The 72089-nt window shown below is 37.7% G+C and overlaps 2 non-coding genes across 2 annotated transcripts; both read left to right on the top strand.

Moving 5' to 3' along the window:
- The first annotated feature begins 56063 nt into the window (after positions 1-56063).
- LOC112761071 (small nucleolar RNA R71) lies at positions 56064-56167 on the top strand. The gene has a single exon (XR_003181482.1). It is a non-coding gene; the product is annotated as a small nucleolar RNA R71 (small nucleolar RNA).
- Positions 56168-63056: 6889 nt separating this feature from the next.
- On the top strand, positions 63057-63160 carry LOC112759929 (small nucleolar RNA R71). The gene has a single exon (XR_003180392.1). It is a non-coding gene; the product is annotated as a small nucleolar RNA R71 (small nucleolar RNA).
- Positions 63161-72089: the final 8929 nt, after the last annotated feature.

Below are 72089 nucleotides of genomic sequence, written 5' to 3'. Positions count from 1 at the left end.
ATCTTTTCAGAACAAGTGCTAAATGGTTAAGGCAGGAACTGAATGAGTCTCCAAATACTGAAAAGTTATCCATGAAGACTTCCAGAAACTTCTCTACCATATCAGAGAAAATAGAGAGCATGCAGCTCTGAAAGGTTGCAGGTGCATTACACAGACCAAAAGGCATCCTTCTGTAGGCAAACACTCCAGAAGGACATGTGAATGCTGTTTTCTCTTGGTCCTGAGGATCTACTGCAATTTGGTTGTAACCTGAATATCCATCCAAAAAGCAGTAGTATTCATGACTTGCTAGTCTCTCTAGCATCTGGTCTATGAATGGTAAAGGGAAGTGATCCTTCCTGGTGGCTGTATTGAGCCTTCTGTAGTCAATACACATACGCCACCCTGTAACTGTTCTTGTAGGAACCAGTTCATTCTTTTCATTATGAACCACTGTCATTCCTCCCTTTTTAGGGACAACATGGACAGGGCTCACCCAGGGGCTATCAGAAATAGGATAGATAATCCCAGCCTCTAGTAACTTAGTGACCTCTTTCTGCACCACCTCCTTCATGGCGGGATTTAGCCGCCTCTGTCATTGAACCACTGGCTTAGCATCATCCTCCAATAGGATCTTGTGCATACATCTGGCTGGGCTAATGCCCTTAAGATCACTTATGGACCACCCAAGAGATGTCTTGTGTGTCCTTAGCACCTGAATTAGTGCTTTCTCTTCCTGTAGCCCTAAAGCAGAGCTTATGATTACAGGAAAAGTGTCACCTTCTCCCATAAATGCATATTTCAGGGATGGTGGTAGTGGTTTGAGCTCGGTTTTAGGAGGTTTTTCCTCTTCCTGAGGAGTTTTCAGAGGTTCTTTTATTTCCTCTAGTTCCTCCAGATCAGGCTGAACATCTTTAAAAATGTCCTCTAGCTCTGATTCGAGACTCTCAGTCATATGGACCTCTTCCACCAGGGAGTCAATAATATCAACACCCAGGCAGTCGTCTGATGTGTTTGGATGTTGCATAGCTTTGACAACATTCAACTTAAACTCATCCTCATTGACTCTCAGGGTTATCTCCCCTTTTTGGACGTCAATGAGGGTTCGTCCAGTTGCTAGGAATGGTCTTCCTAGAATGAGAGTTGCACTCTTGTGCTCCTCCATTTCCAGCACTACAAAGTCAGTAGGGAAGGTAAATGGCCCAACCTTGACAATCGTGTCCTCAATTATGCCTGATGGGTATTTAATGGAGCCATCAGCAAGTTGAAGACAGATCCGGGTAGGTTTGACCTCTTCAGTCAAGCCAAGATTTCTGATAGTGGATGCAGGGATTAGGTTGATGCTTGCCCCAAGATCACATAGAGCTGTCTTGGTACAGTTACCCTTTAATATGCACGGTATCATAAAGCTCCCGGGATCTTTAAGCTTTTTTGGGAAGCTTTTCAGAATGACTGCACTGCATTCTTCAGTGAGGAGAACTCTTTCAGTTTTTCTCCAATCCTTCTTATGACTCAAGATATCTTTCATGAACTTGGCATAAGAGGGTATTTACTCAAGTGCCTCTTCAAACGGAATCTTTATTTCAAGAGTCCTGAGATAGTCTGCAAAGCAGGCAAACTGCTTATCCTACTCCTCTTTGCGGAGTTTTTGAGGATAAGGTATCTTGGCTTTATATTCCTCAACCTTAGTTGATGTAAGTTTATTTCCTACAGAAGTGGTTGAAGAAGCCTTTTTAGATGGGTTGTTATCAACACTTGTGTGTGTCTGATCCCTTACTGGCAATTGAGTGCCAGAGTTAGAAGCTGGAGTGACGTTAGACGCCAGCTCCTCATCTGTTCCTAGCATCTGAACGCCAGAACTGTGCTTCTCTTGGGCGTTCAACGCTAGATCCTTGCTTGTTTCTGGCGTTGAACGCCAGTCCTGAGCATAGTCTGGGTGTTCAGCGCCAGCTTTCCACCCAAATTCTGGCGATTTAGCGCCAAAATTATTTTTCCTTGGGCTCTTACTGTCCTCAGGTGGATTTTGGGTGGTTTGCTCATTTCTTGGCTTCTTGCTGCCTTGAGGTGGGGTATTTAACGTCTTCCCACTTCTTAATTGAACTGCTTGGCATTCTTCTGTTATTTGTTTTGACAGCTGCTGCTTTATTTGCTTCAATTGTTCTTCCATATTTATATTAGCCGTCCTTGTCTCTTGTAGTCTATCCTTGAATTCGGCTAACTGCTTTGTTAGAAAGTCCAATTGCTGATTGAATTCAGCAGCTTGTTTTACAGGACTAAGTTCAGCAGTTACTGTTTTAACCTCTTCTTTCATGGAAGGGCCACTGCTTAGGTACAGATGCTGATTTCTGGCAACTGTATCAATGAGCTCTTGAGCTTCTTCAATTGTCTTTCTCATGTGGATAGATCCACCAGCTGAGTAATCTAGAGACATCTGAGCTCTTTCTGCAAGCCCATAATAGAAGATGTCTAAGTGAACCCACTCTGAAAATATTTCAGAGGGGTATTTTTGTAGCATCTCTCTGTATCTCTCCCAGGCATCATAAAGAGATTCATTATCTCCTTGTTTAAAGCCTTGGATGTCCAGCCTTAGCCGTGTCATTCATTTTGGGGGAAAGTATTGATTCAGGAATTTTTCTGTCAGCTGTTTCCATGTCCTTATGCTGGCCTTAGGTTGGTTATTTAACCACCTCTTAGCTTGGTCTTTTACAGAAAATGGGAACAGTAATAATCTATAGACATCCTGATCTACTTCCTTATCATGTACTGTGTCAGCAATCTGTAAAAACTGTGCCAGAAACTCTGTAGGTTCTTCCTGTGGAAGACCGGAATACTGGCAACTTTGCTGCACCATGATAATGAAGTGAGGATTTAACTTAAAGCTACTGACTCCAATGGAGGGTATGCAGATACTACTCCCATATGAAGCAGTAGAGGGGTTAGCATATGACCCCAGAGTCCTTTTGGACTGTTCATTTCCACTTAGATCCATGATGGAGAAAGGGAGATGATGAAAGAAAAAAAAATATTTTTATTTATTTATTTATTTATTTATTTCAAAAATAAAATAAATTAAAATAAAATAAATAAAAATGGTTGAAAATTTTCGAAAAAATAAGGAGAGAGAAAGTGGTTAGGAAGTTTTGAAAAGGATATGATGATTTTTGAAAAAGGTTTTAAATTTTGAAATAAAAATATGAATTTTAAAGGTAAATTTTGAAAATTTGCTTTAAAATAGAGAGAAAAGATATTTTTGAATTTAAAGAGGAGAGAGAAAAACAATAAGATAGCACAAGATTTAAAATTTTTAGATTTAATGCTCCTTGTTTTTGAAAATTTTGGAGGGAAAACACCAAGGAACACCAAAATTAAAAATTTTAAGATCAAGACACAAGAAAAACTCAAGAACACTTTGAAGACTCACAAGAACACAAGAACATGAAGAAAGAACACCAAACTTAAAATTTTTAGAAAACCAAACTAAAATTTTCGAAAACCAAAGGAAAATCAACAAGAAAATACCAAACTTAAATTTTGGCACAAAATTTAATAGAGAAATTATTATTATTATTATTATTTTAAAAAAAAAGGAGATTTTGGAAAGAGTATACCAAATTGCCACGAACTTAGACCAACGCTCTAGCCAATTGGGCAGTAAATGTAACACTTGTTTTGAAGAAGTATTTTTTTTTAAATAACTAAGAATGAAAGAAATATTTTTTTTTGAAAGAGAAAATAAGGATTCTAAAATTTTTAACCAAAAACAATAATAAGAGACTCTAAACCAAAAAGAAAAATTTTTCCTAATCTAAGCAACAAAATAAACCGTCAGTTGTTCAAACACGAACAATCCCCGGCAACGGCACCAAAAACTTGGTGCACGAATTGTGAATCACACTTTTCACAATTCGTACCACTAACCAGCAAGTGCACTGGGTCGTCCAAGTAATACCTTACGTGAGTAAGGGTCGAATCCCACGGAGATTGTTGGTTTGAAGCAATCTCTGGTTATCTTGTAAATCTCAGTTAGGAGGCCAATTATAATTATCAGTTGACTTGCAAATGAACAAGGGAACATAAAATAAATACTTGGTATGCAATAATGGAAAATATGTTGGAGTTTTGGAGATGCTTTGTCTTCTGAATCTCTGCTTTCTCTCTGTCTTCTTCTTCACACATGCAAGGCTCCTTCCATGGCAAGCTGTATGTAAGGTGTCACCGTTGTCAATGGCTACTTCCCGTCCTCTCAGTGAAAATGGTCCAAATGCTCTGTCACAGCACGGCTAATCATCTGTTGGTTCTCGATCATGTCGGAATAGAATCCCTTGATTCTTTTGCGTCTGTCACTACGCCCAACAATCGCGAGTTTGAAGCTCGTCACAGCCATTCAATCCTTGAATCCTACTCGGAATACCACAGACAAGGTTTAGACTTTTCAGATTCTCATGAATGCCGCCATCAATTCTAGCTTATACCACGAAGATTCTGATTAAGAAATCTAAGAGATACTCATTCAATCTGATGTAGAACGGAGGTGATTTTCAGGCACACGTTCATGGATTGAGGAAGGTGATGAGTGTCACGGATCATCACCTTCTTCATAGTGAAGCGCGAATGAACATCTTAGATAGGAACAAGCGTGTTTGAATGGAAAATAGAGATAATTGCATTAATTCATCAAGACGCTGCAGAGCTCCTCACCCCCAACAATGGAGTTTAGAGACTCATGCCGTCAAAGAGTACAAAGTTCAGATCTAAAAATGTCATGAGATACAAAATAAATCTCTAAAAGTTGTTTAAATACTAAACTAGTAACCTAGGTTTATAGAAAATGAGTAAACTATGATAGATAGTGCAGAAATCCACTTCTGGGGCCCACTTGGTGTGTGCTGGGGCTGAGACTAAAGCTTCTCACGTACTTGGGCTGTTTTGGGCGTTCAACGCCAGGTTGTAACCTGTTTCTGGCGTTGAACTCCAACTTGTAACTTGTTTCTGGCGCTGGACGCCAGACTGCAACATGGAACTGGAGTTGAACGCCAGTTTACGTCCTCTATCCTTGAGCAAAGTATGGACTATTATATATTGCTGGAAAGCCCTGGATGTCTACTTTCCAACGCAATTGAGAGCGCGCCATTTGGAGTTTTGCAGATACAGAAAATCCACTTTGAGTGCAGGGAGGTCAGAATCCAACAGCATCAGCAATCTTTTTTCAACCTGAATCAGATTTTTGCTCAGCTCCCTCAATTTCAGCCAGAAAATACCTGAAATCACAGAAAAACACACAAACTCATAGTAAAGTTCAGAAATGTGATTTTTAGTTAAAAACTAATAAAAATATACTAAAAACCAACTAAATCATACTAAAAACTAAGTAAAAACAATGCCAAAAAGCGTATAAATTATCCGCTCATCACGTACGCATGATTTTTCTTTTTTTACTATTTGCGCGTACACATGAGGGATGCGTACACGCAACTCCCCTTTTTGTACCGAAACGTGAGTAGGCATGTAGCATGCGTACGCATTATATGCAAATTGCCGTTGGACGCCACTTTCTCCACGTTGGATGCCAAATGAATCCAGGATTTAATTTTGAGCCACAAAATGTGTCTTTCAAAGCATGTCCTTCATTCCAAAGCGTGTCCTTGGCTTCCTCCTCTATTCTTTTGATCCTTGTTTTGTCTGTCTCCTCCTTTGTTCTTATCTATCATCTTTCAATCATTTCCTACACTTATCAAAATACAAAGCAACTCTAAGAAGCATTGATCAAATCACCAAAAAAATCTCAATTAAAGCAAGGAAAATTTCCAAATTAATTCAAGGAAAGAATTTCTAGGAAACTTTGATCAAAAGCATGAAAATAATAGATCACTACCTTTATTTAATGAAATAATAACTAAAAACAACTATAGATGCTTATGCATCAGTGGTATTACTTGACATGATTCGATGCATTTGCTTAAAAATTCTGCATCAATATCCTGTATCACTGGTTAGGATCGTGGATAAGAGTGACAAATGGCTGAGAGGCAAGATGGTTTTTTTGGTTAAGGTAGATTGGGACACAATGAAGAAACGAAATATACCTGGGAGCTAGAAGATAAGATGAGAGCTGATTACTTGTATTTGTTTATATGTAAAGGAAATTTTGAGGGCAAAATTTTCTTTTTGGAGAGTAGAAGATAACGTCCTATTTTTTATTGTAATTAAACGACATTTTGATTTTTCAGTAGTTTGTTTTCATTTTTACGAGTCATTTCCAAACCTTGCAAATAAAATAAATGATAATATAATTTCATTATTATGTTATTTATTTATTTTATATGCTATAGTTATAATAAAGTTTAGATAAAAATATTATTATTATTATCGAGTTCAATATTCACCGATATAACTAAATATAAGTACTCCTTGACGAACTTAGAGTTGCTAATGCTTCATCATATATTTTTATTTATTTTAATCATTATGTTACTAATGTAATTTATATTAGTAACTTATATATATTTATCTCCATATGTATTATTACTTGGGTTTTAATACATTTACCTTGGTTATTATCCGTTTAAGATATTTATAACTTGAACCGCCCCAAATCATGACACCTAACCCCATGTGTCACTTAAACACTTTAATCATCACCATTAGTCATCATTCAACCATGCAAAGCTTCATTTCGGTGAAAAAAGAGAAAAGAGAACTGAGAGAGAGAAAGGAAGAAACTGTGAAACCCCAAACTTTTTGAGTCTGATTTCTTGAGCTCTATAACTCCGATAAAAAATCTAATCTGATTAAAGTGTTCGTATCTTCCTCCTCTTCACATTGACATCACTTTCGTTCGATAGAAGTCGACGACGAAGCTGCTATCCCTCCATGCATGTTCAGCCAAGTGAGCCCAGAGGTGGAGTAGCGATCTCTGATGTTTTCTTCTCAGTTTTCTCGGTCACAAAGTTTTTATGGTACTTCAGTTATGAGGACAGTGAGCGAGAAGTAGGGTTTGATAAATTTTTACCGATTAAATGTGATTTTGATAAGTGGGTATTAGTTTGTTGATTTTTGTTTGAATATTGATGGAAATTATATTGATTTTGTTGATATATTGATGATTTTGGGACTGTTGTGTTGGAGAATATTGAGAAAAATTGATGAGATTTGATGGCCATGAAATTAAATTAAAAGCTGTGAAAAATCGGTAACCAAAAAACTCGAAAATAGATTATAAATCAAGTAAATGTTTTGAAGAAAATCACAAGAAAGGTTTTGGTTTTGGAGAGTTGTGTTTATCACCAACATAAAAATAATTTTGAGAATGAAATTGTAATTCGATAAAAAATTGAGGTTGATTTTGTAATGTAAATGAGTTTAGGGGTATTTTGAGTAAAAAATAAGAGTTCAGAGATGAATGGGTATTTTATAAAAATTTTGGGTTACTTTTGTAAATATTATTAATTTTCTGAAATTATTGGATTAAAAATAAAATACCTAAAGGCTTGAGGTTTAAAGTATAATTTCTAAAACTCTAAAGAGTAAAGCCTTAACAAAATTAGTTTTTGTATAACAAAATTCGAAATACTAAGAATAGTGCGAACATGATTTGAGATACTAAGAATAGTGCAAACATGATTTGAGATATTAGTTTTTGAAAGCATTAGAAATAAAGAATTATATTGAAAATCGTACGAATCTCTTTTCATAAGACATTTAGGGAAAGGCGAGAGAATAGTGCGAACATGATTTGAGATATTAAGAATTATAAAGTAAAAGACTGAAGAAAACAAAAGAAAACAAAAGAAAACGAGCAGAAATATTGTTTGACACTGAGAACGAGCCGAGATGATTGTTTACCTGCTGAAAACAAGCAATGATAATTGTGGTGAGTCCCCCGAGAAATTCTTTCCAGGAATACAATGGCCAGTTTGTGTTGATGGTCATACCTATAAGGTGGTGTCCTTACAGAGGTTTATCATGACATACAATAGATAGAGAGAGTTGCACCTATAAAATAAAGGTTGCTTACAGAGGTTATGTCCGGTATATATCGACTAGAGAGAGTTGCAACTGTAAGACAGAGGTTACATACAGAGGTTATGCCAACTGAAAAGCCATAATCAAACAAAGGTTGCTTGGTTACCTCAGGAGCGGGTAGAAACTGACAATTGAGCTCATTACCTGCACTATGGATAGACATGCATCATAATTGTTTGCGAATATTTTTTGTGAATTGTGTTTTCTATGATTTTGTATGTGTTGTGCTTGATTTCTACGTTCTTTAGTTATTATGCTTGGTTGTGTTTGTTGATTGTTGTTGTGGCTGAGTACTTAATAAAACGAACCTAACTAGCTACCCTAACCTTACTAAGGACTTCGCAGTTCTTACCCCCTTCTTTTCCCGCTTTAGATGAGGATGGGAGTAATATTCTATGAGTTGGACCACCCATACAGATACGAGGACTTGGTGCACCACATTTTCTACATAGTAGCTGTCGAGCCTCGAGTATGACGGTATGTGTTAGTGACCATCCCTTCCAGCATCCTATCGCACTCCTTTCTTTGACTCTGATGCCCCCTACAAGTTTCCTTTATCTTGGCTTCACCTGAATGCTTCACACTATTCGTTTCCTGATGGACCTGGACACCCCTATCCTGTACAGCTAGTAGACCATGTTGTTCCCCCACTGGACACAGTTGAGTAGCACGTGCCTGAGCCTGTACCTGAGCCTGTACTTGAGTGGGATCTTCCTCTAGAGTTGGTTTTATCACCTTTGTCTGGCACATAGACTGGAGAGTTGTCTGGACCTTCTGTAGATAGATCGGATACGACAGCTGCGGACAACCTATGTTTGTTGATGGGACTGTGCATATCGATATGAGAAGTTATAGCAGCATCAGAGAGATTTCAGAGGTTATAGAGATTTCTAATGATGACGATGAGGGTCCTGAGGAGTACCTTGATGTCATAGAGATTTTGTCTTTTGATAGCGATGACTGAGGGTCTGAGGTTGACAGTATACTTTGGGAGCGTTTCAGCTTAGCATAGATTTTTGTTGTAGTCTCTCACTTTTGGATAGGTCCACCGAGAGATTAGGATTTGTATAGCTTTCCTAGGCCAGTTTAGGTGCCAGATTAGGGGTTTTCTTTATGGACTAGGGCTCGGAGTGGTATATATGTGTGTGTGTGTGTGTGTGTGTGTGTGTTTGTATAATCATAAGCTGTGTTGAGGTGGTACAGTACCTAGTTTCTTTTGTATGACGCTTTATGTATACTGTACTTGATGTATATTATGCTATTTACCCTGTGTGTGTTGCTTTATTTATTTCTGTTTTCTTATTTGTGTCTTTTTGATTTTCTGCAATCATTCATGTTTCTATAAAAAAAATTGATTGGATGTTAACTCGACTACAGGCTTAATAATAAATATAAGTTAAGTTTTAGGAAATCAAGTTAGTAGTGCTTGGTTTTCAGCATGGTCATGATGTACTAGAAATTAGGTTGTTACATCTTCCTTCCAAGGAATCCATACCCAATCTCCGAGTTCAAACACTATCGATTGATGGCTCTTCTGTACCCACTGAATTGTGGCTATGTCCCTTATGTGTGCAAGTTCAATCTTTTCAACCTTACTTTCACCATCTAAAGTAACAATGTAACACCCTAACTACCAAAGCTCACGCTTCCGGCTGCGCAACTCTGATAGCTCGGACATTACGACAACGCTTATACTATTTAATACTACAATATGAGCCTGTTTAAAACACTTAAAACCGCAATACCTCTCCCAAAAATACTTTCGTTCGATAACGTACATCCATAAATATCATACAACTTACAACAACTCATAAAGAGTACATCCATATATATACATAAATATATATAAATAACTTTACAAGCATTAACCAATACAATTCCTATCTCTCTTACAGAATATATCAAGATAAAGGCGAGGGTATAATGAGTAATAATCTAAAGCAATACAGAGCATCACAACAACAACTAAATAAACTCTTCGTGACTTCTGCGCCCATATCCTGAAAGGGGAGAAATGTAGGGGGGTGAGAACATCATCCTCGAAAGGGTTCTCAGTAGATGGTTTTTGGGAATTACTGTAATAGGATACATGCACACCCAAACAATGTCACATAGATGCATATGATACATGCCTGTCCCTAGTGGCTGATGATATCATCTGTCGGTTATATAGCCAACCCGACACGTCCTGGTAGCTAAACATGGACAGAAACACCCATCGCGGAGTAAGTAGGTTTGAGCTACAACCCTATTGCTACTACCCGCCCAACCCAGAGCCAGTAGAATAACCACTACTGCGGCTACTACCCAGGCGGGTGTTTAAAAGCTCAACCTGGAGCGAGTGGAATCACCACTACTACCGCTACTACCCAGGCGTCACAGTCTCTGACCTGGAGCAAGTGGGATGAACCACAACCCTTGCTACTACCCAAGTATCTCAAGCATATATTCATTCAGTCCCAGCCATGGATCAACATCCATCTCAGCCATCCGGCTTAAATTCATAATTTATGGTCAGCCATACGGCCCATAACTCATTCGGCAATCAGCCATAAATCAATATCATACACAGCCATTCCGGCTCACGGTTCAATCCAGAACCAGCCAATATTCATAATCATACACAGTCATTCCGGCCCATAACAAAACAGCATTTCCACCATTCAACATCATCAAATTCATAAAACCGGCATTTAAGCCATAAATCACTGTTCTCAAGCCATTTCACTTTGAAATCAAATTTCAACTCTTTTTAGCCTTGGCTTTAAAGATCTCATTTCTCAAATCATCTCAGGCTCATAAGCCAAATTTTACTCAAAGTGAGTTCCCTTTTTAAAACAAAGCCACTCTCGCCATTCTCTCTCCAAAACTTCCAAAACCATAGCAAGTTAAGGATTTATTTCAAAGTATTCAAAACCACCCATCCAACAATGGGATTTTATAACAAAAGCTTCTCGGCAGAGTTCAAAGTCTTTAGGGAAGGTCAACCTATATCAATTTCTTAAAATTCATTGAAACTCTTAAAATCATGGATTCTCGGTTCAAGTAAATAAAACTGAATTTATTATGAAACCAACCATACGAAATCACAAGTTCCAACCCGGTCCAAAAATGAACTCATTTGAAAAGGAACCGGTTCATTTAAATCAAACCACTTTCAGGTTTCTTTTTGGAACCCATTTTTCTAACTCTTCCAAAATGCCTCAAACTTAATTACTCAATCAAAAGTCTAGATTCCTTTGAAATCACTAAAAGCTCCTTTTTATATTGAAATCAATATTAGAGCATCATTCTTTCCTTCAGTGGTTCAAACAGTAAAAATAGTTCATTTCTAAATAAGTCAAACTCAAGGCATAAGGTTCACTGAATAAATTAAGCTTGAAAACATAAATATTCTCTTAATAAATCAAATAATACAACTTCTCGAATCCAACCCTTTTTAAATAACTTTTCAAACAAGACTAGGATTTTGTAGAAATTTCGGCAGCACCTCCCCTAAAACTTGGACTTTTGCCACCCAGTTCGGGTCCCAACTAAACCGTTTCTCATTCCTTTTCAACAGCTCAAAACCAGAAATCAATTCAAAAGCAAGCTAAATCCAACAGTCGCCTCAATGGCATATCTCAAGAAAACCATTTCAAAATCAACTCAATATCAACCGATTTAACTCATTTCCAAAGCTTTAAAGAATCGGTTCAGCAACAAATCATTTATCAAAACCAAATCAATTAAAGCAAACTAGGCTGAATTTCAAAGAGTATTCTATCTTTCACATTATCAAAAGAGTCAACTTAGCTCAAATCAATTCTCAATGGCTTGACTCGATTTCAAAGCTTTAAAAGAATCAACTTCAAAAGCATTTCGTTTCACAAAGCCACACAACAGATCCGTTCATCAAAACCCAGTAATAATCCGTTCAAACATATAATTACATTCATCCAGGACAATCAACATCACATAAGGCTTATACAATCACCAAATACATTATCTCACATCAGTATCCATATATAATAATTCCAATATATAAAATATAGTTTTCGGAAAGCGCCCCTACCTCAAAACGCAAATTCCATAACCCAAACGTCTCACAGAGTCCTTTCCGCCTCAACCCGAACTGACGGCAACCAAGACCTCAGCTCCCAGCCACTTTCGCAATAACCAAAGCAACACTAATCGCAACATATAATAATCAGGACTCGATCCCACGTTACCAAGACTTATATTCATTAACCAAACACAACCGAATACTAACGAGAGGCTTTTCGAAACATAGATTACTTACTGAACTAGTGAAACGAAGCAGCTGCAACATCAAATCGGCCTAGCAGCAGCTCCGTCAATAATTTTTTTGGGCGACGGCGGTGGCCCAAATATCTGGTAATAGCAGCTGTACCCCCACGCAGTGTCAATACTCTTTCTGAAATCCAAAAAGGACAGAAACCACAAATTAAAACCCCTTTACCTCAAAGTCAAAACTCGTAGAAATCACTAAACAAAGTAGCTCCATCATAGTGGCGGGTACCGCAGCGACCCAGGCAGCGACACCAACTGAACAACAATCCCGATGATGGCAGAGGCTCCGACAGCGCCGAGAATCAGGAGCAGAGGCAGAACTGAGCAAATCTCCCATTCAAACCTCCAAAAGAAGCACCAACCCCAACAACTCGATGGTGGTAGTGGCTAACTTCAATACTGGCGATGCCGGGTAGAACAGCGATGGCGACAAGGGAACGAACGGTGGCGCTGGAACGCCGGCGACACAACCCTAGTAGCAGTGGCGGCCGGAGCATTTTTCTTCCTCTGTGCATCCCTGAGCCGCAGGTCTTCTCGCTCTTCCTTGGACAGCGACACACAGCAGTGACACCAAGTGGCGTCGTAGGATGGCAGAATCGCGACTGGGCAGAGACGAAAGGCATGGCTTCGACGGCGGCGCTCCTCGCGTGCGGCAGAACGCGACGGCAATGAAGCCTCATCTCCCTCCTTCGCATCGCTCTCCTCCCCTGGCGACAGCAACGGCGACGTCACTCCTCGCCGGCACCGCACCGTCCTTCTTCTCTGATTCCTCTCCCCACTTCCCTCCATGGTTTGACGATGGCGCGACGGCGGCGGTGAGGCCAGCACGCCGGCGCGAGTCTTCCTCTCCTCCTCCGGCGATCTCCTTTCCTCCACACGCAGCGAACTCCGTTCCTTCACTCTCAAATTCATTTGTTTCTTTCTTTCTTTTCCTTTTGCCTCTGCATGTGGGTGTCTAGGGTAGAGGGGCAGCAGCTGCTGCTGCTTGGGTTTGAGGGAGCTAGGGTTTCATTTTGAAACTTAGGGTTAGGGGTGATTGGGTAATTTCACATAAAATTGGGAATAATATAATAATTGAAACCCAAATTAAATCCAACACTAATTATTTATAGAGAATACTATTTTCTCATCAATTTCACAAATTATTTTCAATAAAATGCCCAAATCTAAAAATTAGAAATAATATACTTAATTTCTTCATTTTTCCAAAATAGCAGTAATAATATTTAAAATATTACTTATCTAATCCAAATCATATAAAATCCTTATTATTTCATAACTATCAACCTTATAGTTTAAATATAGAAAATAATCCAATAATTATAAAATTGGATAATAATCATAACTTATCTCAAGTTCAATAAATCAAAACTTGCCTTAATTACCTTTAATAAAATAATCTCTGAAATTAAGGCTATAAATAATTATATGAATTGAGACTTGATCATAAAAATACTTTTCAAAGGTTCTGGGTCTTACATTCTACCCACCTTATAAAAATTTTTGCCCTCGAAAATTGATACAAAACGAAAGAAATTTCATAATAGTTCATCTTTGAACACGTTTAAGAAATGAACAAAAATATCTCATCATATAAACATATATACGATTTTTAAATACTTTGATTATCATATGCATAAGGATACAAAGGTAGGGGTGTGATTGCAAAGCAAACATTACAAGATAGATTGATTGTAGTGTTCCCAAAAGGTAGATGTATAATTAAAAACAGAATCACGTATGACATTCATAGAGGTGAAAAGCTTATGAAGGAACGAGCTCGCTCATAAGAAAGCCATGAGTCCAACATTTTCAAAAGAACAATAATGGCATAAACCATGTAGTATGCTAAACCAAACTCAATTCAAAACAAATTAAGTAAAGTTTATCAAACGAAACTCAACCGAGACAAAAGTGGTAAATCCTTTCTTTTCAAAATTTTGAAAAATATCCAAATACAGAATCAAATGAAGATGTGCATTGGAACTATAAAGTCAAATTGTAATTTAAAGTAAATGCAGTTCCGTAAACCAGTAAAAGTACAGGTGAGGTATTAGAAATAAATAGTTGTTAAACTGTATAAGAAATCTTCAAAGTTCCACATATAGAAGAGAGATAAATTGAAATCCTTTAAAAATATTTGAGGTAAAATTAAAACTTTCGTCAAATATTGTGGACATTTAATACGGTTTTGCTTGTTTCCTTTTCTTTTATTCTTTAATCTTCTTTTAAAGTTTTTTTCAAAGATAACATGTGTTGGTTTGAGAATGAGTGATAGGCTAAAAGAAGTTGTGAAATTTGTTATTTTAACCACCATGTTCAGTGTTTGCTGAAGTTGGTAGCTGAGCTGTTGACAGGGAATGTAAATGACAAGAAAATAAACTAATAATTAAGAAAAGTCCTAGCAAGGATTGATAATTGGAAGTCCTATCCTTATTATCAATGTTAATTGTGATGGTAATCGTAAATAGCACTCACTTAGGTAACCTCTAACTATTGAAGGTAAGTCAAGTGAGAAAATTAACTTGAATTCACAAGTCCTAATCAAAGACTAGAGTTAGTGAAGCTCAAGCCAACTAGCAAGTTTCAATCACCAACCAACAAGGGACTTATGATGATTCAAGAGTCTCCAATCAATCAATTCAAGCTAAAAATATAAAAATCTAACTTAAAATCCTCCCAAACATTTTATCAAACACATGGAAGGCACAACATAAAAACATAGAAAACTAACAAGGAATATTAAATCTAAACAACCAATTGCAAACATCAATAATGACAAATGAAGAAAGGAACAATAATTATGAAATACCTCAAATTGCATTAAATAGAAAATTAAATCTAACATGAGAATTCATAAACTAAAATAGCAACATAAAGTAATCAACAAGGGAAATAAATAAACTAGGAAGCTAGAACAAATAAAAGTAGAAGAAAAACTAAATTGAAATAAGATAGAATTCAGAAATTAAAAAGGAATAAACTAAGAACCGTAAAACCTAGAGAGAGGAGAGAGCCTCTCTCTCTCTAGAAAACTACATCTAAACCTAAAATTATTTGAATGAAAGTTGTATTCTCTGATTCCCCCACTCTGCAGCCTCTAATCTGTGTTTTCAGGCTTGGAACTGGGCCAAAAACAGCCTAGAAATTGCCTCAGTGATTTCTGATACGTCCAGCATGTGGCTCTGTCACGCGTACGCGTCGTCCACGCGTACGTGTCGCTGAACTTTTGCAAGGTCACACGTACGCGTGATCCACACCTGCGCGTCACTTAACTGCATGGCAACTATGGCAAATTACATATCATTTTGAAGCCCCAGATGTTAGCTTTCTAACGCAACTAGAACCGCCTCATTCGGACCTCTGTAGCTCAAGTTATGGTTGATTTAGTACGTAGAGGTCAGGGTTGATAGCTTAGCAATTCCTTCAATTTCTTGTATTCCTTCCACTTTTGCATACTTCCTTTCTATTCTCTAAGCCATTCCTGCCCTATAAACCATGAAATCACTTAACACACATATCACGGCATCGAATGGTAATAAAAGAGTATTGATAATTAGCAATTTTAAGGCCAAAGAAGCATGTTTTCAATCAAAGCACAAAATTAGGCAGGAAAATGTAAAACATGCAATTTATATGCATAAGTGTGAGAATAATGGATAAAATCCACTCAATTTAGCATAAAATATACCATGAAATAGTGGTGCATCAGTTGTTAGAGCTGTTAGTTAGTTATTTAACTAACTTGCTGATAATCAGTGTAAAGTCTAACATGTAATTAGTGTGATTTTGCCGTTATCTTTTAATCAATGAGAACCAATCAGTGATGCTATTTTACAAATGCTATGTTTATAGAATAGGAAAAATGAAGCAGTTGATGTGCTTTCTAAGATCTATATATGATATTGGTTGCTTAGAAGATGAAGTTGATTTCCTCATAGCTCAATCAGAGCAAGACCGACAAAAAAGGAATAATGTCAAATTTTGGCATGTTTTTCGATCAAAAGAAATCAGATTGGCTTTCCTTGTTGGAGGAGGACTTCTGGTAATAATGCTTGTTTCCTTTTTTTTTATTCTTTAATCTTCTTTTAAAGTTTTTTTTACAAGATAACACATGTTTTGGTTTGTGACTTTGAGTAATAGGCTAAAAGAAAATAAAGCTAGTGTTGCCTAGAATGGAAAGTGAAGCTTCAAAATAATTTATCAATTTTGTATCTATTTTTTCCATCTTTTGCAGGTAAAGAAGTTCACAAATATTTTCGAAAGAATTATGTATGATCTAAGGGAAGGAAGCTTAAGAGGGCTAGAGGAAGGAAGAACAGCAAAGGACTTAGGATTTAAGTTGTATTGTTTCTGTATTTTTCTTCAGCTGGAATTTGAACTCGACATTTATTTTGTATTTGAATATTAGTTTTTTAATGTATAAAACAATTATAGCAAAAACTATATATGTCACTAATTATTATTTTATTTGTCTTGTAATAAAAATTGCATACTATATTTATAGGTTTGGTAATAAAAAAGAACTGAAAAATTTATATTTTATATCGATGAAGGTAAAAATCAGAAAAAGGATTTTTTTTAATTTTATAAGGCTATTGCCACGCTTTAAAAGCGTTGCCATATCTCTGGCTATGGCCACGCTTTAAAAGCGTGGCCATATCTCTGGCTATGGCCACGCTTCAAAAGCGTGGCCTTATCTCTCTCTATCGCCATGCTACAAAAGCATGGCCATATCTCCCACATACAACCACGCTTTTAAAGCATGGCCATATCTCCCACATATGACCATGCTTTAAAGGGTGGCCATTTGTAAAAAGCATGGCAAAAGAAAAAGCGTGGGATTAGTTCACCAAAAGCGTGGCGATAGAGCAACTGCCACGCTTGTAGATGCCACCCTTTCAAAAGCATGGCGGTAGCTCAAAAAGCATGGCGAAAAGCTAGCGCCACACTTTTTTAGCTTTTTGCCACGCTTTAAAAGCGTGGCAATTCTTGTAGTGATATGATGATTATAAAGAGTCAATCCTACATAGTCAACCCTACATCGAGGATAAGTCAAATAGGCATAATTGATTTCAATCCACAAGTCCTAGTCAACTCTATTAATGGAAGACTTAGAGTTAGTGGAAACCAAATCAACTAACTACTCTGATATATCAATCAAGAATGGACATCAATGACTTAAGGGTCACCAAAGTCCTCAATTCCAAGCCAAAAGTGAAGAAAAACTAGGTAAATACTAAGCCAAGCATTTTATCAAACACTTGGTGTACATGAAAATAAAATAATATTAAATTGTATTAAAAATAAAATCTAACTACCAAAAGCAAGAAAATAATAATAATAACTAAAACAAGCATTAAATGAACATAAAACATAAATTGCATTAAATGGAAATTAAGATTTACAAGATTGTTCATAAAATAAAAAGGGACATAAATGAGAAATTAAGAAGAAGAACTAAGAGAACTAAGATAATAAAGCATGAAAATATAAATGAAACTACATTAGAAGAAGAATTAAAAGCTAAAATTAAAGGAAAATTAACTAAGAAAACCTAAATTCTAGAGAGAGTGGGGAGCTTCTCTCTCTAGAAAACTAAGACAAAAACATGTAAAAGCTAAACCTAATTGTGCCCCCTTGCTTCCACTTGAATTAGGGTTGAAATAGTTTCAAAAATGAGTTGGATTGGATTTTGGAGGTCCAAAATTCGCCCCCAGCAATTTGCAATTAATGAGCTCACGTGACGCAGGTCACGCGTACGCGTCACCTGGCGAAATTCACTCCCACGTGTACACGTGGGTCATGCGTGCGCATCGCCAAGCTCGTACTTGTGCGTATGGATGCATCATTGTGCGCACGCACGGATGCTGAATCTTCCAAACTCCATTTCTTCATGATTTCTCTACTTTTGCATGCTTTTTCCTCACTTCATCAATCCATATTAGCCTTGTAAACCTAAAATCACTCAGCAAACACATCAAGGCATCAAATGGGATCAAAGTGGATAAAATTTAGCAATTAAAAGGCTTAAAAAGTATGTTTTCACTTTCAAGCAAAATTTAGGAAGAAATCATGAAACTATGCTATTTCAATGGATAAGTGCAAGAAAAGTTGATGAAATACACCCAAATATAGCAAATGAATACCATGAAATGTGGATTCACCACCCATCCTATAAATACCCCTCCTTCTAACCCTTCATACACACACACACTTCATACACTCATAAGCCCCATTCGGCCAAGCCCTCTCTCACCCTCCATCTCCTTCTATTTTCTTCTTCTTTTACTCCATTCTTCTCTTTTCTTTATTTTTTCTCGAGGACGACGAAAGATTTTAACTTTGGTGTGGGAAAAGCATTGCTTTTTGCTTTCCATTACCACTTATGGCACTCAAGGTTGGAGAATCCTCTAGAAAAAGGAAAGGAAAGGTAGTAGCCGCCACCTCTGAATCTTGGGAGATGGAGAGATTCATCACCAAATCCCACCAAAACCACTTCTATGAAGTAGTGGCAGAGAAGAAGGTAATCTCTGAGGTCCCTTCTAGGCTCAAGAAGAATGAGTATCCGAAAATCCGAAGAGCAATCCAAAAAAGAGGTTGGGAAGTCCTAACTAATCCCATCCAAGAGGTTGGAATCTTAATGGTGCAAGAGTTCTATGCTAATGCATGGGTTACTAAAAACCATGACATGAGTGTGAACCCAAATCCAAATAATTGAAGCACCATGGTCCAAGAGAGAATCTTAGATTTCAGCCCGGAAAGGGTGAGGTTGGCATTCAACTTGCCTCTGATGCAAGGAGACCCACATCCTTACACTAGGAGAGTCAACTTTGATCAGAGACTAGATCAAGTGCTCTTAGACATCTGTGTGGAAGGAGCATAGTGGAAAAGGGACTCCCAAGGCAAGCCCATTCAACCAAGAAAGCTTGACCTAAAGCCCATAGCTAGAGGATAGTTGGAATTCATCCAATGCTCTATCATCCCTACAAACAATCAGTCAGAAGTGACCATTGAAAGGGCCAGCATGATCCATTGCATCATGATTGGAAGTGAGGTGGAAGTACATGAGGTTATTCCTCAAGAACTGTACAAGACAACTGAGAAGTCATCCACCAACGCAAGGTTGGCATTCCCACACCTCATCTGTCATCTATGCAATTCAGCTAGAATTGTTATAGAGGGAGATATCTCCATGGGGGAAGACAAGCCCATCACTAAGAAGAGGATAGATCAAACAAGAGAGCATGCACAAGAGCCTATGCAGCCGCCTCAGCATGAGATCCCTGAGATGCCTTAAGGGATGTATTTTCCTCCTCAAGGCTATTGGGATCAATGGCATGCTTCCATGGGAGAATTAAGCTCTAACATGAATCAGTTGAGGATGGAGCATCAAGAGTATTCTACCATCCTCAATGAAATTAGAGAAGACCAAAGGGCTATGAGGGAAGAACAACAAAGACAAAGGAGTGACATTGAAGAGATTAAGCACTACATTAGATCCTCAAGAAGGAGCACTAGCCGGCACCATTAAAGGTGGATTCGTTTTCTTTATCTCCCTTTTTTGTTATTTTTCTGTTTTCTGTTATGTTGTATTGTCTGTTCTCTTGTTCTTATTGCATGATCATTTCCATCTATGTCTTAAAGTTGTAAAATGTTCCATATACCTCTCACCTTACTTAAAAAGAAAATTTTATTTGAAAAGAATTGAGAGATACATGAATTTCAAGTTTATCATAAGAATAGTTCAATTATTTTGATGTGGTAGCATTGCCTTTATTTTCTGAATGTATGATTAAACAGTGCATATTTGAAGTTGGAATTTTAGAATGTTGGCTCTTGAAAGAATGATGATGAAAGTGAAGTATTATTGGTAATCTGAAAAATCCAAAAAATTGATTCTTGAAGCAAGAAAAAGCAGCAAAAAGAAAAAGAAAAAGCATGTTGCAGAAGAAAAAAAAATTATATATGCATGCGAAAAAAGAAAAACAAAAAGCAGAAAAAGCCAATAGCTCTTTAAACCAAAAGGTAAGATCAAAAAGCCAATAACCCTTTAAACCAAATGGCAAGGGAAAAAGGATCCAAAGCTTTGAGCATCAATGGTTAGGAGGGCCTACAAGGAATCAAATCCTAGCCTAAGCGACTCAACCAAGCTGTCCCTAACCATGTGCTTGTGGTGTGAATGTGTCAAGTGAAAAGCTTGAGACTGAGCAGTTAAAGTCATGGTCCAAAGCAAATAGAGTTTGCTTAAGAACTCTGGACACCTCTATCTGGGGATCTAGCAAAGCTGAATCACAATCCAAAAGGGTTCACCCAGTTAAAGTGTCTGTGGCATTTATGTATCTGGTGGTAATACTAGAAAACAAAGTGCTTAGGGTCACAGCCAAGACTCTAAAATTTGTGTTCAAGAATAAAAAAAACTGAACTAGGAAAGTCTGTAATATCATCTAGATTCTAAGTTCCTAAAGAGACCAGCATTTCTAAGTTCCAATGGATAGTGAGATGCCAAAACTCTTCAGAAGCAAAAAGTTACTAGGTCCCGCTCATCTAATTGAAACTAAGCTTCATCGGAAACTCTGAGATTTATTATATCTTACTCTTCTTTTTATCCTACTCTATTTTTAGTTGCTTGGGGACAAGCAACAGTTTACGTTTGGCGTTGTGATGGGTGGATATTTTATACGTTTTTTTGCATCATTTTCATATAGTTTTTAGCATATTTTGTTTAGTATTTATTATATTTTCATAGGTTTTTGTGTTAAATTCACATTTTTGGATTTTACTTTGAGATTGTGTGTTTTTATACAATTTCAGATATTTTCTGGCTGAAATTGAGGAGCTGGAGCAAAAGTCTAATTCAGAGATAGAGAAAGCATTGCAGATGTTGTCTGGATCTGACCTCCTTGCACTCAGAAGAGCTTTTCTAGAGCTTCAGAAGTCCAAATTGAGCGTTCTCAACGTCTATGGAATGCTGACTTTCAGAGCTCTTCATTAATATATAATAGTCTATACTTTACTTCTGAATAGAAGGCCCAAAACTGGCGTCCAACGCCAGCTTCCTACCCCATTCCAAGTGTCCAGCGCCCACAAGGAGGAGACCAGCGTCCAAACGCCCAAATAGGACCCCCTAGCCAGCGTTCAACGCCTTAGAGGCCTCCTAGCACGTGGATCTCATCAATGCTCAGCCCAAACACTCACCAAGTGGGCCCCAAAAGTGGATTTTAGTACTAAAAGACTGTTTTACCCTTTCTTATGTAATCCTTAGTCATTACTTTAGTATTTAAGGGATATGTTACATAATCATACAGACCTTTATGCCATATTTTTTTTTGTCATTGTTTTTCCTATCAGTATGATTTTCTAAACCTCCTAGGTTGAGGGGAGGAGCCCTGCTAAGTTTTATGGATTAATAAAAGTATTACTGTTTTTTTTCAATCCGTGTTTAATTTAATTCTAAGATGTATTTTCGTTCTTGAAAATGATGAACGGGATGACCTGTGACAATAATCTTTGTTCTTCATACTAAGACCACGTGCCTGACAACCACCCGTGTTCTTCTTGGGGTCGTGTGAATACTTAAGTAGAAAGCATTGAACCCCCCAGCTTGACTATATATCTCTTAGACAGCTAATGCAAAACTTCGTTGGGGACTTCTCGAGACACCAGTTCAGCCGAGGTTTGGGGAGATTAGGGTCTCTGTGGTAGAGACTAGAATCAAGGCACAGCATCCTCTGATCTGTAAGATTCGACCTTGTCTGTGGCATTTTAGGTAGGATCACCAAAGAGAATGAACTGCAGGAACTTCACCGTCAATCAGAATGGATCCGCACTAACCCTGGGGTTCAGATCTGGAGGAGTATTGGTGGCTGCTCAAACCAGTGTCAATAACATACAGCTTGCCATAGAAGAAATCATTCACAATTGAAGAAGACAGTAAAACCAGAGTTAATCCAGAAGGACAAAGCAACTCTAAGCCTTAAACATCTTCTTATCACTACTTATAATCAAACCTTGTAATTCAATTTTTCATTCCTTTTATGCTTTTAACCAAATTCAAACCAATAACTCTTCTATCCGCCGTATTAAGTGATGTGAAAATTATTGTTGGTCTAGAATTTCTCAATAGAAATAGAATTTCGTTGTAAGCATAGTTCAAAACCAACTAATAACTCTCCATCAAAGTTTAATTTTGTTTGTCACAAGTACAAACCCCAATAAAAATAAACTGAAGTATTTAAACCTCGGGTCGTCTCACAAGAAATTGCAATGAAGTGCTCAATTATTGGCTATAAAGAAACAAGGGGGGTTCGATTTGCAATTGACAAGAAAATATAAAAGCAAGAAAGTAGATAAACAATTGACTAATAAAAGAAAGGGAAAGGAAATGAACTCTTAGCTAAGGCATGGAAATTGAGATCACTATCCATGTCTACAAACCATGTATTGACAATTATGAGGGACCAACACATCAAGTCTACTTCTATGCTTGAAGTACGTTAAAAGTCTACTTCAGCGCTTGAAGTTCGTCAAATAGGCTTGATCAACATCAACCCATAAGTCCCAACCTAACTACTAATTGACTTAGTAGTAGGCTAGCATTAATGGGTATCAATTTGACCACTAAGGGTTCTCAAATCACCAATTCAATGAGACCCGGTAACTCAAGGTCACCCAATTTCCTTAGCCTAGGCCAAGAGTAAAGAAAACTACTCAATAACTAGAGAAAACATTTTAACAAACGCCTAGAGTGAAATAAAAGTAAACATCACAAAATGCAAGAATTAATAAAAGCTATAACTAACAAAAGCAAGAAATCAACAATAGCAAGTGAGGTAAACATCAAGAGATATAGAAATATAAAATTGTATTAAAAGAAAATAAGAATCCAACAAGGGCTCATCAACATAAAAGAGAGCAAAATAAGAAATTAACAGGAGAAATAGATAAACTAAGGTTCTAGAATAAATAAAAGTAAAGAAAAACTAAAATGAAATAAGATTAAAATATAGATCTAAAAGGAATTGAAATAAGAATCCTAAAATCTAGAGAGAGGAGGGAGCCTCTCTCTCTAGAATTCTACCCTAAAACATGATGAAAACTACTCTATGACTACTTGGTTCATTCTCCCTTCAATCCCTAGTTCAATAGCATCAGAAATAGATTGGATTGGGCCCAAAATGCTTCAGAAATCATTGGTCACGTGTTGCCTTTAAGTGAGTCATGCTGATCCTGCAACGCGCACGCATAAGCGACGCCTACGCATCACGTAACTGCAAAGAAACTATGAGAAATTGCATATCATTTTGAAGCTTCGGATATTAGCTTTCTAAGGCAACTAGAACTGCCTCATTTGGACCTCTGTAGCTCAAGTTATGATTGATTTAATACGAAGAGATCATGATTGACAGCTTAGCAATTCCTTCATTTCTTCATGAGTTCTCCCACTTTGCATGCTTTTCTTCCATTTCTTTCAAGCCATTCTTGCCTTGAAAACCTTAAATCACTCAAACAAAGATATTAAGGCATCGAATGGAATTAAATTTAACAATTTTAAGCCCTAAAAAGCATGTTTTCACTCTTAAGCACAAATTAGGGAGAGTTTACAAAACCATGCTATTTTAGTGAATAAATGTGACATAAGTTAAACCAAGATTAAACCACAAATTAGGGAGAGTTTACAAATGTTTTCATTCTTCAGCACAAGATAAACCACAAAATTGGATTTTATCAAACCTCCCCACACTTAAACCAAGCATGTCCTCATGCTAAGAATAAAGAAGGACAAGAAAAAGGGATATGAACATTTATTTAATGCAATCTATCTACATGAATGCAACTAAATGGAAAATGCTTCTACCTACTTGGTTAAAAATGAATCAATCTCCGAGAACATATATAAGCATGTAGGGCTCACATAGCATGATGATTCATGAATTCTACCAATTCAAATCTCAAAAAAAAGTGCAAGTAGACTTGCAAGAAGAAAGCTCATGAAAGCCGGGAACAAGGAATTGAGCATCGAACCCTCACCAGAAGTGTATCCGCTCTAGTCGCTCAAGTGTATAGGGTTAATTCACTCAAGTCTCCTCTAATCATACTTTCCAAGATTTGTGTTTCATCTAACAAACAACAATTATTCAATGCATGCATACATTTATCATGAGGACTTATTCATAGGTTGTAATGGGGCTAGGGTAAAGGTAAGGATATATATGTGGCTAAATGAGCTTGAAATTTGAATCTTTGATTAACCTAAGCTCACACCAAATACATATAACAACCTATACAATTCTAATACACCACCTAGCTACCCATTATTCTCACTTTTTCACACATACTCATGCATTCTCTTTAATTCACATTCCATATGCATTGTTATTATTACTTTACTTTAGGGCATTTTTGTTCCCTTTTTATTGCTTTCTTTTTTATTTTCTTTTTCTTTTCTTTTTCCATTTTTTCTTTTTTTTTATTTTTATTTTTTTCTATATCTTTTTCTTTTCAAGATAAAATATATACAAGAGTATCAATGCATATGATTAAAACATTTAGTGCATGAATATGTATCCAATCCAATGATTTTTAACAAAAATACAAAATACACTTTTACCTCAACCAATATTCCTAAGTTTCCCATACCCAAATGATACACGCCCTCACTAGCCTAAGCTAATCAAAGATCAAAATTAAGGAACATTTATTGTTTTTCACTTAGGGGTAGTGATGTGCTAAAATTAAGAGCAAAAGAGATTGAATAGGCTCAAAATTGGCTAACAATGGTTGATGAAAGATAGGCTATTTCTATAAGTGAGCTAAATGAAATGATGGCCTCAATTATATAAATGCATTCATACACGAAATAATGGACATAAGGAATCAAACAAATCAAAGAAGTGCAAGGTGGATGTGTTGCTACAACTGATGAGCTCCTTCAAAAGGTCGTGCAGAGGGACTTGCTTGTTGCCTCATTCAGAAGCTTTTCCCTTCCCTCTCAGTGGCCAGCCTAAAAAGAGAGAAAAAGAAGGGAAATTAAGCCCAAGGCAAAGATATCAAGGCAAATAGATCATAGGCGGGCGCTAATGCTAAATAAGAGTAGGGTCCTCAACTACATGGTAGCTACAACATGTGAGTGAGAAAGCAATGTAAGTAAAGGGCATATTACTAACACTTGATGCAAGAGTTAAGTCAAAGCATAAGTAAATGACATGAAGAGCATGTTGAGCATCAAGTTCAAAGAAGAAAGAGTGGGTCATGAAAGACATGCAAGTTTATATCAATGCACAAAGGATGCAAGAATCATCAAAGGTTAAGCATTGACTTAGAAATTTCATCACCCATCAATATCAAACAAGTCAAGAAGCACCAAAACTAAATAAGAAAGTCTCAACAATTGAGCAGGAGAATTCAACACCAATAATAAAATAAAAAATTAGAAAATAAAATAAGAATAACTTATAAAAACAAAATTAAAATGCAATGAATAAGATTATGTGAATGCAATAAACAAAAGAAAATGAAAGATGAGAAAAATAAGAAGTGAAAAATTAAAAAGATAGAGAAGAAGAAATAAAGAGAAGTAAAAAAGAAATTATGAGAAAGGTGAGAAGAGAAGAGAAGAAAGGGAAGAAAAGAAATGGGAGAAGGGATGAGAGAAGAAGAAGAAAGAAAGAAGGAGAGAAGAGAGAAGGAATAGGGGAAAAATAGGGCGCGAAGGTGACGTGCACGCATGGGCGACGCGTGCGTGCGAAAAGCAGGAAGGGGAAGTGACGTGTAAGCATCGACCACGCATACGCGTGGAACGCAGAAAAGAGAGGTGACGCGTACGCATCATCCACACATACACGTGGTGCTAAATTGTGCTATTTGCATATAAGCAGCACCACTCCAGCGCAACTCTCCGGTTTTTGTACCAGGAGTCCCATCATAGCATACGATGCGTGTGCGTTGGCCATACTCACGCGTGGCGCGCCCCCTTTTTTTTTTAAAGAAGCATAAAATAGAAACAGGGCACTCTTCTAAATTATAAAAATTCTAAAGCAACAAAAATTCAAATTTAACAAGAATCTTTTAGTTTTTGAAATATTTTCAAAGACAAAACAAACAAAACTTTCACTTCAAGCGAAATGCAATTCAAAACAACTATCCTACTCAAAACATGAATTTAACAAGTAACCTAACAATCAAAGCAAGGTATGCAAAAGTATGAAAAGAAGAAAACTACCTAACAATGGCAACTCAATTCATTCATTGATTATATATACAAGAGAATGGAAAGAGTTTACCATGGTGGGGGTGTTTCCCACCTAGCACTTTTAGTTTAAGTCCTTAAGTTGGACAATTGGGAGGCTCCTTGTTATGGTGGCTTGTGCTTGTACTCTTCCTTGAACTTCCACCAATGCTTGGATTTCAAGTAAGCTCCGAATTTCAAAATCAATGGCACAAAGTTTTGATGAAGTTCCACACAAGCTAAGGGCTCCCAAAATTGATCCTCATATATACCCGGATCCCAAATCTTATTTCTACACCCATCTTCAAGTTGATCAAGACAATTCCATTTGGGCGGCAAGTGATCCGAATTCTCAAGTAAACACCAAAGCATATTTCTAGACCCCTTTAATTGAGAACTATACCAACCATTGTACTTAGACTTTGAGTTTCCAACCATAATGAACCTTGATTGGCATTTCTACCCACTAACCAATTCTCTTGTGCTCTTAACTCCACAAAGAGCTCTAAGTTGCCCATCCGTCTCAAGCAAATCATATTCAAGTGGGAAAGTGAAGCTTAGGGATAAGAATTTTTCCTACTTGAATGTTGTGTTGGATGGTGACTTTAGAAGGGATGGTCCCAATGATCTTGTAAGTTCCACTCCCTTGTACTCATCTTTAAATACCTCCACTTCTTGGCAAGCATCTTCAATGTCAATTCCTTGTTCACCAACTTCTTCTATACATCCCTCATTACTCAAATGATGTGTCGGAGGTTGTGCACGATCCTCCTTGTCATCAATTTCATAACATAATGAGGAAGGTTCATCAATTTCAAACGATACATTGGTTGGCATGGAATCATCTTCAATAGTGGAGCTTGCTTCTTGATCAACTTCTTCCAATCTTTCATTATTTATAATATGCCTTGGAGGTTGTGCATTATCCTCCTCAACATTATCTTCAAGCTCAGTGGAAGAAGGTTCAACAACTTCCACAAAATCATCAACAACATTACTTGGTTTGGAAGTGTTCTCAAGCTTGGAATCCACCTCTTGTTCAACTTCACCTAGGTCTTCAACCACTTCTTCTTCTTCAACGATCACTTTCTCCTCCACTTGTTGCAAGACATACCCTATCTCCTTGTTCTCATGTTGGAATTCTAAAATCTCCTTCAAGCTCCACTCTTCGGTTGATTTCTCACATTTATCCGTGGAGATGCTTTGTTTACGGTATAAGACCCATGAGTCCATGTTGGCTTTAATTTTGGAAAGGTTAGCCTCGATAACTTCGTTCATCCTTTGGACCTTCTCTTGCTCCTTTTAACGGATGATTTCTTGAAGCCGGTCCATTGCTTTCTTGAAACGATCCCTTGGCTTTTGTTCCACTTGGCTAGCGTAAGTAGGATCATGTTGCTCTTGGACCAATGGATATGGATATTCTTCAATAGAGGGTTGTGGTGGAAAGGGAAATTCATTATGTGGTTGAAAATTCTCATACATGGGAGGTGATTCATCTTGGTAAGAATAGTAAGGTAGTGGTTCTTGGGGGTATTGATGTTGGAATTGGGGTGGTTCTATGTGTGGTGTGTATGGCTCATATGGTTGTTGGTATAGTGGGTAAGGATTAGGATCATATGGAGGTGTTTGATGGCAAGGAACTTGTGAGTATGGTGGATAACAATGTTGAGGAGGGGGTTCATAGGTATATGGTAGTGGTTGTTGATAGTCACAAGGGAGTCCACCATATCCATTGTCTTGGTATACATCATAGAATGGCTCTTGCTCATAGTACATTTGGGAAGGTTGTTGCCAAGAAGGTTGATTAATTCCTTGAGGCTCCTCCCATCTTTGATTGTTCCATCCTTGATGCATGTTGTCATTGCAATTCCCATTCCTTACAACATAATTGTAACCATAATCATAGCCAAAAGGATGAGAATTCATAATGGCAAATAAAAACAAGGGCTAACAAAAATAAGCAACAAAGTCCTAAACCTAACAAAAAACTAATAAACAAGCAAAAGACAAACATATTCACAATATTCACATATGTACAATAGCCAATAACATAACACCATTGCCATTCCCCGGCAACGACGCCAAAAACATGATGTGAGAATTATTGTTGGTCTAGAATTTCTCAATAGAAATAGAATTTCGTTGTAAGCATAGTTCCAAACTAACTAATAACTCTCCATCAAAGTTTAATTTTGTTTGTCACACGTACAAACCCCAATAAAAAATAAACCGAAGTATTTAAACCTCAGGTCCTCTCACAAGGAATTGCAATAAAGTGCTAAATTATTGGCTTTGAAGAAACAAGGTGGTTTGATTTTCAATTGACCAGAAAATATAAAATCAAGAAAGTAGATAAACAATTGACTAATAAAGGAAAGGGAAAGGAAATGAACTCTTGGCTAAGGCATGGAAATTGAGATCACCATCCTTGTCTACAAACCAAGTATTAACAATTATGATGGACCAACATATCAAGTCTACTTCTATGCTTGTAGTACGTCAAAAGTCTACTTCAACGCTTGGAGTACGTCAAATAGGCTTGATCAACATCAACCCATAAGTCCCAACCTAGCTACTAATTGACTTAGTAGTAGGCTAGCATTAATGGGTATCAATTTGACCATTAAGGGTTCTCAAATCACCAATTCAATGAGACCCGGTGACTCAAGGTCATCCAATTCCCTTAGCCTAGGCCAAGAGTAAAGAAAACTACTCAATAACTAGAGAAAACATTTGCACAAACACCTAGAATACAATAAAAGTAAACATCAGAAAATGCAAGAATTAATGAAAACTATAACTAACAAAAGCAAGAAATCAACAATAGCAAGTGAGGTAAACATCAAGAGACATAGAAATATAAAATTGCATAAAAAGAAAATAAGAATCCAATAAGGGTTCATCAACGTAAAAGAGAGCAAAATAAGAAATTAACAAGAGAAGTAGATAAACTAAAATGCTAAAACAAATAAAAGTAAAGGAAAACTAAAATGAAACAAGATTAAAATATACATCTAAAAAGAATTAAAATAAGAACCTTAAAATCTAAAGAGAGGAGGGAGCCTCTCTCTTTAGAATTCTACCCTAAAATATGATAAAAACTACTCTATGACTACATGGTTTATTCCCCCTTCAATCCGTGCTTCAATAGCATCAGAAATGGGTAGGATTGGGCCCAAAATGCTGTAGAAATCGCTGGTTACGTGTTGTCTCTAAGTGAGTCACGCTAATCCTGCAACGCGCACGCATGGGCGACACCTATGTGTCACTTAACTGCTAGGAAACTATGGGAAATTTCATATCATTTTGAAGCTCCGGATATTAGCTTTCAAACGTAGGTGAAACTGCCTCATTTGGACTTCTATAACTCAAGTTATGATCAATTTAGTACGAAGAGATCAGGATTGACAACTTAGCAATTCCTTCATTTCTTCATGAGTTCTCCCACTTTGCATGCTTTTCTTCCATTTATTTCAAGTCATTCTTGCCTTCAAAACCTCAAATCACTCAAACAAACATATCAAGGCATCAAATAGAATTAAAGTGAATTAAATTTAACAATTTTAAGGACTAAAAAGCATATTTTCACTCTTAAGTACAAATTAGGGAGAGTTTACAAAACCATGCTATTTTAGTGAATAAGTGTGAGATAATTTGATAAAATCCCCTAAATTCAACACAAGATAAACCACAAAATTGGGGTTTATCACTAAGATCTGCAAGATCACCATAGCTTGCTTCAAACCACAATCTTCATGGGATCGACCCTGACTCGCTCAGGTATTACTTGGACGACCCAGTGCAATTGCTGGTTTAGTTGTATAAAGTGTGGGAATTCGTGCACCAATTTCAATGACAGAAACAAACAGAAATTAGTGAACGAACTAGGAGCAACATAGTTAGTTCCTGAGTTGTGCCTAGCGTTAGGTATAATATGAAAAGTTAAACTATTCTATTATAGACTTAATGAACCTATACTTTGGACAGGCCAACTATTCATACTGAAATTTACATAAGCTTTAAATACATACGTCAAACAGAGAAATCAGAACAGAGTAAAGAGACTAAGAGAAAAAGGTAACCAGAGCAGAGTAAAGTGACTAAGAAAAAAGAGTAATCAGAGCAGAGTAAAGAGATAAAGAAAAAAGAGTAATCAGAGCAGAGTAAAGAGACAAAGAGATAAGAGTAATATGATAAATAGATTAGAGAACAAACAGAGGGCCTATTGAATGGTCATTTGTTACATTAAGCCAACTGGTGCACGAAATTGTGATTCATACTTTTCACAACTCCACACAACTAACCAGCAAGTGCACTGGGTCGTCCAAGTAATACCTTATGTGAGTAAGGGTCGATCCCACGGAGATTGTCGGTTTGAAGCAAGCTATGGTCATCTTGTAAATCTCAGTCAGGCGGATTCAATTAGTTATGAGGTTTAGATAATTAAAAGCTAAATAAAACATAAAATAAAATAAGATACTTATGTGATTCATTGGTGGAAATTTCAGATAAGCGTTTGGAGATGCTTTGTTGCTTCTGAACCTCTGCTTTCTTATTGTCTTCTTCCAATCATGTATGCTCCCTTCCATGGCAAGCTGTATGATCCTCTTGGATGAAAAATACCAGGTACGATCTCTGCACGGCTAATCAACTGTCAGATTTCTCGTCTCGGATGAAAAATACCAGGTACAGCTACCGCACGGCTAATTATCTGTCGGTTCTCACTAGCGTCGGAATAGGACCCTTATCCTTTTGCACACTGTCACTGCGCCCAACATTCGCAAGTTTAAAGCTCGTCACAGTCATCCCTTCCCAGATCCTACTCGGAATACCACAGACAAGGTTTAGAGTTTCCGGATCTCCGGAATGGCTGCCAATGGTTCTTGCCTATACCACGAAGGTTCTAATCTTAGATTCAGATGCGAATCGCGGATCAGAGACCCAAGAGAATATACTCCGGCTGTCGTCCAACGACTACGTTGAACATCATGTAGACCGCTTGTAGTTGTCAGGCACATGGATCATGGCTAAGCGAGTAAAGAAGATAGTGGGTGATTGTCACGGGTCACCCCTTTATTCTGACTTAACTGAATTAAGTACAAGAGTATATCCTGGAGAAGAAGTAGGCGTAAATTGAAAGAAAAATAATAGTACCTGCATTAATTCGTGAAGAACAGCAGAGCTCCGCACCTTAATCTCTGAGGTGTAGAAACTCCACCGTAGAAAATACATAAGAGAAAAAGGTCTAGGCATGGCTGAATGGCCAGCCTCCAAATGTGATAAATGGCATAAGCTAGATGCGAATACAATAGTAAAAAGTGCTATTTATACTAAACTAGTTACTAGGGATTACAGAAAATAAGCAACTAAGTGCAGATAGTGCAGAAATCTACTTCTGGGGCCCATTTGGTGTGTGCTTGGGCTGAGCATTGAAGCTTTCATGTGCATAGGCCATTTTTGTAGTTAAACGCCAGCTTGGGTGCCAGTTTGGGCGTTTAACTCCAGTTTTGGTGCCAGTTCTGGCGTTTTACGCCAGAAAGTTTTTGGCTGGCTTTAGCGCCAGTTTGGGCCATCAAATATTGGGCAAAGTATAGACTATTATATATTTCTGCAAAGCCCAAGATGTCTAATTTTCAACGCAATTGAGAGCGCACCAATTGGGCTTCTGTAGCTCCAGAAAATCCACTTCGAGTTCAGAAGGGTCAGAATCCAACAGCATCTGCATTCCTTTTTTAGCCTCTGAATCAGATTTCTGCTCAGGTCCCTCAATTTTAGCCAGAAAATACCTGAAATCACAGAAAAATACACAAACACATAGTAAAGTCCAGAAATGTGATTTTTGAATAAAAACTAATAAAAATATAATAAAAAGTAACTAAAACATACTAAAAACTATATAAAAACAATGCCAAAAAGGGTATAAATTATCCGCTCATCACAACACCAAACTTAAATTGTTGCTACTCCCCAAGAAACTAAAAACAAAGTTGGATAAAAAGAAGAGAATATACAATAAATTTCAAAAATATCAATGAAGATTTGTTTCAATTAGATGAGCGGGACTAGTGGCTTTTTGCTTCTGAACAGTTTTGGCATCTCACTTTCTCCTAGTTCAGTATGTTGATTCTTGAACACAGCTACTTTATGAGTCTTGGCCATGGCCCTAAGCATTTTGTTTTCCAGTATTACCACCGGAAACATAAATGCCACAGACACATAACTGGGTGAACCTTTTTCAGATTGTGACTCAGCTTTGATAGAGTCCCCAGTTAGAGGTGCCCAGAGTTCTTAAGCACACTCTTTTTTTTTTTGCTTTGGACCACGACTTTAACCGCTCAGTCTCAAGTTTTTCACTTGACACCTTCACGCCACAAGAAAATGGTTAGGGACAACTTGATTTAGTCGCCTAGGCCAGGATTTTATTCCTTTGGGCCCTCCTATCCCTTAATGCTCAAAGCCTTGGATCCTTTTTACCCTTGCCTTTTGGTTTAAAGGGTTATTGGCTTTTTCTGCTTACTTTTTCTTTTTCTTTCTTTTTCTTTATTATTTTTTTGCTATTTTTTTTCGCAAGCTTTGTGTTTTTCACTGCTTTTTCTTGCTTCAAGAATCAATTTTATGATTTTTTAGATTATCAATAACATTTCTCCTTTTTCATTATTCTTTCAAGAGCCAACAATTTCAACATTCATAAATAACAATATAAAAAAATGCACTGTTCAAGCATTCATTCAGAAAACAAAAAGTATTGCCACCACATCAAAATAATTAAACTAATTTCAAGATAAAATTTGAAATCCATGTATTTCTTTTTCTTTTTCAGAAAACATTTTTCATTTAAGAAAGGTGAAGGATTCATGGAATCATTCATAGCTTTAAGACATAGACACTAAACACTAATGATCATGTAATAAAGACAAAAACATAGACAAAACTTAGAGCATAGAAACCGAAAAATAGAAAAATAAGTAACAAGGAGATTAAAGAACAGGTCCACCTTAGTGATGGTGGCTTCTTCTTCCTCTTGAAGAACCAGTGGAGTTTTTTATCTCCTCTATGTCTCTTCCTTGCCTCTGTTGCTGATGAGCGGATAATTTATACGCTTTTTGGCATTGTTTTTAGGTAGTTTTTAGTATAAATTAGTTAATTTTTACTTTGTTTTTATTATTTTTTATGCAAAATTCACATTTCTAGACTTTACTATAAGTTTGTGTGTTTTTCTGTGATTTCAGTTATTTTCTGGCTGAAATTGAGGGACCTGAGCAAAAATCTGATTCAGAGGCTTGAAAAGGACTGCAGATGCTGTTAGATTCTGACCTTCTTGTACTCGAAATGAACTTTCTGGAGCTACAGAAATCTAATTGGCATGCTCTCAATTGTGTTGGAAAGTAGACATCCAGGGCTTTCCAGAAATATATAATAGTCCCTACTTTTTCCGAATTTTGATGACGCAAACTGGCGTTCAAACGCCAACTTCCTGCCGTATTCTGAAGTTAAATGCCAGAAACAGGTTACAAACCAGAGTTAAACGCCAGAAATAGGTTACAACTTGGTGTTTAACTCCAAGAGAAGCCTCTACACGTGTAAATCTCAATGCTCAGCCCAAGCACACATTAAGTGGGCCCCGGAAGTGGATTTCTGCACTATCTGCACTTAGTTACTTATTTTCTGTAACCCTAGCTACTAGTTTAGTATAAAAACTACTTTTAGTGATTGATTTATCATCTTTGGAACATTTAGTCCTTATATATTGAAGGCTGGCCTCATGGCCATGCTTAGACTATTTTTACTTATGTATTTTCAACGGTGGAGTTTCTACATCCCATAGATTAAGGTGTGGAGCTGTACTAATTAATGCAAAATACTATTGTTTTTCTATTCAATTCAAGCTTATTCTTATTCCAAGATATTCACTCGCACTTCAACCTGATGAATGTGATGATCCGTGACACTCATCATCATTCTCACCTATGAACGCGTGCCTGACAACCACTTCCGTTCTATCTGCAATAGCTTGAGCGTGTATCTCTTAGCCTCCTAATCGTGAGATCAGAGTCTTCATGGTATAGGCTATAATTATTGGCGGTCATTCTTGAGATCCGGAAAGTCTAAACCTTGTCTGTGGTATTCCGAGTAGAATCTGGCATGGGATGACTGTGACGAGCTTCAAACTCGCGAGTGTTAGGTGTAGTGATAGACGCAAAAGGATTAATGGATCCTATTCCAACATGATCGAGAACCGACAGATGATTAGCCGTGCGGTGACAGCGCACTTGGACCATTTTCACTGAGAGGACGGACGGTAGCCATTGACAACGGTGATCCCCCAACATAAAGCTTGCCATGGAAAGGAGTATGAATGATTGGATAAAAGCAGTAGGAAAGCAGAGATTCAGAAGGAGCAAGGCATCTCCATACACTTATCTGAAATTCTCACCAATGAATTACATAAGTATCTCTATCTTATCTTAGATTTTATTTATATTTTAAATATTAAAACCCCATAACCATTTGAATCTGCCTGACTGAGATTTACAAGATGACCATAGCTTGCTTCAAGCCAACAATCTCCGTGAGATCGACCCTTACTCACGTAAGGTTTATTACTTGGATGACCCAGTGCACTTGCTGGTTAGTTGTGCGGAGTTGTGAAAAAGAATTGAGATTGTAATCATGCGTACCAAGTTGTTGGCGTAGTTGAGATCACAATTTCGTGCACCAAGTTTTTGGCGCCATTGCCGGGGATTGTTCGAGTTTGGACAACTGACGATTCATCTTGTTGCTCAGATTAGGTAATTTTATTTTAATTTTAAGCTTTTGTTTTTATTATTTTTATTTTCAAAAAATTTAAAAAATATATAATATATAATTAATGTTTGTTCTTCAGAATTTTTAAGAATGAACTCTAGAGTTTCAGATGATGCTTTTATCATCACAGGAGCTAATTGATTCTCATCAATTTGGCTGTTGTATGTAATGTCCTGCTGAAGCTTGGCTAGCCATGTCTAATTTTTTTAGACTGAAGCTTTAGACTAACATTGCATGATTCCTGGAATTCTTATTAAAAATTTTGAAATCCTTATTTTTCTTTTTCCAATTAATTTTCGAAAAATCACAAAAAAATAATAAATTCATAAAAATAAAAAAATTTTGTGTTTCTTGTTTGAGTCTAGTGTCAAATTTTAAATTTGGTGTCAATTGCATATTTTTAATTTCATTAAAATTTTCGAAAACTCATGCATGTGTTCTTCATAATCTTCAAGTTGTTCTTGATGATTTTCCTTATTTGATCTTTGCATTTTTATGTTTTGTGTCTTTTATTGTTTTTCATATGCATTTTCAATTTTTTTAGTGTCTAAACATTGAAAATTTCAAAGTTTGGTGTCTTGCATGTGTGTCTTTTCTTAAAAATTTTCAAAAATACATTCTTGGTGTTCATCTTGACAGTCAAAGTGTTCTTGGTGTTCATCTTGACATTCAAAGTGTTCTTGCATGCATCATGTGTTTTGATCTTAAATTCTCATATTTTGCATCATTTTTATGTTTTTCTCTTTCTTCATTAAAAATTCAAAAATAAAAAATATATCTTTCCTTATTTCACTCATAAATTTCAAAAATTTGAATTGATTTAGTCATAAATATTTTTAAAATTTAATTGTTTCTTATGAATCGAGTCAAATTTTCAATTTAAAAAATTTTATCTTTTTCAAATCTTTTTCAAAAATCAAATCTTTTTCATTTTTTCTTTCATATTTTCGAAAATTTCAAATTGATTTTCAAAATCTTTTTCTTATTTTTGTTTCATATTTTTGGATTTATTGCTAGCATTCAATTTTTAGATTCAAAAATTTCAAGTTGTTGCTTGCCTATTAAGAAAAGTTTCAATCTTTAAATTTTAAAATCATATCTTTTTGTTTCTTGTTAGTCAAGTAATTAACTTTAATTTTAAAAATAAAATCTTTTTAAATTTATCTTTCAAATCTTTTTCAAAATAAAGTTCAATAATATCTTTTCAATCATATCTTTTTCAAACAAATCTCTTTCAATCATATATTTTTCAAAACTTAATTTCAAAATCTTTTCTAACTTCTTATCTTTTCAAAATTGATTTTCAAATCTTTTTCAATTAACTACTTTTCTCTCTCTAATTTTTGAAAAATTCCTCACCACTTTTTCAAAATTCTTCTTAATTAACTAATTGTTTCAAATTTTAATTTAGTTTTATTTCTCTTTTTAAATTTCGAATTATAATTAATATTTAAAATAAAAAAAATATTTTTATTTTATTTTATTTAATTTTCGAATTCTTCCCCATCTTCTTCTCTGTGTTCGAGTTTTTCTCTTATCCTTCTTATATTCTTACCTTCTTCTACTCACATAAAGGAATCCCTATACTGTGACATAGAGAATTCCTCTTCTTTTCTGTTCTCTTCTTTTTCATATGAGCAGGAACAGGGAAAAAGAAATTCTTATTGAAGCTAATCCTGAACCTGAAAGGACTCTTAAGAGGAAACTAAGAGAAGCAAAAGCACAACCCTCTAGAGAGGACCTAACAAAAATTTTCGAAAAAGAAAGAGAATTAGTTTCTCTAATGCAGCAGAATTGCAAATTGCAAGTATCATGGACTTCCATTGGAAGATCCTTATCAGTTTTTAGCTGAGTTCTTGCAAATCTGTGACACTGTTAAGACTCATGGGGTTGACCCTGAGATCTACAGGCTTATGCTTTTCCCTTTTGTTGTAAGAGACAGACCTAGGACATGGTTGGACTCACAACCTAAGAACAGCCTAAACTCTTGGCAAAAGCTGGTCAATGCCTTCTTGGCAAAGTTCTTTCCAGCTCAAAAATTGAGTAAGCTTAGAGTGGAAGTCCAAACCTTCAGATAGAAGGAAGGCGAATCCCTTTATGAAGCTTGGGAAAGATACAAGCAATTGATCAGAAGGTGTCCTTCTGGTATGCTTTCAGAATGGAGCATCATATGCATATTCTATGATGGTCTGTCTGAATTGTCCAAGATGTCATTGGACAACTCTATAGGTGGATCTCTTCATCTGAAGAAGATGCCTGAAGAAGCTCAGGAACTCATTGAAATGGTTGCAAATAACCAATTCATGTACACCTCTGAGAGGAGTCCTGTGAACAATGGGACGCCTCAGAAAAAGGGAGTTCTTGAAATTGATACTCTGAATGACATATTGGCTCAGAACAAAATATTGACTCAGCAAGTCAATATGATTTCTCAGAGTCTGAATGGATTGCAAGCTGCATCCAACAGTACTAAAGAAGCATCTTCTGAAGAAGAAGCTTATGATCTTGAGAACCCTGCAATGGCAGAGGTGAATTACATGGAAAAACCTTATAGAAACACCTATAATCCTTCATGGAGAAATCATCCAAACTTCTCATGGAAGGACCAACAGAAGCCTCAACAAGGCTTCAATAATAATGGTGGAAGAAATAAGTTTAGCAATAGCAAGCCTTTTCCATCATCTTCTCAGCGACAGATAGAGAATTCTGAACAGAGCCATTCTGGCCTGGCAAACAGAGTCTCTGATCTACCCAAGACCACACTAAGTTTTATGAATGAAACAAGGTCCTCCACTAGAAATTTGGAGGCACAGGTGGGTCAACTGAGTAAGAAGATTACTGAAACTCCTTCCGGTACTTTCCCAAGCAATACAGAAGAAAATCCCAAGAGAAAGTGCAAGGCCATCACCATGACTAACATGGCCGAACCTGGAGAGAGTGAGGAGGACGTGAGTCCCAGTAAGAAAAGCCTCATGGGACGTTCTCTGGACAGAAAGGAGTTTCCCTTTGAGGAACCAAAGGAATCTGAGGCTCATACAGAGACCATAGATATTCCATTGAACTTTCTTCTACCATTTATGAGCTCTGATGAATATTCTTCCTCTGAAGAGGATGAAGACATCACTGAAGAGTAAGTTGCTAAGTATCTAGGAGTAATCATGAAGATGAATGCCAAGTTGTTTGGTAATGAGACTTGGGAGAATGAACCCCCTTGTTCACCAATGAACTGCATGCATTAATGAAGTAAACATTACCTCAGAAGAAACCGAATCTCGGAAAATTCTTCATACCCTGTACCATAGGCACCATGACCTTTGAGAAGGCTCTATGTGACCTGGGGTCAGGGATAAACCTCATGCCACTCCCTGTAATGGAGAAACTGGGAATCTTTGAGGTACAAGCTGCAGGAATCTCACTAGAGATGGCAGACAAATCAATGAAACAGGCTTATGGATTAGTAGAGAACGTGCTAGTGAAGGTTGAAGGCCTTTACATCCCTGCTGATTTCATAATCCTAGACAATGGGAAGGATGAGGATGAATCCATCATACTTGGCAGACCCTTCCTAGCCACAGCAAAAGCTGTGATTGATGTTGGCAGAGGAGAGTTGGTCCTTCAGTTGAATGAGGACTACCTTGTATTCAAGACTCAAGGTCCTCCTTCTGTAACCATGGAGAGGAAGCATGAAAAGCTTCTCTCAATACAGAGTCAAACAAAACCCCCACATTCAAACTCTAAGTTTGGTGTTAGGAGGCCACAACCAAACTCTAAGTTTGGTGTTGAGAGGCCAAAATCTTGCTCTGATTATCTGTGAGGCTCCATGAGAGCTCACTGTCAAGCTATTAACATTAAAGAAGCGCTTATTGGGAGGCAACCCAATGTTATCTAATTTTATCTATTTATGTTTCCCTTTGTTATTTTATGTTTTCTTTAGGTTAATGATCATGTGAAGTCACAAAAATAGCTGAAAAATCAAAAGTAGAATGAAAAATAGCGTTAGAAACAGCTCACCCTGGAGGAAGAGCTTACTGGCATTTAAACGCCAGTAAGAAGTATCAGACTGGCATTTAACGCCAGAAAGAAGCATCAAGCTGGCGTTAAACACCAGAAACAAGCTACATTCTGGCGTTTAACGCCAGAAACAAGCACCAACTTGGCGTTAAACGCCAATAAAGGGAGAAAAGCTGGCGTTTAACGCCAGAAACAAGCAACAGTCTAGTGTTAAACGCCAGGATTGCACTCTAAGGGCATTTACATGCCTAACCACATGATCCCCACCAACCTCAACTCACTCTCTCTTCTTCACACCTTTTCATAACACTCTTCTCCAAATACCCTTCACCAATCACCTCATTCACTTTTCCCCAAAACTCCACCTACCTTCAAATTTAAAACTCTTTTTCCCTCCCAAACCCAACCCCAAATACACACTACTACCCACCTTGGCCAAACCCACACACACCTCCATCTCCTCCATTTCTTCTTCTCCTCCTTTCTTTCTTTGTTTGCTCGAGGACGAGCAAACATTTTAAGTTTAGTGTGGAAAAAGCACTGCTTTTTTTGTTTTTCCATAACCATTAATGGCACCTAAGGCCGGAGAAACCTCTAGAAAGAGGAAAGGGAAGGCAATTGCTTCCACCTCCGAGTCATGGGAGATGGAGAGATTCATCTCATCTGTCAACTCTGCAATTCAGTTGGGATTGTCATAGAGGGAGACATCCTTATTAAAGAGGACAAGCCCATCACTAAAAAGAGGATGGAGCAAACAAGAGAGCCCACTTATGGACCTCAACAAAATCATGAGGAAATTCCTCATCATGAAATCCCTGAGATGCCTCAAGAGATGCACTTTCCTCCACAAAACTATTGGAAGCAAATCAACACCTCCTTAGGAGAATTGAGTTCCAACATGGGACAACTAAGGGTAGAGCATCAAGAGCACTCCATCATTCTCCATGAGATTAGAGAAGATCAAAGAGCTTTGAGAGAGGAGCAACAAAGGCAAGGAAGAGACATAGAAGAGCTCAAGAGCACCATTGGTTCTTCAAAAGGAAGAAGACGCCACCCTCACTAAGGTGGACCCGTTCCTTAATCTCCTTGTCTATTTATTTTTCTGTTTTCGTTCTCTAGGCTTTCTTTTTATTTATGTTTGTGTCTTATTACATGATCATTAGTGTCTAGTGTCTATGTCTTAAAGCTAAGAGGTACATGATTTTGAATTCATCCTTGAAATTAGTTTAATTATTTTGATGTGGTGACAATACTTTTTGTTTTCTGAATGAATGCTTGAACAGTGCATATGTCTTTTGAATTTGTTGTTTATGAATGTTAAAATTGTTGGCTCTTGAAAGAATGATGAAAAAGGAAAAATGTTATTGATAATCCGAAAAATCATAAAATTGATTCCTGAAGCAAGAAAAAGCAGTGAATATAAAGCTTGCGAAAAAAAATGGCGAAAAGAAAAAGGGAGAAAAAGAAAAAGCAAGCAGAAAAAGCCAAAAGCTCTTTAAACCAAAAGGCAAGAGCAAAAAGCCAATAACCCTTTAAACCAAAAGGCAAGGGTAAAAGGATCCAAGGCTTTGAGCATTAATGGATAGGAGGGCCTAAAGGAATAAAATCCTGGCCTATGCGGCTAAAAACCAAGCTGTCCCTAACCATGTGCTTGTCGCGTGAAGGTGTCAAGTGAAAAGCTTGAGACTGAGCGGTTAAAGTTGTGATCCAAAGCAAAAAGAGTGTGCTTAAGAACCCTGGACACCTCTAATTGGGGACTTTAGCAAAGCTGAGTCACAATTTGAAAAAGGTTCACCCAGTTATGTGTCTGTGGCATTTATGAATCCGGTGGTAATACTGGAAAACAAAGTGCTTAGGGCCATGGCCAAGACTCATAAAGTAGTTGTGTTCAAGAATCAACATACTGAACTAGGAGAATCAATAACACTATCCAAATTCTGAGTTCCTATAGATGCCAATCATTCTGAACTTCAAAGGATAGAGTGAGATGCCAAAACTGTTTAGAGGCAAAAAGCTACTAGTCCCGCTCATCTAATTGGTACTAAGTTTCGTTGATATTTTGAAATTTATAGTATATTCTCTTCTTTTTATCCTATTTTTTTCATTTTCTTGGGGACAAACAACAATTTAAGTTTGGTGTTGTGATGAGCGGATAATTTATACGCTTTTTGGCATTGTTTTTATGTAGTTTTTAGTATAATTTAGTTAATTTTTACTATGTTTTTATTAGTTTTTATGCAAAATTCACATTTCTGTACTTTACTATGAGTTTGTGTGTTTTTCTGTGATTTCAGGTATTTTCTGGCTGAAATTGAGGGACCTGAGCAAAAATCTAATTCAGTGGCTGAAAAAGGACTACAGATGCTGTTGGATTCTGACCTCCCTACACTCGAAATGGATTTTCTGGAGTTACAGACACCTAATTGCCGCGCTCTCAATTGCGTTGGAAAGTAGACATCCAGGGCTTTCCAGAAATATATAATAGTCCATACTTTGCCCGAGTTTTGACAACGCAAACTGGCATTCAAACGTTAAGTTCCTACCCTATTCTGAAGTTAAATGCCAGAAATAGGTTACAACCTGGCGTTTAACTCCAAGAGAAGCCTCTACACATGTAAAGCTCAATGCTCAGCCCAAGCACACACCAAGTGGGCCCCGAAAATGGATTTCTGCACTATCTGCACTTAGTTACTTATTTTCTATAACCCTAGCTACTAGTTTAGTATAAAAACTACTTTTAGTGATTGATTTATCATTTTTGGAACATTTAGTCCTTAGACATTGAAGGCTGGCCTCACGGCCATGCTTAGACTATTTTCACTTATGTATTTTCGACGGTGGAGTTTTTAAACCCCATAGATTAAGGTGTGGAGCTCTGCTGTTCCTCATCAATTAATGCAAAGTACTATTGTTTTTCTATTCAATTCAAGCTTATTCTTATTCCAAGATATTCACTCGCACTTCAACCTGATGAATGTGATGATCCGTGACACTCATCATCATTCTCACCTATGAACGCGTGCCTGACAACCACTTCCGTTCTCTGGCCTTAGGTGTCATTAATGGTTATGGAAAAACAAAAAGCATAGCTTTTTCCACACCAAACTTAGAAGGTTAGCTCATCCTCGAGCAAAATAAGATAGAAGGGAGTAGAAGAAGAATGATGCAATTAATTTTTAAAACTTATTATTGTATGCAAGAGAAATTAAAAAGAGTTGAAAAGAATTTAAAAAGATATGTAAGTTTTGAAAATGTTTTGGAAGGAATTGAAAAGAATTGAGAAAGAATTAAAAAGAATTGGAAAGATTATTAATTTTTTGGAAATAGAAATTGAAAGATGAATGTTTAAAATATGTTTGATGCAAAAAATTATGAATTAAAACATGAAAAATTGAAAAAAAATTGAATTGGAAACGAAATTACCTCCCTTGTGTCATCCTGGCATTAAATGCCCAGAATGCTATTGAACGAACATGTTTTCGCTAGTAAAGAATTTTATAAAAATAATCGCATTGTAAGTATAGTTTCTAAACCAACAGAAAATCCTTTCGTACAAAAGTTTGATTGTCACAAGTAACAAAACCCAATAAAATTTATAACCGAAGTATTTAAACATCGGGTCGTCTTCTCAAGGAATTGCAGGGAAGTATGATTTATTATTGGTTATGGAAAAAGGTATTGTTTGGGTTTTTGAAATAGAGAACAAGAATTTAAATGGCAAGAAAAATACATTAATGATTAGAAAAACTCTTGGCAATGTAAGAGAACTGGAAATCCTATCCTAGTTATCCTTATCAGGTGTGATGAGAATTGTTTATTGCTCCCACTTAGTTAACCCTTACTAAATAAAGGAAAGTCAAGTGGACTAATCAATTTGATTTCTCAAGTCCTAGTCAACTCCTGTGGAAAGACTAGCTTTAGAGGGATCCAAATCAATCAGCAGTTCCAATTCTTAATCAACCGCTGAGTTTGACAACTCAAGTGTCACCAATTACTCAACCATAGCCAAAAGGGGAAAAATCCAAATTATTTATATCATAAATAGAAGAAAGCAATTATAAATCTGAAATACCTCGAATTGTATTAAATCAAATTAAACATAGGAATCCATAAACCAATTTGGGAAAATAAACAAACTAAAGTAATAGAATGAATAAAAGTAGAAGAGAATATAAATTAAAGAAACATTGAACCTGAATTGAAGAAATAACAATAAAGTAAAAGAAATCCTAATCCTAAAACCTAAGAGAGAGGAGAGAACCTCTCTCTCTAAAAACTACATCTAAAACCTAATAATTGTCAATAATGAATGTTGTCTGAATTATCTCTGTTGATCCCCCATTCTTCAGCTTCTATTCTGTGTTTCTGGACTTGGATTTGGGCCGAAAAAGGGTCCAGAAATCGCTGGGGGTGACTTCTGCAATTTTTTGCACGTGGCGTTCGTCACGCGTGCGCGTGGGTCACGCGTTCGTGTAATTTGTAGTTTTTCCTTATCACGCGTACGCATCGTTTGCGTTTTGCGCTAGGCACGTGTCCGCGTCGTCCATGCGTGCACGTCGCTGCCATTTTCTTCAAAACTCCATTTTGTGCGTTCCTTCCATTTTTGCATGTTTCCTTTCTGTCCTCTAAGCCATTCCTGCCCTATGAAGCCTAAAATTATTTAACACATAGGTCACGGCATCGAATGGTAATAAAGGATAATTAAAATTAATATTTTTAAGGCATAGGAAACATGTTTTCACATATATCACATAATAAGGAAGGGGTTATAAAACCATGCAATTCATATGAATAAGTGGGTGAAAAATTGATAAAATTACTTGAGCACAAGATGAATCATAAAATAGGGGTTTATCAGCTATCCATTCTGGCGTTTAACGCCCACTTGTCTGCCTCTTTGGGCGTTTAACGCTCAGCCAGATACCCTGGCTGGCGTTAAACGCTCGGATTCCTTCTTTACTGGGCGTTTTTCTGAATGCCCAGAATACTGCCATTTCTAGCGTTAAACGCCCAGAATGCTGCCCATTCTGGCATTTTAATGCCCAGAATACTGCCTGCATGGGTGTTAAACGCCCATTTTGCTATCCTTACTGGCGTTTAAACGCTAGTAAGCCTATCCTCCAGGGTGTGCTATTTTTTATGCTATTTTTTATTTTGCTTTAATTCTGCAGCTGTTTTTATGATTCCACATGATCATCAACCTAAGGAAAACATAAAATCACAATAAAAAACAAATGTCTATAAAAATAAATATAATTAAATAACATTGGGTTGCCTCCCAATTAGCACTTCTTTAATGTCAATAACTTGATAGTGAGCTCTTAGAGAGCTTCACGGAGACTTAGAGCTTAATGGTGGCCTCCCAACACCAAACTTAGAAGTTGAGTGTGGGGGCTCTGTTTGACTCTGTATTGAGAGAAGCTTTTCATGCTTCCTCTCCATGGTTACAGAAGAAGATCCTCGAGCCTTAAACACAAGGTAGTCCTCATTCAATTGAAGGAGTAACTCTCCTCTGTCCACATCAATCACAGCTCTTGCTGTGGCTAGGAAGGGTCTTCCAAGGATAATGGATTCATCCTCTTCCTTCCCAGTGTCTAGGATTATAAAATCAGCAAGGAAGTACAGGCTTTCAACCTTCACTAAGACATCCTCTAGAAGTCCATAAGCCTGTTTCCTTGATTTGTCTGCCATCTCTAGTGAGATTCTTGCAGGTTGTACCTCAAAGATCCATAGTTTCTCCATTACAGAGAGTGGCATGAGGTTTATACCTGACCCCAGGTCACACAGAGCCTTCTCAAAGGTCATGGTGCCTATGGTACAAGGTATTAAGAACTTTTCAGGATCCGGTTTCTTCTAAGGTAATTTCAGTTGAACCAATGCATTCAGTTCATTGATGAGCAATGGAGGTTCATCCTCTCAAGTCTCATTACCAAATAACTTGGCATTCAGCTTCATGATTGCTCCTAGATATTGAGCAACTTGCTCTTCAATAATATCTTCATCCTTTTCAGAGGAAGAATATTCATCAGAGCTCATGAATGGCAACAGTAAGTTCAGTGGAATCTCTATGGTCTCTTATGAGCCTCAGATTCCTTTGGTTCCTCATTAGGGAACTCCTTAGTGGTCAGTGGACGTCCATTGAGGTCTTCCTCACAGGAAATCACTGCCTCTTCCTCCTTTATAGGTTCGGCCACTTTGGGTATATTGATGGCCTTGCACTCTCTCTTTGGATTCTCTTCTGTATTTTTTGGGAGAGTACTAGGAGGAGTCTCAGTAACTCTTTTACTCAACTGACCCATTTGTGCCTCCAGATTTCTAATGTAGGACCTTGTTTCGGTCATGAAACTGTGAGTGGTCTTAGTTAGATCAGAGACTATGGTTGCTAAGTCAGAGAGGCTCTGCCTAGAATTCTTTGTCTGTTGCTGAGATGATGATGGAAAATGCTTTCTATTGCCAAACCTATTTCTCCCACCATTGTTATTATTAAAGCCAAAAACTTAGTGCAGTAAAGTCACCAAGAATCTTCCTTGCATCTCCACCATTGTTATTGGGTTCGGCTGCCATGTCTACTCCTTTTTCGAAAATTTTTGTAAGATCCTCTCCAGAGTGTTGTGCTTTAGCTTCTCTTTGCTTCATCTTCAAAGTCCTTTCAGGTTCAGGATCAGCTTCAACAAGGATGTCTTTATCCCTGTTCCTACTCATATGAAAAAGAGGAGAACAGAAAAGAAGAGTAATCCTCTATGTCACAGTATAGAGATTCCTTTATGTGAGTAGAAGAATAGAAGAATAGAAGAATGAGGTAGAGAGAGAATAAGAAGAATTCGAACACAGAGAGAGGAAGATGGTTCGAATTATGAGTAGAAGAGAAGTGTTAGTAAATAAATAAATAGAAAGAGATGAGAGAGGGAGTATTCGAATATTAATTTAAAAGAAAAGAAAAATATTTTTTTATTTTAATTATTGGTTAGTATTCGAATTTATTAAAAGAAACAGAAGAAAATTAAAATTTAAAATAATTAGTTAATTAAAAAGATTTTTGAAAAAGTTATTAGTTGTTTTCAAAAATTAGAGACAGAGAAAAGTAGTTAGGTGATTTTGAAAAAGATAAGAAATAGTAAATTTTTAAAATTAAAACAAACAAGTTATGTAGTTAATTGAAAAAGATTTGAAAATAAACTATGAAAAGATAAGAAGTTAGAAAAAGATTTTGAAATTAAAATTTAAAAAGATATGATTGAAATTTATTTTAAAAAAGATTTGAAAATAAACTTTGAAAAGATAAGAAGTGAGAAAAAGATTTTGAAATTAAGTTCTGAAAAAGATATGATTGAAATTTATTTTGAAAAAGATTGACATGGAAATTAAGAAGATTTGATTTTTGAAATTAAAGTTGATGACTTGACTAACAAGAAATTAAAAGATATGATTCTAGAATTTAAAGATTGAACCTTTCTTATTAGGCAAGTAACAACTTGAAATTTTTGAATCAAAACATTAAATGCTAGCAATGATTTCGAAAATTATGAAATAAAAATTAAGAAAAAGATTTTGAAAATTAATTTTGGAGAATTTTTGTAAAACATGAAAGAAAAATGAAAAAAATTTGATTTTGAAAAAGATTTGAAAAGAACTAAATTTTAAAAATTTTTGACCAAATCAAACCAAAATTTTGAAATTTATTAGTAACATAAGGGAAAGATATTATTTTTTATTTTTTTATTTAATGAAGAGGGAGAAAAACAACAAAATGACACAAGACATAAAAATTTAAGATCAAAATAAATAATGCATGCAAGAACACTTTGAATGTCAAGATGAATACCAAGAACACTTTGAAGATCATGGTGAACATCAAGAATATATTTTTGAAAATTTTTAAGAAAAGAAAGACATGCAAAATACCAAACTTAAAAATTTTTAATGTTTAGACACTATGAATTCGAAAATGCATATGAAAAACTATATAAAAAAAAACAGGAAAATCACAAGATTAAACAAAGAAAATCATCAAAAACAACTTACAGATTATAAAGAACATAATGCATGAATTTTCAAAAATTTCAAGAAAAATAAAAAACATGCAATTGACACCAAACTTAAAATTTGACAAAAAACCAACAAGTGCACTGGGTCGTCCAAGTAATACCTTACGTGAGTAAGGGTCGATCCCACGAAGATTGTTGGCTTGAAGCAAGCTATGGTCATCTTGTAAATTTCAGTCAGGCGGATTCAATTGGTTATGAGGTTTCGATAATTAAAAGCTAAATAAAACATAAAATAAAATAAGATACTTATGTGATTCATTGGTGGGAATTTCAGATAAGCGTTTGGAGATGCTTTGTTGCTTCTGAACCTCTACTTTCCTATTGTCTTCTTTCAATTATGCGTGCTCCCTTCCATGGCATGCTGTATGATCCTCTCGGATGAAAAATACCAGGTACGATCTCTGCACGGCTAATTAACTATCGGATTTCTCGTCTTGGATGAAAAATACCAAGTACAGCTACCGCACGGCTAATCATCTGTCGGTTCTCACTAGCGTTGGAATAGGACCCTTATCCTTTTGCACACTGTCATTGCACCCAACATTCGCAAATTTGAAGCTCGTCACAGTCATCCCTTCCCATATTCTACTCGGAATACCACAGATAAGGTTTAGACTTTCCAGATCTCAGGAATGGCTGCCAATGGTTCTAGCCTATACCACGAAGGTTCTGATCTTAGATTCTGATGCTCTGTTGTCAGGAGAGACAATGCGAATTGCGGATCAAAGACCCAAGAGAATATACTCCAGATGTCGTCCAATGACTACATTGAACATCATGTAGACCACTTGTAGTTGTCAGGCACGCGGATCTTGGCTAAGCGAGTAACAAAGATAGTGGGTGATTGTCACGGGTCACCCCTTCATTTTGACTTAACTGAATTAAGTACAAGAGTATATCTTGGAGAAGAAGTAGGCGTGAATTGAAAGAAAAACAATAGTACTTGCATTAATTCATGAAGAACAGCAGAGCTCCGCACCTTAATCTATGAGGTGTAGAAACTCCACCGTAGAAAATACATAAGAGAAAAAGGTCTAGGTATGGCCAAATGGCCAGCCTCCAAATGTGATAAATGGCATAAGCTAGATGCGAATACAATAGTAAAAAGTGCTATTTATACTAAACTAGTTACTAGGGATTATAGAAAATAAGCAACTTAGTGCAGATAGTGCAAAAATCCACTCCTAGGGCCCACTTGGTGTGTGCTTGGGCTGAGCATTGAAGCTTTCATGTGCATAGGCCATTCTTGTAGTTAACCGCCAGCTTGGGTGCCAGTTTGGGCGTTTAACTCCAGTTTTGGTGCCAGTTCTGGCGATTTACGCCAGAAAGTTTTTGGCTGGCTTTTAGCGCCAGTTTGGGCCCTCAAATCTCAGGCAAAGTATAGACTATTATATAATGATAGAAAGCCCAAGATGTCTAATTTCCAATGCAATTGAGAGCGCACCAATTGGGCTTCTGTAGCTCGAGAAAATCCACTTCGAGTGCAGGAGGGTTAGAATCCAACAGCATCTGCAGTCCTTTTTCAGCCTCTTAATCAAATTTTTACTCAGGTCCCTCAATTTCAGCCAGAAAATACATGAAATCACAGAAAACAAACAAACTCATAGTAAAGTCTAGAAATGTGATTTTTGAATAAAAACTAATAAAAATATAATAAAAAGTAACTAAAACATACTAAAAACTATATAAAAATGATGCCAAAAAGGGTATGAATTATCCACTCATCACCAACTCCAGAGTTATTTGTTTGTTCATTTGCTACACTGAGGCAGTCAGATAGATGGTGCTACGACCACTGAGAGCGTTATCCTGGGATACTTACCTATAATGCTATTCTGTAAGTCAAAGGACTCTTACAGAGGTGTCGAGAAAACACATAACTAGCATATGCTCCTGTAAGTCAAAGGACTCTTAGAATGCGTGTGTTGGGCAGATATAAGTTAACTAGCTCCGCCCTGCAAGTCAAAGGACTCTTGCAGTAGTTTGCCCCGCAAATCAAAGGACTCTTGCGATGGGTATTGATAATGAGTTTTGTCGTGTCGGTCTAGAATTTCTCTTATAGAAACAAGAACTTTGTTGTAAGCATAGCTCCAAACCAACAAACAATTCTCACATAAAAAATATTGGTTGTCACAAGTACAAACCCTAATGAAAATTAACCGAAGTATTTAGACTCCGGGTCGTCTCACAAGGAATTGCAATGAAATGAATGATTATTGGCTATAAAGGTGCAATGGGTTTTGATTGATAGAAGGGGCAATAAAATAAATGACAAGAAAAGTAAAGAGAGCAATTAAAGAAAGCAATTAATAAAGAGAGACATTCATGGCAAGGGTTGAGAATATAGGCTTTCTAACCTAGTCATTAATCATAACAATAATTAACAAGAATTTATCTTATTTCGTCATCTCCAACCTTGGAAGAAGGTGTAAGTTATCTTCCATGCGAGAAAGTCAAACAAGACTAGTTAATCTCAAGTCAAAAATCCTAATCAACTCACTAATTGAATTAGCAAGAGATTAGAGTCATTGAAAATGATATTAACTAACAACTCTAGATCACCAACATAGGTTGGGTTTCATGACTCAAGATTGCACAATTACTCTTCCCAAGCCAAGACTGCTCAAATTCTACTCTAAAGCCCAGCCAAGCATTTTGTCAAACACTTGGTGGGTAATAAAGGAAAGCCTGGTAAAAATGCAAGAATAATAAATCTACCAACTACCAATTGCAAGAAAAGTAAATCCACAACTCAAATTAACAATTAAAAGAACATCAAACATTAAATTGCATTAAAGAGATCTAAATCCAACATGAGCATCCATGAACATAAAAGAAGCATAAAAGTAAAATTAACATCACAAACTAAGAGAATGAAAGTGTAGAAGCAAGAAATCATAAAGGAAACAAGATGAAAAGATGAGATTGAACCTAGATCTAGGAGAGATTAACCTAACCTAATTCAAGAGAGAAGAGGGAGCTTCTCTCTCTAGAAACTAACCTACATGATGCTATACTACCAAACAATTGCTCCCTCCTTGCCCAAGCTTGAATTTTGCATGAAATAGCATCAGAAATGAGTTGGATTGGGCCCAAAGTGCTTCAGAAATCGCCCCCAGCAATTTCATCTTTAGTGGGCCATGTGTAGCACCGACGCGCACGCGTACAGTGTGCATGCGTGTCCCTAGACGTCAGGCAACTATAGCGACTTTCATATTATTTTGAAGCCCTGGATGTTAGCTTTCCAACGCAACTAGAACCGACTTATTTGGATCTCTGTAGCTCAAGTTATGATCAATTGAGTGTGAGGAGGTCAGGCTTGACAGCTTTGCAGTTTCTTCATTTCTTCATGAGTTCTCCCACTTTGCATGCTTTTCTCCTCACTTCTTCCATCTAATACTTGCCTTATGAACCTGAAGTGACTCAAAAAACATATCAAGGCATCGAATGGAATTAAAGTGAATTAAATTTAGCTATTTTAAGGCCTAAAAAGCATGTTTTCAAATTTAAGCACAAATCAAGGGAGAATTGCAAAACCGTGCTATTTTATTGAATAAATATGGGAAAAGTTGATAAAATCCCCCAAATTAAGCACAAGATAAACCACAAAATTGGGGTTTATTAGGTATTGCCAACGGGGAAGCCTTACCTTGTCAGAGGACTCTGGGTAACGTCGGGTCCGAGTATGTAACCGACAAATGAACTCATTACTTGCACTAGGGCTAGACAAGCATCATACATGGTTGTGCATTTTCTCTGTTATGATTGTTGTATGAATGTATGCTTCCTTTGTTTGTATTTCATCCTCTGTGTCTGTGTTTATTTTCTTGTATTCATCTATTTGTGTTCTGCTTTTTATTTTCTCTATTTTTCCTATTTATCTGTATCTTCTGTTCACTGCTTCTCTATATTTTGCTATTTGTCTGCTAAACAACACAGAATTAATGAACTTAACTAATAACCCTGGCCCTGCTAAGAACTCCCCAGTTCTTACCCCTTCTCTCCCACTTCCTCCTTCAGATGGAAGCAAGAATACCCTTCCGTAGTTCGTTGATGATCATTCCGCAAAGAGGATTCCGCTCTAGGTTGTCTTCTGAGTCCAGAGTGAACTCCGTTATTTGTTTATATGTATATACCGTGGGACCAGCCGACATCTATGCCCCATTTATCTATGAACTTTAACCTAAGTCCTCCGTACGATGTTGGTGTTATACAACCACTCAATAAACTACCAGCGATATACTCTAAGATGATGTATGATCGTGCAGAGGAGTAGTAGAAGATGTTCCACCTTTTAATGACGTTCTACCTTACTTGAAGTTTTGAAGACCTAGAATGTACTTTCCCTCGCTTTAGTAGTTTAGAGGAATGGTATGCAAAATCGTGATTGTTCATTCCTTGGTAACGGCGCCAAAAACTTGGTACTTTGCATCATAGGCCAACGTTAGTGACAATGTTGAGTGTCACTAATGTTGGCTTCTCTTCCCCCCTTAACGTTAGAGGCCACGTTAACTAGGTTAACGTGGCTTCTAACGTGGCCACTTATGAGTAATTTCCAACGTTAGTGACAATGTTAAGTGTTACTAACGTTGGCTCAACTTCTCTTCTCCACGTTAGAGTTCACGTTAACTTAGTTAACGTGACTCTCTAATGTGGGCATTGATGGCTTTTTGAGAGTGTTATTGGCAATCACTTTTCTCATTAACCTTGCAAGTTACCTCCCCTTTTCTTGCTTCCCTTTGCTCCTGAAATCAAGCAATAAAGTGCATCAAAGCTCTAGTCCAAGTCATGAGTAATGCAACATAATAATTGTCACTAAACTTATGCAAAATCCTCATGAAATTATGTAAACTGCACAATGTATGCTTGAATCAAGGCATAGGTGAATATCTACCCAAAACTAGCTTATTTCCTAAGGAAATGCATGAAACTAACCTAAAAACAGTAAAGAAAAGGTCAGTGAAACTGGCCAAGATGCCCTGGCATCACAACACCAAACTTAAAGCTTACTTGTCCCTAAGCAAGTAATGGAACAAGAGAATGATGAATGAAATGTCCAGAGGAATGAGTCATTCTTGTGGAAGTCATGTTACTGATTTTATGGTGGTTTCATGCATAGCAACTTAGGTTCATTCCATTACTAGCTTTCAGACCATTATCATATCCTAAAACACCCACTTTGTTTATATCCCATGAGACTTTTATTCATTGATCCTTTTATTGTTATTTCAAGGGTTGTTTGTGTTATTTAGGCTAAGTGTTCTGTAAGGGGGCAACTCTTTAAGATAAGCTTTCAGCCAACACTCCCGAACCAGTTGGTTCAAGGTGCTAGGTGTTGAGACACCCCTAAGGACTTACTCCCTCAAGCCTATCCCCCATACATACACACCACAGGCATATAGTTTGTTTATTTTCTTTTCTTGAGACCTTGGTGTCCAGCACCTCTTTGGGTTACTAAATGCTCTGTAGTGAAGGTTACTCTTGATAGTGGACTTTCAGCTGATAATCCCGAGTTAGTTAACCCAAGTTACCAGATGATAAGGCACCCCTAAGAGCTTATTCATCCAAGTAGATCCCTCACACAGGAGCACCACAGACACTTGCCTCAATATTAAAACCATTGATGCCTACCTTATTGCTTACTCTTTTTCTTTTGTTTTTCACTTCCATTGTTCTTTCCCTTTTCTCTTCTTAGGATCTTGTTATTAACTTAGTCTCATGAGTGTATCCAAAGCAAAGTATTCAGGCCATATAATTGTCATCCCAGCCTTGTGGTTGAACCAACTTAGCTAACTTATGACTACCCCAAAGATTCATGAATGCACTTCCACAATATGAACTCTACTTCTGGTCTTTTAAAAACACTCGTTCTCTTTTTATTTGATTTAAAGGGACAAGCATACAAGTAAGTTAAGTGATGGTGCAGTAACATAAAGACTAGTGCACATAGACCTATTCAATACCACAAACTTAAAAGACATGATTGAAAAAGGTTTAACATAACATGGAAGCAAGTTCTATTTCATACAAGATCTTCCTTATTTTAAGACATAGAGAAAGATGGAACAAAGAAGGAACTCCACCACCTTTTACTATTGTGGATGTCCATGCTCTTTTCATGCTTCTTTTCCTGTCCTATAAAAATTTAAAATAAGGCAATTAATATCATAAAAAAAATTGAAACTCTACGGCTAGAATAAAATGAAAGAAAGGATTTGATTGTTCATTTATGAATTCCAACTAACTAACTAACTATTGGTGGGTCCTTATATGCATTTTGGTGGCACCATGGGGTGACACCAAACTTAGTTTGAAGCAATGTGATGAAAAGTTTTTGTTCAAAGCTCCCAAGACTAGCATGCATCTTGGCTTGCTTTGAACACCAAACTTGTTCTTCACTATATACTGCATGATAAAGATTTTACCAAATGTTTGTCAAGTTTGGGTTGAAATTCATAAACATTGATTTATTCATTATTTTTTAAAAACATATAAAACATGGGTTGCCTCCTATGAAGCGCTTCTTTAGCGTCACTAGCTTGACGTTTTTCCTTCATCAGGGTGGTTGGTAGTGCTTAAAGTCCTCCCCTCTTGCTGTGGACTTGTATCCATTGGTTGGATCAATGATCTCCACATGTTCCAGGGAAAGAACTCTGTTGATAGTGAAGACCTTAGGTAACTGAGATGGTACAGTAGGGAGATTAGGGGGAATATCTAGGAAGTAAGCTGAGACAACTCTATCCCCTGGAGAGAAATCTTCCGTAGGGATCTTCTTGTTCCTCCATCTCCTTGGTACCTTCTTCTTTGTTTCTTTTGAGGTTGCCTTCCCCTTGGTGATCTCTTTTCTCCAAGGAGTTGTGATGCTGTCTTCGCCTGCCTCTAGAGGTTTGGGTTCCTCCAACTTTTCTTTGAGCTGTGGCATTTGCTGTTTTCCTTGTTTATCAATTGAGGGGGTTTCAGAATGAACTGGCTATGCTTCGGTGCTTGTCTCCTCCTTCAGTGTCTCCTTATCATTTGTGCTTAGTTCCTTGTCCTCTTGATCTGTTTCTTGTGAGAGTTTGAAGATATTGAAGCTGAGTCTTTCATCATGGATTCTCAATATTAGCTCCCCTTTCTCAACATCAATAAGTGCTCTGGCTGTAGCTAGGAATGGTCTTCCCAATATGATTGGGTGAGTGTGACTCTCTTCCATGTCCAGAATGACAAAGTTTATTGGGAGAAAGTACTTCCCAACCTTTAGCAACACATTTTCCACCACTCCTACTGCTTGCTTTTGAGTTTTGTCAGCCAGTCTGATGATTACATCTGTGGGAATTATCTCATTAATCTGCAGCCTCTTCACCAGGGATAAAGGCAGTAAGTTGATGCTGGCCCCCAAATCACATAGTGCTCTATCGAACATAGTTTCACCTATGGCACAAGGGATGTGAAAACTCCCTGGGTCTCTTCTTTTTGTAGGCAGCTCAGGTTGAATAAGGGCACTACATTCCTTGTTCATCACTATAGTCTGGCCTCCTTTGAGTGAGCTTTTCCTGGGAAGAAGTTCCTTTATATACTTGATGAATGCAGGCATTTGTTGAATTGCCTTAATGAATGGTATGTTTACATGCAGAGATGCAAACAAGTCTAGGAACCTTGAGTATATTCTCTTTCCCACAGCACCATTGAGCAGTTGAGGGATTGGTGCATAGAGCTTCAGCAGCTCTTGTTGTGAGATTTCTGGTTCTTTGTGATCTCTATCCTCCTCCTTTGTTGAGTTGTCTTCAGGTTGTTTGTACATTGTGCCTTGCTTGTCTTCAATCTCTTGATCACTTGTAGTGACCATTTTGCAATCTTCCCATCTTACTTTCTTTGCTTCTTCCTTAGGGTTTTTCTCCGTGTCACTTGGGAAGCTATCAGTAGGTTTGGGAATCTTCTCAGTTAAATATCCCACCTGGAATTCCAGCTTCCTAATGGTCTCTCCCTGGTTCTTAATATTGGCTCCCACCTCCTCTTTGAACACCTTATTTTCTTGAATCTCTTGGCTTATTCCTTCAAGTAAGGCTTCAATCTTAGAGAGCTTGTCATCAATTGATGAGTGGTTCAGAGCAGATGTGCTGTTTTGGTTTTGATAAGTGTGTGGAGAAGTATTGTTGTGGGGGTGTTGAGATGTCCTCTGGGTGAATTGCTGGTGAGCTGCATTGTTGTTGGAGTTGTAACATCTCTGGTCTTGCTTTTGATCTTGCTCACTTCCCCACCCAAAGTTTGGGTGGTTTCTCCATCCAGGGTTGTAAGTTTTGGAGTATGGATCATAGTTTTTCCTTGGTGAATTCCCAATGTAGTTGGCTTGCTCCTGACTCCCTTCTGCTTCTTCATTCACCCCTTCTTGGATTGTTGATGAAGATGAGATTGCTGCTACTTGATTCCTCTCCATCTTCTTGGTGAGGTCAGCCAGCTGCTGGGTAATGAGCTTGTTTTGGGCCAACAGAGCATCTATATTGTTTAGCTCCATCACTCCTCTTGTGTTCCCTCTTTCGGAAGTATAGAAGTAGTCGTTTTTTGCTACTGTTTCAATAACATCTATGGCTTCCTCAATGGTCTTCTTCTTGTTCAAGGATCCTCCAGATGAATGGTCCACGGCCTTCTTTGACTCATAAGAGAGACCTTCATAGAAAATGTGCAGCTGGACCCATTCATTGAACATGTCAGGTGGACACCTCCTTGTCAAGTCCTTGAACCTTTTCCATGCTTCATATAGAGTCTCACCATCTTGTTGCCTGAAAGTTTGAACCTCAGCTCTCAGCCTATTGATTCGTTGAGGAGGGTAAAATCTTGCTAAGAATTTGTTCACCACATCCTCCCAAGTCGTCAAGCTCTCCCTTGGGAAGGATTCCAGCCACTTGGCTGCGTTGTCCCTGAGTGAGAAAGGAAATAAGAGCAGTCTATAGGTGTCAGGATGAACACCATTAGATTTCACTACGTCACATATTCTCAGGAAGGTGGTCAAATGTTGATTTGGGTCTTCTTGAACACCTCCTCCAAACGAACAGTTGTTCTGGACAAGGGTGATGAGCTGTGGTTTAAGTTCAAAGTTGTTGGCATGGATTGTTGGCTTTTGGATGCTACTTCCACAATTGCCTGGGTTTGGATTAATGTAAGAGCCCAAAACTCTTCTATCCTCCCCAGCATGATTTGCTCCACCTCCTTTGCCATGGTTGTGAGTCTCTTCTTCATGATGATTTTCCATGTTTTCTTCCATGTTTGGTTCAAAGTATTCCTCAAAGTGTTCCTCCTCTTCTTCAGCACCAACTACTCGTTTTTCTTTTGCCTCCCTCCTTAGTCTAAGGAAGGTTCTCTCAGGTTCAAAATCAAAGGAAGTTGAAGCCCCGCTTCTTCTCCCTGTGATACAACCAACAAGTACAAGCAAAGAAAATAAGTACAGACAGTATTTGTGTCAGAATTACTGGTAGTTGTGGGTGATGCAATATATCAAACAGTTAGTGGGTTAGCAAACAGAATTGAAAATAACAAAGAAAAACAAAAGAGTAGAGGGGGAAGGGAAGAAGTTTAACTGAAACAAAAAGTAAATTACTCAAACAGAAAAATGTAATTCACAAAATAAAAATGCTCAATCTAGTGATCTTCCAATTTAATCATTGTTGATGCACAATCAATCCCCGGCAACGGCGCCATAAACTTGATGCATGGAAAACTTGTCTCTCAACAAATCTCCCTTCGGCAAGTGTACCGAAGTTATCGTCATGTAAAAACTCACAATAGAGTGAGGTCGAATCCCACAGGGATTGATTGATCAAGCAACTTTAATTAGAAGAATGTTCTAGTTGAGCGAATCCAGAATTTGGGTTGAGAGTTGCAGAAAATAAAATGGCGGGAATGTTAATAACAGAAAAGTAAATGCTAGAATTAAAGAACTGGAAGTAAATGACTGAAAATAAAATGCAGAATTGTAAATGGGAATGGGGGATTTGCTCATAAAAGTAAATAGCAGAAATTAAAGAGAATGGGTAAGATCAGAGATGGGGAGTTCATTGGGCTTAGGAGATGTTGCAATTTTCCGGATCAAGTTCATTTTCATCTCTTCCTCAATCAATGCACTCATTGATCTCCTTGGCAATCTTAAGTGATTGAATTACAATTTCTTGCAATTCAATCTCTCAAATCTTGATCAATAGCCAATTCCTTGGTCAATTGCTCATGAGAAGAGATGAAGTATGGTCACTGATTATACCACATGCATTTCCCAAATCAAGTGTTGAGAGGGTTATAGTCACATACCCATCCAAACCCAATTTGGTCCAGCATGAGAAAGCATTTCTAGCTTGATCTCTTCATTCCTCTTTCAAGGTTCAAAAGAGATCCAAGTTTGAATAGCTTCTCTTCCAAGATAACTACTCAATTGGATGAAGATCGAAAGCTTTCAAGTAAAATCAAGAGGAAAGATAGAAGAAGAATAATGAAAATTAGTATTGATCCATCAAATTACAACAGAGCTCCCTAACCCAATGAAAGGGGTTTAGTTGTTCATAGCTCTTGAAAATGAAAACAAACATGGAGAATACATCATAAAACTAGAAATTGCAAAGAAAGTAAATACAGAGAGTAGTTCTCTTTTTCCCAGCCTTCCCGAACTCCTTCTCAATTCAAAGCTACTCCTATATATACTACTCTTCTCAGCTTCTAGTGTGATTCTTCAAGTCTTGGGCCTTTGGATCTTGAGTTTGAAGCAGTTCCTTTCTTTATTTGGGCTTGGCTTTACTTGCAGAGAGAAAGTGCGAAGTGGGCGGAGACTTTAGTTCAGGACGTTAGGGGTGTTAATATTTAGTGAGAATAATAGTTCGAGAACGTTAGTGACACTTAACATTGTCACTAACGTTCCAATGCACCCCTTTGCCTCACGTTAAAACCTACGTTAACTAGGTTAACGTGGCTTTTAACGTTGCCTTGTGAACCTTCGAGAACGTTAGTGACACTCAACATTATCACTAATGTTCCAGTGTGCCCCTTCTTGCTTCACGTTAAAGCCCACGTTAACTAGGTTAACGTGGCTTCTAACGTGGCCCTTGCCATCCTTCGAGAACGTTAGTGACATTCAACATTGTCACTAACGTTCCAATGTGCCCCTAGGTCTCACGTTAGAGTCCATGTTAACTAGGTTAACGTGGCTTCTACCGTGGCCATCTTTAGCCATCCCAACGTTAGTGACAATGTTGAGTGTCACTAACGATGGTTCATCCTTCATTCCTCATCGTTAGCTTCCACGTTAACCAAGTTAATGTGGAAGTTAACGTGACACTTGGGGGTTCTGTGGTTGCTTCAACGTTAGTGACAATGTTGAGTGTCACTAATGTTGTCGACAACTCTTCATCCCTTACGCTAGTTCCCACGTTAACCAAGTTAACGTGGGAGTTAACGTGGTACTTTGCATCATAGGCCAACGTTAGTGACAATATTGAGTGTCACTAACGTTGGCTTCTCTTCCCCCCTTAACGTTAGAGGCCACGTTAATCTACTTAACGTGGCTTCTAACGTGGCCACTTATGAGTAATTGCCAACGTTAGTGACAATGTTAAGTGTTACTAACGTTGGCTCAACTTCTCTTCTCCACGTTAGAGTTCACGTTAACTTAGTTAACGTGACTCTCTAACGTGGGCATTGATGGCTTTTTGAGAGTGTTATTGGCAATCACTTTTCTCATTAACCTTGCAAGTTACCTCCCCTTTTCTTGCTTCCTTTTGCTCCTGAAATCAAGCAATAAAGTGCATCAAAGCTCTAGTCCAAGTCATGAGTAATGCAACATAATAATTATCACTAAACTTATGCAAAATCCTCATGAAATTATGTAAAATGCACAATGTATGCTTGAATCAAAGCATAGGTGAATATCTACCCAAAACTAGCTTATTTCCTAAAGAAATGCATGAAACTAACCTAAAAACAGTAAAGAAAAGGTCAGTGAAACTGGCCAAGATCCCCTGGCATCACAACACCAAACTTAAAGCTTGCTTGTCCCTAAGCAAGTACTAGAACAAGAGAATGATGAATGAAATGTCCAGAGGAATGAGTCATTCTTGTGGAAGTCATGTTACTGATTTTATGGTTGTTTCATGCATAGCAACTTAGGTTCATTCCATTACTAGCTTTCAGACCTTTATCATGTCCTAAAACACCCACTTTGTTTATATCCCATGAGACTTTTATTCATTGATCCTTTTATTGTTATTTCAAGGGTTGTTTGTGTTATTTAGGCTAAGTGCTCTGTAAGGGGGCAACTCTTTAAGATAAGCTTTCAGCTAACACTCCCGAACCAGTTAGTTCAAGGTGCTAGGTGTTGAGACACCCCTAAGGACTTACTCCCTCAAGCCTATCCCCCATACATACACACCACAGGCATATAGTTTGTTTATTTTCTTTTCTTGAGACCTTGGTGTCCAGCACCTCTTTGGGTTACTAAATGCTCTGTAGTGAAGGTTACTCTTGATAGTGGACTTTCAGCTGATAATCCCGAGTTAGTTAACCCAAGTTACCAGGTGATAAGGCACCCCTAAGAGCTTATTCATCCAAGTAGATCCCTCACACAGGAGCACCACAGACACTTGCCTCAAGATTAAAACCATTGATGCCTAGCCTTATTGTTTACTCTTTTTCTTTTGTTTTTCACTTCCATTGTTCTTTCCCTTTTCTCTTCTTAGGATCTTGTTATTAACTTAGTCTCATGAGTGTATCCAAAGCAAAGTATTCAGGCCATATAATTGTCATCCCAGCCTTGTGGTTGAACTAACTTAGCTAACTTATGACTACCCCAAAGATTCATGAATGCACTTCCACAATATGAACTCTACTTCTGGTCTTTTAAAAACACTCATTCTCTTTTTATTTGATTTAAAGGGACAAGCATACAAGTAAGTTAAGTGATGGTGCAGTAACATAAAGACTAGTGCACATAGACCTATTCAATACCACAAACTTAAAAGACATGATTGAAAAAGGTTTAACATAACATGGAAGCAAGTTCTATTTCATACAAGATCTTCCTTATTTTAAGACATAGAGAAAGATGGAACAAAGAAGGAACTCCACCACCTTTTACTATTGTGGATGTCCATGCTCTTTTCATGCTTCTTTTCCTCTCCTATAAAGATTTAAAATAAGGCAATTAATATCATAAAAAAAATTGAAACTCTATGGCTAGAATAAAATGAAAGAAAGGATTTGATTGTTCATTTATGAATTCCAACTAACTAACTAACTATTGGTGGGTCCTTATATGCATTTTGGTGGCACCATGGGGTGACACCAAACTTAGTTTGAAGTAATGTGATGAAAAGTTTTTGTTCAAAGCTACCAAGACTAGCATGCATCTTGGCTTGCTTTGAACACCAAACTTGTTCTTCACTATATACTGCATGATAAAGATTTCACCAAATGTTTGTCAAGTTTGGGTTGAAATTCATAAACATTGATTTATTCATTATTTTTTAAAAACATATAAAACATGGGTTGCCTCCCATGAAGCGCTTCTTTAGCGTCACTAGCTTGACGTTTTTCCTTCATCAGGGTGGTTGGTAGTGCTTAAAGTCCTCCCCTCTTGCTGTGGACTTGTATCCATTGGTTGGATCAATGATCTCCACATGTTCCAGGGAAAGAACTCTGTTGATAGTGAAGACCTTAGGTAACTGAGATGGTACAGTAGGGAGATTAGGGGGAATATCTAGGAAGTAAGCTGAGACAACTCTATCCCCTGGAGAGAAATCTTCCGTAGGGATCTTCTTGTTCCTCCATCTCCTTGGTACCTTGTTCTTTGTTTCTTTTGAGGTTGCCTTCCCCTTGGTGATCTCTTTTCTCCAAGGAGTTGTGATGCTGTCTTCGCCTGCCTCTAGAGGTTTGGGTTCCTCCAACTTTTCTTTGAGCTGTGGCATTTGCTGTTTTCCTTGTTTATCAATTGAGGGGGTTTCAGAATGAACTGGCTGTGCTTCGGTGCTTGTCTCCTCCTTCAGTGTCTCCTTATCATTTGTGCTTAGTTCCTTGTCCTCTTGATCTGTTTCTTGTGAGAGTTTGAAGATATTGAAGCTGAGTCTTTCATCATGGATTCTCAATATTAGCTCCCCTTTCTCTACATCGATAAGTGCTCTGGCTGTAGCTAGGAATGGTCTTCCCAATATGATTGGGTGAGTGTGACTCTCTTCCATGTCCAGAATGACAAAGTCTATTGGGAGAAAGTACTTCCCAACCTTTAGCAACACATTTTCCACCACTCCTACTGCTTGCTTTTGAGTTTTGTCAGCCAGTCTGATGATTACATCTGTGGGCATTATCTCATTAATCTGCAGCCTCTTCACCAGGGATAAAGGCAGTAAGTTGATGCTGGCCCCCAAATCACATAGTGCTCTATCGAACATAGTTTCACCTATGGCACAAGGGATGTGAAAACTCCCTGGGTCCCTTCTTTTCGTAGGCAGCTCAGGTTGAATAAGGGCACTACATTCCTTGTTCATCACTATAGTCTGGCCTCTTTTGAGTGAGCTTTTCCTGGGAAGAAGTTCCTTCATATACTTGATGAATGCATGCATTTGTTGAATTGCCTTAATGAATGGTATGTTTACATGCAGAGATGCAAACAAGTCTAGGAACCTTGAGTATATTCTCTTTCCCACAGCACCATTGAGCAGTTGAGGGAATGGTGCATAGAGCTTCAGCAGCTCTTGTTGTGAGATTTCTGGTTCTTTGTGATCTCTATTCTCCTCCTTTGTTGAGTTGTCTTCAGGTTATTTGTACATTGTGCCTTGCTTGTCTTCAATCTCTTGATCTCTTGTAGTGACCATTTTGCAATCTTCCCATCTTACTTTCTTTGCTTCTCCCTTGGGGTTTTTCTCCGTGTCACTTGGGAAGCTATCAGTAGGTTTGGGAATCTTCTCAGCTAAATATCCCACCTGGAATTCCAGTTTCCTAATGGTCTCTCCCTGGTTCTTAATATTGGCTCGCACCTCCTCTTTGAACACCTTATTTTATTAAATCTCTTGGCTTATTCCTTCAAGTAAGGCTTCAATCTTAGAGAGCTTGTCATTAATTGATGAGTGGTTCGAAGCAGATGTGCTGTTTTGGTTTTGATAAGTGTGTGGAGAAGTGTTGTTGTGGGGGTGTTGAGATGTCCTCTGGTGAATTGCTGGTGAGCTGCATTGTTGTTGGAGTTGTAACGTCTCTGGTCTTGGTTTTGATCTTGCTCACTTTCCCACCCAAAGTTTGGGTGGTTTCTCCATCCAGGGTAGTAAGTTTTGGAGTATGGATCATAGTTTTTCCTTGGTGAATTTCCAATGTAGTTGGCTTGCTCCTGACTCCCTTCTGCTTCTTCATTCAGCCCTTCTTGGATTGTTGATGAAGATGAGATTGCTGCTACTTGGTTCCTCTCCATCTTCTTGGTGAGGTCAGCCAGCTGTTGGGTAATGAGCTTGTTTTGGGGCAACAGAGCATCTACATTGTTTAGCTCCATCACTCCTCTTGTGTTCCCTCTTTCGGAAGCATAGAAGTAGTCGTTTTCTGCTACTGTTTCAATAACATCTATGGCTTCCTCAATGGTCTTCTTCTTGTTCAAGGATCCTCCAGATGAATGGTCCACGGCCTTCTTTGACTCATAAGAGAGACCTTCATAGAAAATGTGCAGCTGGACCCATTCATTGAACATGTCAGGTGGACACCTCCTTGTCAAGTCCTTGAACCTCTCCCATGCTTCATACAGAGTCTCACCATCTTGTTGCCTGAAAGTTTGAACCTCAGCTCTCAGCCTATCGATTCGTTGAGGAGGGTAGAATCTTGCTAAGAATTTGTTCACCACATCCTCCCAAGTTGTCAAGCTCTCCCTTGGGAAGGATTCCAGCCACTTGGCTGCCTTGTCCCTGAGTGAGAAAGGAAATAAGAGCAGTCTATAGGCGTCAGGATGAACACCATTAGATTTCACTACGTCACATATTCTCAGGAAGGTGGTCAAATGTTGATTGGGGTCTTCTTGAACACCTCCTCCAAACGAACAGTTGTTCTGGACAAGGGTGATGAGCTGTGGTTTAAGTTCAAAGTTGTTGGCATGGATTGTTGACTTTTGGATGCTACTTCCACAATTGCCTGGGTTTGGATTAATGTAAGAGCCCAAAACTCTTCTATCCTCCCCAGCATGATTTGCTCCACCTCCTTTGCCATGGTTGTGAGTCTCTTCTTCATGATGATTTTCCATGTTTTCTTCCATGTTTGGTTCAAAGTATTCCTCAAAGTGTTCCTCCTCTTCTTTAGCACCAACTACTCGTTTTTCTTTTGCCTCCCTCCTTAGTCTAAGGAAGGTTCTCTCAGGTTCAGAATCAAAGGAAGTTGAAGCCCCGCTTCTTCTCCCTGTCATACAACCAACAAGTACAAGTAAAGAAAATAAGTACAGATAGTATTTGTGTCAGAATTACTGGTAGTTGTGGGTGATGCAATATATCAAATAGTTAGTGGGTTAGCAAACAGAATTGAAAATAACAAAGAAAAACAAAAGAGTAGAGGGGGAAGGGAAGAAGTTTAACTGAAACAAAATGTAAATTACTCAAACAGAAAAATATAATTCACAAAATAAAAATGCTCAATCTAGTGATCTTCCAATTTAATCATTGTTGATGCACAATCAATCCCCGGCAACGGCGCCATAAACTTGATGCACGGAAAACTTGTCTCTCAACAAATCTCCCTTCGGCAAGTGTACCGAAGTTGTCGTCATGTAAAAACTCACAATAGAGTGAGGTCGAATCCCACAGGGATTGATTGATCAAGCAACTTTAATTAGAAGAATGTTCTAGTTGAGCGAATCCAGAATTTGGGTTAAGAGTTGCAGAAAATAAAATGGCGGGAATGTAAATAACAGAAAAGTAAATGCTAGAATTAAAGAACTGAAAGTAAATTACTGAAAATAAAATACAGAATTGTAAATGGGAATGGGGGATTTGCTCATAAAAGTAAATAGCAGAAATTAAAGATAATGGGTAAGATCAGAGATGGGGAGTTCATTGGGCTTAGGAGATGTTGCAATTCTCCGGATCAAGTTCATTTTCATCTCTTCCTCAATCAATGCACTCATTGATCTCCTTGGCAATCTTAAGTGATTGAATTACAATTTCTTGCAATTCAATCTCTCAAATCTTGATCAATAGCCAATTCCTTGGTCAATTGCTCATGAGAAGAGATGAAGTATGGTCACTGATTATACCACATGCATTTCCCAAATCAAGTGTTGAGAGGGTTATAGTCACATACCCATCTAAACCCAATTTGGTCCAGCATGAGAAAGCATTTCTAGCTTGATCTCTTCATTCCTCTTTCAAGGTTCAAAAGAGATCCAAGTTTGAATAGCTTCTCTTCCAAGATAACTACTCAATTGGATGAAGATCGAAAGCTTTCAAGTAAAATCAAGAGGAAAGATAGAAGAAGAATAATGAAAATTAGTATTGATCTATCAAATTACAACAGAGCTCCCTAACCCAATGAAAGGGGTTTAGTTGTTCATAGCTCTTGAAAATGAAAACAAAGATGGAGAATACATCATAAAACTAGAAATTGCAAAGAAAGTAAATACAGAGAGTAGTTCTCTTTTTCCCAGCCTTCCCGAACTCCTTCTCAATTCAAAGCTACTCCTATATATACTACTCTTCTCACTTCTAATGTGATTCTTCAAGTCTTGGGCCTTTGGATCTTGAGTTTGAAGCAGTTCCTTTCTTTATTTGGGCTTGGCTTTACTTGCAGAGAGAAAGTGCGAAGTGGGCGGAGACTTTAGTTCAGGACGTTAGGGGTGTTAATATTTAGTGAGAATAATAGTTCGAGAACGTTAGTGACACTTAACATTGTCACTAACGTTCCAATGCACCCCTTTGCCTCACGTTAAAACCCACGTTAACTAGGTTAACGTGGCTTTTAACGTTGCCTTGTGAACCTTCGAGAACGTTAGTGACACTCAACATTATCACTAACGTTCCAGTGTGCCCCTTCTTGCTTCACGTTAAAGCCCACGTTAACTAGGTTAACGTGGCTTCTAACATGGCCCTTGCCATCCTTCGAGAACGTTAGTGACATTCAACATTGTCACTAATGTTCCAATGTGCCCCTAGGTCTCACGTTAGAGTCCACGTTAACTAGGTTAACGTGGCTTCTAACGTGGCCATCTTTAGCCATCCCAACGTTAGTGACAATGTTGAGTGTCACTAACGTTGGTTCATCCTTCATTCCTCATCGTTAGCATCCACGTTAACCAAGTTAACGTGGAAGTTAACGTGACTCTTGGGGGTTGTGTGGTTGCTTCAACGTTAGTGACAATGTTGAGTGTCACTAACGTTGTCGACAACTCTTCATCCCTTACGTTAGTTCCCACGTTAACCATGTTAACGTGGGAGTTAACGTGGTACTTTGCATCATAGGCCAACGTTAGTGACAATGTTGAGTGTCACTAACGTTGGCTTCTCTTCCCCCCTTAACGTTAGAGGTCACGTTAACTAGGTTAACGTGGCTTCTAACGTGGCCACTTATGAGTAATTGCCAACGTTAGTGACAATGTTAAGTGTCACTAACGTTGGCTCAACTTCTCTTCTCCACGTTAGAGTTCACGTTAACTTAGTTAACGTGACTTTCTAACGTGGGCATTGATGGCTTTTTGAGAGTGTTATTGGCAATCACTTTTCTCATTAACCTTGCAAGTTACCTCCCCTTTTCTTGCTTTCTTTTGCTCCTGAAATCAAGCAATAAAGTGCATCAAAGCTCTAGTCCAAGTCATGAGTAATGCAACATAATAATTGTCACTAAACTTATGCAAAATCCTCATGAAATTATGTAAAATGCACAATGTATGCTTGAATCAAGGCATAGGTGAATATCTACCCAAAACTAGCTTATTTCCTAAAGAAATGCATGAAACTAACCTAAAAACAGTAAAGAAAAGGTCAGTGAAACTGGCCAAGATGCCCTGGCATCAACTTGTTATGCAGTAATGAAGAACAGGTTGAGGCTTTCGAGATGCTTTGTCTTCTGAATCTCTGCTTTCCTACTATCTTCTTCTTCATGCACGCAAGGCTCCTTCCATGGCAAGATTTATGTTGGGCATCACCGTTGTCAATGGCTACTTCCCGTCCTCTCAGTGAAAATGTTCCAAATGCGTTGTCACCGCATGGCTAATCATCTATCGGTTCTCAATCATGTCGGAATAGGATACATTGATCCTTTTGCGTCTGTCACTACGCCCAACACTCGCGAGTTTGAAGCTCGTCACAGTCATCCCTTCCCAGATCCTACTCAGAATACCACAGACAAGGTTTAGACGCTCCGGATCTCAGGAAAGGCCACCAATAATTCTAGCTTATACCACGAAGACTCTGATCTGAATCATAAGGCTAAGAGATATGTATTCAATCTAAGGTAGAACAGAGGTGGTTGTCAGGCACGCGTTCATAGGTGAGAATGATGATGAGTGTCACGGATCATCACATTCATCAGGTTGAAGTGCGAATGAATATCTTAGAATAGAAGCAAGCGTGATAGAATGGAAAACAGTAGTAATTGCATTAATTCATGAAGAACAGCAGAGCTCCTCACCCCCAACAATGGGGTTTAGAGACTCATGCCGTAGAAAATACAATATGAAATGTGTAGAATGTCATGAGGTACAAGATGAATCACTAAAAGTAATTTTTATAGTAAACTGGTGACCTAGGGTTACAGAAAATGAGTAAGCCAGGGTGTTTAGTGTAAAAATCCACTTCCGGGGCCCACTTGGTGTGTGCTTGGGCTGAGCATTGAAGCTTTCATGTGTAGAGACTTTTCTTGGAGTTAAACGCCAGCTTTTGTGCCAGTTTGGGCGTTTAACTCCAGTTTTTATGCCAGTTCTGGCGTTAAACGCCAGAATTCTTGAGCTGACTTGGAACGCCTGTTTGGGCCATCAAATCTCGAGTAAATTATGGACTATTATATATTACTGGAAAGCCCAGGATGTCTACTTTTCAACGCAATTGAGGGCGCGCCAATTGGGCTTCTGTAGCTCCAGAAAATCTACTTTGGGTGAACGAAGGTCAGAATCCAACAGCATCTGTAGTCCTTTTTCAGCCTCTGAATCAGATTTTTGCTCAGGTCCCTCAATTTCAGCCAGAAAATATCTGAAATCACAGAAAAACACACAAACTCATAGTAAAGTCTAGAAAAATGAATTTTAAATAAAAACTAATAAAAATATAATAAAAACTAATTAAAATATACTAAAAATATACTAAAAACAGTGCCAAAAAGCGTATAAATTATCCGCTCATCACAACACCAAACTTAAATTGTTGCTTGTCCCCAAGCAACTGAAAATCATATAGGATAAAAAGAATAGAATATACAATGAATTCCAAAAACATCTATGAAGATCAGTATTAATTAGATGAGCGGGGCTTTTAGCTTTTTACTTCTGAACAGTTTTGGCATCCCCCTTTATCCTTCGAAGTTCAGAATGATTGGCTTCTATAGGAACTCAGAATCCAGATAGTGTTATTAATTCTCCTAGTTAAGTGTGTTGATTCTTGAACACAGCTACTTTATGAGTCTTGGCCGTGACCCAAAGCATTTTGTTTTCCAGTATTACCACCGGATACATAAATACCACAGACACATAACTGGGTGAACCTTTTCAGATTGTGACTCAGCTTTGCTAGAGTCCCCAATTAGAGGTGTCCAGAGCTCTTAGGCACACTCTTTTGCTTTTGGACCACGACTTTAACCGCTCAGTCTCAAGTCTTCACTTGACACCTTCACGCCACAAGCACATGGTTAGGGACAGCTTGTTTAGCCGCTTAGGCCAGGATTTATTCCTGTGGGCCCTCCTATCCACTGATGCTCAAAGCCTTGGATCCTTTTTATTACCCTTGTCTTTTGGTTTAAAGGGCTATTAGCTTTTTCTGCTTGCTTTTTTTTTCGCATATCATCCTCTCTATTTTTTTTCTATTCACTGCTTTTTCTTGCTTCAAGAATCAATTTTATGATTTTTCAGATTATCAATAACATTTCTCCTTTTCCATGATTCTTTCAAGAGCCAATAATTTTAACATTCATAAACATCAAATTCAAACATATGCACTATTCAAGCATTCATTCAGAAAACAAGGGTATTGCCACCACATCAAAATAATTAAACTGTTTTAAAATTTGAAATTCATGTACTTCTTTTTCTTTTTCAATTAAAAACGCTTTTTATTTAAGAAGGTGATGGATTCATGGGACATTCATAGCTTTAAGACATAAACTTTAAATTTTATTAATCATGGAATGACAATAAGACTCAAAAATAAATATAGACGCAAACCAATAATAATAGAAGGCAGAAAAAAAACTGAAAAATAAATGACTCTTAAAAATAGACTCTTAATACTAAAGGTTATCATAGAGTTAGGACTCAACAACCTTGATTTTGAGAAGTGGATGCTCCCTCAATCTGTGGGGTGCTTGGTCCTTCAAGAGATAGCTTCTGGCGCTTCAGCTCCTTTAGCTCACGCCCCTGCTTCTCCTGTTCCTTCAGCAGTTTGCAGAGCATGCAGTTTTGATTCTGCTGTTCTTCCTTAAGTTGTTCCATAGTTTCTTGTAGCTTGGTAACAGATGCTTCTAGGCGGGTCCAGTAGTCAATTTCAGGAATTTCTGGGAGGAACTCCTGCGCCCTCCTTTTTATGGAGTTGTCTTGAACTTGTCCTTCCATTGACTTCTTGATGGTTGGGTGTTCGATTGGGATGAATTCATCTACTCCCATCCTTACCCCAGCATCTTTACATAGTAGAGAAATTAAGCTTGGGTAGGCCAGTTTGGCTTCAGTGGAGTTCTTGTTTGCAATTATGTAAATCTCACAAGAAATCAGATGATGAATCTCCACTTCTTTTACAAGCATAATACAATGAATCATCACTGCTCTTTTGACAGTGACCTCCGAGCGGTTGCTAGTGGGCAATATAGAACGCCCAATGAAGTCCAACCAGCCTCTTGCAACTGGTTTGAGATCTCCCCGCTTAAGTTGGTTTGGGACACCTTTTTTATTGGTTATCCACTTAGTTCCAGGGAGGCATATGTCCTCTAGAACTTGATCCAACCCCTTATCTACTCTCACCATTCTCCTATTACAGGATTCTGGGTCATCTTGTAGTTGAGACAATTTGAAGACCTCTCTTATTTTGTCCAGATTGAAGTAAATAAGCCTCCCTCTGACCATGGTTTGGTAGGTATGAAAGGCGGTTCCAGTTATTCTCTACTTATCTGTTAGCCATAGATTTGAGTAGAATTCCTGAACCATGTTTCTTCCAACCTTTGTTTTTGGATTAGCTAGAATTTCCCATCCTCTGTTTCGAATTTGCTCTTGGATCTCCAGATATTCATCTTCTTTCAGATTGAATTTAACTTCTGGGATCACTGACCTCAGACCCATTATTTTGTGGTAATGGTCTGCATGTTCTTTGGTTAGGAACCTCTCTTGATTCCAAAGACTCTTTGGTGTATTCTCTTTCTTGCCTCTTGATTTGGTTTGTTTTCCCTTAGGTGCCATGATCTTGATGAGTCTTAGCTCAATGATCACGGAAAAACACACCAAACTTAGAGGTTTGCTTGCCCTCAAGCAAAAGAAGGGAAAGGGGAGAGAGAGGAGAAGAGGCAAATTTGAATGGTGGAGAGGAGTGGATGGCCGAATGTATATTTATAGGAGGAGGAGGGAAATTTTGAAAAATTTGAAAGAGATATGACATAGAGATATGATTGATGGAAGAAAATAAAATCATGATATGAAAAAGATGAGATTTGTAATTGAAAAAGATATAAAGATGTTAAATTTGAAAATTTGGTTATGCATCTAAGAATTAAGAGATGATAAGATGAGTTGAAAAAGATTTGGAAAGAAATTAAGAAGATAATTGAGTTTTTGAAGAAGATTTGGGAAGGATTTGAAAGAAAATTGAAAAGAGATTTAGAAAATGTTTGAATTTTTGAAAATTGAGGGTGAATGATGAAAGTTTGAAACATGTTTATGCAGAAGAGTATGAATCAAAACATGAAAATTTGAAAAAATTTGAAGTTGGAAACAAAATCTCCTCCCCCTGCCTTTCTAGTGTTAAACGCCCAGAATGGTATCCATTCTAGCGTTTAACGCCCAATTGTTGGCCATTATGGGCGTTTAACGCCCAGCCAGGTACCTTGGCTGGCGTTAAACGCCAGAAACCCCTTTATCACTGGGCATTTTGCTGAACGCCCAGGATGCTGCAATTCTGGCGTTAAATGCCCAGAATAGTACCCACTCTGGTATTTAACGCCCAAAATGGCACCTTTACTGGCGTTAAATGCCCAAAATGCTCTTTACTGGCATTTTCTTGTCAGCAAGCTCCTTTTCTCTGCTTTTTGAACTGAATCCTTCTGTAACTCTATGAATTCCTTCAGTTTTGGTGATTAACCTTTGAAGAAAAATGTATATCAAACTTCTACAAGTATTAATTAAAATAAATAACTTGCTAATGGCTGGGTTGCCTCCCAGCAAGCGCTTCTTTATTGTCTTTAGCTGGACCTTTACTGAGCTTCATTCAAGCCTTAGTTTTGAGCATTCTTGCTCAAAATTGCTTTCAATATAATGTTTGATTCTCTGTCCATTAACAATGAACTTTTTGTCAGAATCAATATCTTGAAGCTCAACAGAACCATATGGTGACACTCCTGTGATCACATATGGTCCCCTCCACCAGGATTTTAATTTCCTGGGGAATAATCTGAGCCTAGAGTTGAACAGCAGAACTTTTTGTCCTTGCTCAAAGACTCTGGATGACAATTTCTTGTCATGCCACTATTTTGCTTTTTCCTTATAAATTTTTGCATTTTCAAAAGCATTGAGTCTGAACTCCTCTAGCTCATTTAGCTGGAGCAATCTTTTCTCACCAGCTAACATAGCATCCATGTTTAGGAATCTGGTTGCCCAGTAGGCTTTATGTTCCAGTTCCACGGGTAGATGACAGGCCTTGTCATACATAAGCTGGTATGGAGAGGTTCCTATAGGAGTCTTGAATGCTGTTCTGTATGCCCGCAGAGCATCATCCAAGCTCTTTGGCCAATCCTTTCTACGGGCAATTACAGTCCGTTCCAGGATTCTCTTTAGTTCTCTATTAGAGACTTCAGCCTGCCCATTTGTCTGTGGATAATACGGAGTTGCTACTTTGTGTCTAATTCCATATCGAACCGTAGCAGAGTAAAGCTGTTTATTGCAAAAATGGGTGCCCCCATCACTGATTAGTACTCTGGGAACACCAAATCTGCTGAAATATGTTTCTGGAGGAATTTCAGCACAGTCTTGGTATCATTACTGGGTGTGGCAATTGCCTCCACCCATTTAGATACGCAGTCTACTGCCACCAGAATGTAAGTGTTTGAGTATGATGGTGGGAAAGGACCCATGATGTCAATACCCCATATATCAAACAATTCAATCTCTAAGATCCCTTATTGAGGCATGGCATAACCATGAGGCATGTTACCAGCTCTTTGGCAACTGTCACAGTTATGCACAAACGCTCGGGCATCTCTATAGAGAGTAGGCCAATAGAAGCCACATTGTTGGACTTTAGTGGCTGTTCGCTCACTTCCGAAATGTCTTCCATACTATGATCCATGGCAATGCCACAGGATCTTCTGTGCCTCCTCTCTAGGGACGCATCTGTGGATCATTC

The sequence above is a fragment of the Arachis hypogaea genome, chromosome 16 (assembly GCF_003086295.3).
Source record: "Arachis hypogaea cultivar Tifrunner chromosome 16, arahy.Tifrunner.gnm2.J5K5, whole genome shotgun sequence".
Taxonomy (NCBI): domain Eukaryota; kingdom Viridiplantae; phylum Streptophyta; class Magnoliopsida; order Fabales; family Fabaceae; genus Arachis; species Arachis hypogaea.
Note: the sequence above shows the minus strand (reverse complement) of the source record. Positions and strands in the feature narration are given on the sequence as shown.